Raw genomic sequence first — 72,089 nt, 5'->3', positions numbered from 1 at the left:
GAACTGTATAAAGCAGTGTGTTGGTCCTGAGGCTTGAATTAGAGAAATTCAAATCATCTGCTCTGTCATGGTGGGCACAAGAGGTGCATCTCCCATGACATGCGGTAGGTAGGAGCCCAGTCACCTCACTGATGTGCCTGGAAGGGTTAGGGTGCATCACAGCGTGGGGTGATGTGGAGGGATCACATTCAGCTTCCCACCAGGCCAAGAGCATGGCTACTGATGCTGCTTTGTTCTCTTTACTCTTCTGCAAGAATCCTTACAAGTCTGTTGGCTGCTACCAAGCTTCAAAATACAGGTCATCTTTTAAGAAGGCAGTTTTTTCTAATCACCACCTGGACACGAGAGGTGATGTTTTACCAGAAATAGGAAAGACAAGACTTACTTTGCTCTTCTTGACATTTCTTTTATCTGCATCCCGTTTCCACCACTGGCCATGGTTTTATGAGCAGATCTTTTCAGAGCTGAGTAGCCTTCCGTGCATCTGAAGCTGTTCAAAGATTAGCCACTGGGTAACACCATGGAAATGCAAAAGGATCCAAAACAGGTTTAGACACAGCATCTCCTGGCCTACAGAATAGGTACAAAGGGTCCCCAAAAGGACTGAAGGGCAAGTCCTGGGCACAGAACTCCTCACTACAGACTCATTTGAATTCGGCAGAGGTTATTAAATTGCCTGGGGGGAAAAGCTCCGAGGCTTGCAAAGGTGTTTCCAAGGTAAATGCATCCCTCTGTGGGTTTTATTAGGTTAAGGAATACTTCCGGGGTCTGGATTCTTTGCTTGGACGTTATGTCTCATGATTTCGGGATGGTCAGGTCTCCAAATCGTCCCTTTTGGGGAAAGATATCTCTGCCAACATTTAAACAGTGAGCATATGCACCTTAGGGTGAGGTTTTTGTTCCCAGAAATACGGAAAACGAAGGAGGACGCAGTGGGCCTGGTAAGAGCCCACTTTCCCTTTGAGCGGTTTAATCACACGGGAGGTCTCGCATTTCATCAGGGTGTGAAATGCCTTATATTTCTCCTGGTTTCTTTTTTCTTCTCGCACAATGAATGCAAGTCCAAGAGCGTGAATGCGCCCGTCCCCACCGCACACTCGCCCTCCTCCCGCCCCCGCCAGCCAGCCCGGCGCTGACCTCCCGGCCTCCCGGGACTCCGCGCCCCTCCTGCGCGAGGTCCGCTCCCGCCGCCCGGCCTCGGGGTGGGGGTGGGGAAGGGGGGGCCGCTGGGCTCCGGACGGCGACCCCACGGGACACCCTCCCCTGCACCGCGGTCACCTCCGCCTCGGCCGCCCCCGCCCCGGCCCCCCAGCCCCCCGGCTCCCCGGACCCCGGACCCCGGCTCCCGGCCCTCCCGGCCGGGGTGAGGTGCAGCGCGGAGCCCCGGATTTCTATGCACCCTGGAAAGGGTGATTAATTTAAAGTGAGTGGAGTCTGTTTCTTTAAGACAAGCTCATAAATCGTGAAAGATCACCACTTCTTTTCAAAAGCCTCTCCACGGTCTGAGTTTCCCTTCTGGGTCAGTAAAGTCATTGAGGCTTTAACGGCATGCCATGGCAGATTACACGATACAGCTGTCCCAGCACCGTGAAAATTAAGTTATGCCCCGTGTCAGCAAGGGGGTTTTCCCCTTTCTCTTCCCTCCCCTCCCCCACCGCTTTCTCTTTTCTCTCGATTCCTTCCCACCCCCTCCCCCTCCCCCTCCTGCGTCTCCCTCTCCTGGTCCCCCCCCCCCCCACGGGTCCTCCCGGGCCTTCTCCCTCTCCCCACCTCGCTCCCTCTCTCCCCCTCCTCCTCCTCCCTCCTCCCGCCTCTCCCACGATTTCCCCTTTGCTCCCACACTCCCCTCCTGGGAAGTGCGCATCCCAGGTTGGCCCCCACGGGGCTGTGCTTTGCGCCCCAGCTATTGAGACACAGTAAATGGAGGTGATGGGCCTTTCAGAGAAGAGCTATCAAAATAGTGCCTTTTGTCCCTCACCCCACCCCCACATCCTTGGCTTCCTCTTCCTCTTCCTCCTCCTCCTCCTTCTCTCCTTCCAGCCTAGGACCTGGGCTGAACCCTCAACTTGAGGCAGCCGCCCAGAACAGGAGCAGCATGCCCCCCTCCGAGTGTGCACTTGCCCCTTCTCTCCCACCTCCCACTCCTACCTCACCCCTTGCTCTGGACGCCCAGTGTGTGCCGGGCTGACCCAGGCCAGGAGAGTGGCCTGAGAGTCCTTCCAACGTGAAGCTCTGGTGTGTCTGTGGCTACTGCTCTTTTTCGAGGAACAGGGCCATAAGGGGAGTCTGAGCCAACGGAGAATATCCCTGCCCCATCCCAGGCAACATCATACAGGACCTCTCCATACCCTCCTGGCTCCTCAACACGTAGTGAGTATTCACATCCGGAGAGACAAAAACACAAAACTCAACCTTCACTTCATTCAAATACAGGCCTCTCTACTTAAAAAAATTTAAAAGGCTGTCTAAATAAAGAAACCCACATTCTTCTACTTGCATTTACTCTGCATCTCCCAGGAGATGAGAGAAATGTTTACAATGTGACAAACCCTTCTATCCTGTTTCTCCAAGGAGGTGACAGGGAGAGATGAAGTTGTTTCTCTGAGAGTCTGGATAGCATTTTGTACTGGTTAGGAGATCCCCTTCTTTAGAGGGACCCTTCTGCCCACACACCACTCTGCTCTCTCACCATTTACCACCTAGGTCATATCTTCACATCAGAGGCAACTCTTTCCTGTTAAAGATCCGTAAATTAAATAAAATTGCCTCCTGAAGTTGAGAGCAGTTGTCAAAGGGGAAGATGTGATCACTGTGCATGGAAAACATCATGGTTATTTACATACTCATCTGTAATGCTAACATTTAAAGCTGTTATATATTTAATTAAATATATATACTTGATTGGGTGTTTTTGAGGGAACACCTAAAGCTAGAGCAAAGTTTTGATGTCCTTAGTCTATGACTCAAAAGTAAAACAATTCTTATGTCAATAATGAATGAAGGGATATTACACAGTGACTCCTTATTTCTTTGGGGGCAGTGGATGTCCTGGGATGCATTGGGAAGTGCTCTGGAGCTTGGCCATGTGGTGGAGAAATGAGAAGTGTGCATAAGGGACCCTTCCCCTTTTCCAAGTCCCAGGAAGGCAGGGACTGTACACAGACTGCCCTGCATAGGCCCTATTCTTTCCTTAAAGAGCTAGCTAGCCTCTGAGGTCCTCATGCAGATCCTAAACTGGGTCTGAAGACTTTCCAAAGAGAAAATGAGAGGGTAGGGGAAGCTACCCAGGAGCACCAACAGACCACAGGCTTCTCAGCTTCCTGGGATGCCCATCACAGTATCCTTTCGTTTGAAGCAATCTATTCTCAAAGGATTTTATTGATGCTTGTTTATGGCATAACACTATCTCGCGTAGGATGTTACCTTAATAAAAAAAAAAAAAGATACCTTCTAACCCATGTGTTGTAGCATGGATTCCCCCCAAAAGCAGACCTTAGAGAAGGACAGGGGAGGGAGCATGCAGTTAATTTGCGGTGTGATCCCAGGAGGGGGCAGGAAGTGGCACAAGAAAGGAAGAAGGGCCTTACATAAAAGAGAGAATTGTCAAGGTAGCTGCTGTGGGTCATGCTGTTCAATTCCACCTACATGTCCTGAGAAGTATCCCCAGTGCATTTGAAGACATGGACATTGATCTATGGGCTCCATCCTTCCCACTGATCAAAGGCGGTCCTGCTCATGTGAATCCCTCTGCTCTTCTGAGCCTGGCATTTGTCATGAAAGCCCCACAGACCAGGCGGAGTTCAGAGCAAAAGTGAAGATGTGTGAGGTGAGCTCAAGAAGGAACATCATCTGTTGTATGCCTGCTTGGCACCGAGCCTCGGTGTCAATGTGTCCTTCCCATGGCTCCCAAGACGAGGCACTCTCTACACCTCAGAGATGAGGCTCAGTGACCAGCTTGCTTTGCCCCTGGCACCTACCCAGTAACAGATGAAAGTGAAGTTTGGCTCAGAAAAGTTTCCCTTCTCTATACCTGATAACTTCACAAATTACCTTATGCTGTCATCTGAATCTGGGAATGTGAAATGATCTCCTTGTTGTCTGGCCAGTGCCAGCAGAAGAAAAAGGAAATAACTTTGCGGAGGAAATGACAGGTACAAGAAAGGTAATCATTCTTCAAATTGCCATTTATAAGGAAATAAAATGAAAGGTAGATGTATTACAAAACAGATATGTCATAATTTCATTATGATGAAAACAAACACAAGATAACTTTAGACAATGATTTTTTTAATTGGAAATTTCAATATCTTTAGTTGGTGAAACTTGCCATTTCAATTCGCTCATTCTCCACATAAATGTTACAAATTTATTACAAAAATGCCTCCCTGGCACAATCTCAATCATTTCCTTCATTTTGCTACCCCTTACTGAAAAGGCTTAGCTTCAAGCTTGTTTTCCAGTAGTCCCTTTTTTCATTTCTATTTGCTGATCCTTGCAGAGAGAGGCAGAATTTTGTCACTAAAGTATACCAGTGATTACAGCAAGGCTGGTTTATAAAGAACGTTTTTCCCCTGATTTTGTTCAAATGCACGTACTGATACAATTTGATGAAAGTAGCAGTAAAATATGCTGGGTATGTGGGAGGTAAGAGTACGGAAGGGGTTTGAGAAATTCTAATCCTGTGGCTCTCAAGACTGTGAGAGTTGGACCCCATCTGGTGTAAATGGATTAAAAATCTTTTCTCATTTCAAAGGTTTGATCTCAACAAGGACTTGATTTGATGAAATCAAAGTGGCAGCTTGGATTTGAAAACTATTTAGAGTGGAACTTCCTAAAGTTTACATGTAAGGGAAGAATTGGCAGAGGTATAAATGTGGGGTAACCATGTATTTATATGTGTGTTTCACTGGAGGTCTGTTTGCAGAGAGGAGAAGGATGGGAGAAAAAAAAGTTGAGAATGAGGATAAGTATCAAGTTACTTGTGAAACAGAAAGAGGTTTTATTAAGTCTTCAATTGGAAAGTGGAAGAGGACAATCTCTTTCTGCAAACACCATTCTATATCGTGTCTTCCCTTCCTCCTCCTTATCCTACCCCAACATATGCTCCCAGACCACTTGCACTTCAAGCTACCTTCCCCTTACTTATGCGCTATCACTAGTAACAAATACCCCACATGGGCACAGGATAGAAAACAAAAACAAGAGTATGGGCCATTGCTAGATGGTAGATAAATTATGGAATGAAAGGAAGGCTATATATATGGCCCCTAAATTCTTAAATGTTTCAAACAGTGTTTTGTTAGAGGAACTCACCTTCTTTCAGCTGAGCTGCAGCCATCATTTATCTCACTGAGAATTTGCAGCTCTGTTGTCTCTGGGGTGATCTAGGAGTAATTTGGCATGTTTCCCACCACCAGACCACAGCCGCATACTGTGGTTGACAGAAACTCTGGCAATTTCTGTCTTTGCCAATAGATATGACCTACACAACATTTGCAATAGTAAAGCTGTCAGAAAAAAATCTGGTTGAATAATCCGCACAAATTCTGAGAGAATTTGCTAGAGCTAGAAGCATGGTAGTGATAGATATGACACTTGAGGAAACAGAAAGTAGTGACCTAAATTGGCCATGCTGCTCAGAGCTGGCAAACTCCGTGTAAAAATCACTGAGCATTGTTTTATATGCATAAGAAACCCCCAAGATGGAAGTTAAGCATCTCTGGACACATTATAAATTGTCTTAGGCTTTAAATTCACATTCAATTCTATATGTTGAACATAAGAAATTTATTAGAAGCATTAAGTTGGCTACCAAAAAAAAAAAATGCAATTTAAATTCCACAACACACTTTCATCCTGGCTGCACTTACTAGCCACTCTTTTGACACTGAAACAAACTACCATAAATTTAATGCTTAAAACAATACAAATTTATTATCTTACAATTCTGTAGGTCAGAGACTTGAAATTAATCTCTCCAGACCAAAAACAAGGTTGTTTCTTGGAGTTCTATGGGAGCTTCCATTTCCTTGTCTTCTTTAGCTGCTAGAGACTGCAGAAATTCCTTGACTCATGACCCCCTTCCATCTTCAAAGCCAGCAATTGCATCATTCTTACATCCTTCTAGAACTCTCTTTATCCTGCCTCCTCTTTCACTCATAAGGACCCTTGCCCTTACATTGGATCCACCTAGATAATTCAGGATAATCTCCCCATCTCAAAATCCTTACCCTAATGACATTTGCAAAGTCCCTTTTGCCATGTCAAGTAACAGAGTCACAGGTTCTGGAGATTAGGACGTGAATATTTGGAGGGGGCATAATTCTGCCTATGACAGGTACATAAAATAAAACACCCCCACCCAAAAAAAAAAAAAAAAAAACCACTGCTTTATCAGTCAGGTTTTAGTATGCTAAATTTTTCTTTACCCTCTTACCTAAATGTAATCAGTCCTACTACCTAACTTAGCTTTAACTGAAGAAAGCTAGACATGTATTAGCTTTCTAGATTGTTTAATAAGTACCTGAGTGGCTTCAAAATAATATAATACTATGCTTTCAAACTTTGAGCATAGATATTTTTTCATTTTAGTTCACAGCAATAAGTGAACTAAAGGTGATATCCCCTATGATTATTTCTGATTGTGGTATATGACAACAAAATGAACAATCTAACTCTACTAGGTAATTCTGTTTATGGAGATTATCAGGATAAGGAGAATGCTACTGCCAGGATGCCAGTTGGTTTTTATAGATATTTGGCCCTGGCTCATCTAATCCCATTTCAGATGTGAAAAATCAGCTATCAGAAGTTAAGTAAATGGTAGATTCACAGAATGGTGGAGTGGGGACTTCTATGAATCTGATCTACCATAAAGGCAATAAAAATATTGGCAAAACTTGTCAAGGTCAACATTTTCATGACTCTGAAAATTAACCATCAGCCTAAAACAATATGAAGACTGTTTATTAAAGAAAAACTGCTGAACTTTATTAAGAACAGCAGGGTTCATGGTATTTTAAATTTGACCTACTCCCATTCCCTTCTCCCCAGCTCCACAGTAACCTTGAAAAACAGCCTCACACTTATAGTAGCAGCTACTAGGGAGGGAAGCCCAGGTTAAATCCCACACCTAGAGCATTGTCACTCTTTGGCCTGTCTTGCCCCTCTATGGAAAAACACAATCTGCAGGAATATTTTCATTTGGCCGGACCTAGAGCTCACTCCACAGGAAAAATTCAATCCCGAGGGCATTTGTCAAAAACAATCAGAGGCAGCTGTTTACCATTGAAGCTGCCTGAGGGTACCATACCTGTTAAACAAGAGACTTGCCAAAACCTAAAAGGAAGATCTAGGAAGTGACATGACACTAAGGGGCTTTGAAAACCTCAGACATTTCTGAGGATCTACAAGGCTGTGTGCATGTGTAGTGTTGTGCTCTTGATCGGGAAAGACCTAAGAGGGTCCCAAACTATAACCTCTGTCTGACCTTGAGACACTGCACAAGGTGGAAGTGAAGACTAAGGTAGAGTTGTAAGATGTTGGAGCATCAAGGGTTTATCTCAACTCATACTCAAAACCCATCAACAAAGGATGGAAGACTTCCTAGTTTAATGTATGTAATAAAATCTCTAACCAGTCATTACCTGATCACTAAGGAAAGATTTCAGTGATTGTACACTAGAAGAGATAAAAAAATTTAAGGATTTCAGGAAAGTCACTAAATAAGTACTCAGCAGCAACAACAAAGCAACAATAAGACTGTGGGTTGGAGTGCAGATAATCTGATTTCCACAGTTGCCACAATATATCACCTAAAATGTTCAGTTTTCAATAAAACAATAAAATATGTTTCAATAAAACATATTTGACATACAAAAAAATAGGAAAGTATGTTGCATACAGGGCAAAGGAGGGGAAGAAACAGTCCATAAACTATGCCTCTGAGGAGTTCCAAATATTGAGTTTACTAGACAAAAACCTAAAAGAAACCATGTCTAAAGGATTAAAGGAATATATGATAGCAATGTCTCACAAAATAGAAAGTATCAATAGAGATAGAAATTACCACAGAAAAGAACCAAGTAGAAATTTTTGCTTTGAAATATAATAACAAAAATGAAAAATGTACTAGATAAACTGAAAAGCAAATATGACCTGGAAGAAGGAAGATTAGAGAATTTAGGACAAGTCACTTGAGATGATCTCATCTGATAAATAGCAAGCAAATAATTAAAATTAAAATTAATAGAGCCATAAGAAATCATTGAACATGGCAATACATGCACAAAGGGAGACCCAAAAAGAGAAAGAAGAGAAAGAAAAGAACAGAAAGAATATCTGAAGTTGATGGCCAAAAACATTTCAAATTTGATGAAAGAGATTAATTTTCAAGACACTCAAAAACTCCTAATAAGATAAACACAAAGAGATTCATTCACACCTAAACACATAATCAAACTGCCAAAAGTGAAAAACAGAGAAAGACACAAGTAACTCTTTCTGTTAGGCCAATATTAACCTGATGCTAAAAACGACAAAGACATCACAAGAAGAAAAAAACAAAAAACAAAAACAAAAAAACACAAACACAATATTCCTTATGAATATAAATGCTAAAATCCTCAACAAAAACTAGCAAACTGAATCTACCAACATATAAAAAAAAAAAAAATCTACCAACATATACATCATGGATAAGTAAGATTTATTTCAGGAATGCAAGGTTTGTTTAACATATGAAAAATCAATTACGTTAATAGAATAAAGGACAAATGCCATATAATCATCTAAAAGATGGAAGACAGTGCTTGACAAAATTCAGCAGATTTCCATGATAAAAACACTAAAAAAACTAGGACCAGGGACGCCTGGGTAGCTCAGTGGTTGAGCATCTGCCTTTGGCTCAGGGTGTGATCCTGGGGTCTTGAGATGGAGTCCCACATCAGACTCCCCGCAGGGAGCTTGCTTCTCCCTCTGCCTATGTCTCTGCCTCTCTCTCTGTGTCTCTCATGAATAAGTAAATAAAATCTTAAAAGAAAAACTAGGACCATAAGGGAACTTTTTTTCTTTTTAAGATTTTATTTATTCGACAGAGAGAGGGATAGAGAACACAAGCAGAAGGAGTGGCAGGCAGAGGGAAGAGGAGAATCAGGCTCGCCACTGAGCAAGGAGCCTGATTCAGGGCTTGATCCCAGGACCCTGGGGTCATGACCTGAGCAGAAGGCAGATGCTTAACCCACTGAGCCACCCCCAGAAGGCAACTTCAACCAATAAAGGCCATCTGTGAAAACTGCAGAGCTAATGTGCTTCCTGTTTATGATCTGAATGTTTTCCCCTATCTAAGATCAGGAACAAGACAAGATTGTCTGTTCTTGCCACATCTAGTTAACATCGTATTGAGGTTCCAGTCAGGGAAGTTAGGGAAAATATATAAAAGCCATTCAGATCAGAAAGGAAGAAGCGTTATGCTATGTTATTAAGGCATTATATTATATTATGCTGGAGACAGTGTTATTTCTATTGGCAGATGACATAATCTTTAATATAAAAATTGCTAAAGAATCCACAAAAAGAGTACTAGAAGTAACAAGTGAGATTGCAAGAGAAAAGATCGATGTAAAAAAGAAATCTATTTTGCTTCACTAACAATGAACATTCCAAAAATAATTAAATTAAGGAAACAATTCCAATTTTATATATTAAACATAAAACAGGAACAAATTTAACAAAGGAAATTTCATCCCCAAATCTATAGATTTTGTTGAAAGAAATTAAGAGACATAAATACATGAAAAAATTTCATGTTTATGGATATTAACATTATTATGGATATTAATATCCATGATATTGTCAAGATGGAAATTCTCCCCAAATTATCTACCCATGCAATGCAATCCCTATTGAAATACCAACTGACTTTTTTTCTGTTTATGGGTATTTACAGAATGATTTCAAAATCTTATGGAAATGCACGGGACCCAAAGAACTAAAACAATCCTGAAAAATTGCCAACTTGAGAAACTCTTCTTTCCCAGTTGCAGAACTTACTACAAACTATAAAAACAATAGACATATAGATTAACGGAATTAAATGAACTCTCACATTTATGATCAACTGATTGCCTATGAGGGTTCCAAGGCAATTCAGCAGAGGAAATAATCTCTCAACAGATAGTTTGGAGACAACTGAATATTTTAAGTGAAAGATTGGAGTTGGATCCCTGTCTCACACCATAACAAAAATTAAATCAAATGGACTGTATGCAAATACCTAAATGTAATAGCTAAAACTATAAAACTCTTAGAAGAACACATCAAAACAAACCTAATAAACTTAGGTTAGGAAATGGTTTCTTAGTTATGATGCCAAAAACACAAATGACAAAATAAAACATAGATAAATTGGGCTTAATTAAAAAAAAAAAAACTTTTGTACCATAAATGTTAGCATCAAGAATGTGTAAAGACAACTCACAGATTGGAGAAAGTATCTGCAAATCTGAGTACAAGGGATTTGTGCCCAGAATATATTAAAAAACTCAATAAACCCATTTTAAAATAGAGGATCTGAATAAATATTTCACCAAATAAAATATACTAATGGTTAGTATACAACAAGAAAAGTGCTTAATATCTTTAGTCATTAGAGAAAATAAATTTTTAATAACAGTGAGATACTACTTTATACCATGAGGATGGCTACAATAAAAGTCATTACAAGAACACTGAGGATGTGCAGTAAACAGAAGCTTCTAGGTTGCTGGTAGGAATGTTAAGCTGTGTAGCTTCTTTGGAAAACAATTTGACAGTTCCTAAAAGAAGTTAGGCTTGGTTATCCTTTGACTCAGCATTTCCACTCCTGGGATCACCTCAGAGAAATGAAAATATGTGTTCACATGAAACCTTATACGTGAACGTTTATAGCTGCATTGTTCAATAACAGTCAAAAAGTAGAAACAACCCAAATGTCCACCAACTGATGAACAAACAAAATGAGGTATGTGTCTGCAATGGAATTTTATCTGGCCATGAAACGTGGCAAAGTACTGACACATGCTGTAACATGGGTGAACCTTGAGAGTGTGATGCTAAGTGAAAGAAGCCAGACACAAAAGACCACATAGTATATGACTCCATGCATGCCACATGTCCAGTGTGGGCACGTCTGCAGAGACAGGAAGTGGATTCATGATTCCCTAGGACTGGAAAGGAAGGGCTGTTGAGTGAAGAAAGAATCAGTGTGCTGATTTTTAGGGAGATGAAAAATTCTGAAATGAACAGTGGTGGGGGTCAACCAGTCCTGTGTATAAACTAAAAGCCACTGACTTGTACACTTCCAATGGCCGTAATTCTGTTTGCCTGCATTTGACCAATTGTGGTTCAAGGTCAGCTTGTTGTCTGCCTGGTTGGTTGGTTGGTTGGTTGGTTGGTTGGTTGGTTGGTGTGTGCTTTGGGGGGAAGGGTGTACTCTGGCCTCCCAGGCGTGGGGGCAGATGATTGGGGAGAGAGCCTAGAAGGGCTATGTCCCAAGTAGGTTTTGAAAAGGTGAAAAGCAGGTATTGAGCCACAGGGCTCTGGTTGAAAGGAAATGTGGCAAAACAGGAAAGAAGTCTCTCACCAGCCCTCAAGAGCCTGCCTTGAGCATCCCTGGGTGTTATTATCAGTCCTAAGTATCAGTTGTAGGAACTTGGGGAGGGGCGCATTTGGTGAGGATGCCCTCTGAGTTTTCCATCTAGTGTCAAAATTTAGGGGATCCAGTTGGGAAGGGGCATCTGGAGGACCTGGACTTGCGGGTCAGATGCAGGGCAGGCCTGGAAGTGTCCATCCGGAGGTGACAGCTGAAATAGCTTGAGCGCATAAGGTACACATGTAGTCGAGTGACAAAGTGACTGAATCCTTAGGACACGTAAGCCACGCTGAGATACCCAGCATTCTGGGTCTGTGGCACTGCAGGTTCTATGTGACTGTGTGTGTGAGGATGTGTGTGTGCAGTGTGGGGTATATTCATATGTGTGTGCGTGTGCACGCATGGGTATGTGTGCGGGTGTGCGGCATGTGAGAGTCTCCAGTGACAGTCAGATGTTCTTTATTCCCTGTTCCAAAATGCATCACCATCTCACTTGTATTAAGATGGAATGCTATCCAGAAAAGATCACTTTATAATTTCAACGAATGCTTACTTTTTTGTCTGTTTTGAAAGGATTTTATTTTTTTGGAACAGTTTTAGATTTACAGAAAAATTGAGAAAACAGTAGATAGAATTCTTATATATCCCCTCACCCAGTTTCCCTACCAGGATCACCTTACATGTGTATGGTGTATTTGTTACAATCAATGAAACAATATGAATCAGTTATTATTAACCAAAACTCATAGTTTTTCAGATTTCCTTTCCTTTTTGCCCCCTTTTTGTTATGTTCCAGGATCTCATCCAGGATATGTTATATTTACTCGTTATGTGTCCTTAGGCTCCCCTGGGTTGTGATAATTTCTTGAAGTTTCCCTGTTTTCGATGACCCTGACACTTTTGAGGGGTACTGGCCAAGTATTTCAATGTTTTAATTTTATTATTATTAATAATTATTAATAATAATTAAAACTATGAGTTTTAATTAGCCTATAGTTGTACTATAACAACTAACACTTGCTGAGCATTTCATTTATGGTATCTCTTTTGATATGTACTGTACTTTTTGTCTTTGGAGGATTACTATTTTTATGATTTCACAGGTAGGGAAATCCAGGCTTTTCTTTTCTTTCCCACAACGCATAACTAGAGAATGCAAAAGTGGAGCTAGGGTAGGAGTTTGAGGACGGAAATTTATATTTTAAGCCTTATAAACAAGTTTACTGTCCTGCACTGAAGCAGGCTGTGACTTCCAGATACCTCCAACTGAACCTTTTCTATAAAGGGTTTACACCTTTGTAAGTTGTGAGATTGTGTGCTTGCTAATCTCATTCTTTGAGAAGCCTGCTTCTCCCTTCTCTAAGCAGGTCATTCAAAATGCAGGTTGTAACAGGATGTCGCAGAGACATAGAGACCCAGGAAAACTGTCCCAGGTCAGATGCTACAGCCACTGCAGAAAGCGTCCTGAGGCTTCACACCACTTCCCTTCTGTCCAGCCCCTTGGAGACCAGTCACAGTTAAGCCAAATGTCTGACCATTTTTTCATCAGCGAGCAGATAATAATTCAAAGGCCTGGGCCAAAGCCACCTCTCTGAAAAGACCTTATGAAATCATTTCTCTTTGCAAATCCATAAAAATCGCCTCGGACTCCTTATCAATAGGAAGGCTTAGAGAGAGAGCAGAAGTCGTTGGATTATGATGTGCTTGTTTTAATGAAATTCCTCTCCTGCTGAGAAGTTCCCCGCAGATTTTCCATATTTCAGCCTGGGAAAGGTTTGATGCTTTCCTGCCAGTGCCAAGAGTTAATTGAAAACATTTCAGGATAAATTCAGCTCTCAAGCCAATGCTTGGAGCCCATCATTATTCTTAGAAATAATAGAGTAGTAATACAATTATTAATAGGCATGTTGTATCCTCTTAAAGTGCCCGTGAGTTTATGAACCGTGTCTTTGATATTCTTTCTCAAACTCCACACAAAACCTTGAACTAAGAGACTGGGAACTTAGAAGAAAAATAAGCTTTGCTGCTAAATTATATAGTTTGGCTCTTCCTGTTTTGTAGTGGATGCATGGTAGTAGATGATTGCTGTTTTTCCCCAAAGTTCTATTTTCAAATCTAGCATTGGGTTTTAGGAAATACACACTTACAGATACTAAAAGAAAATGTCTGTAAACATCAGCAAAACAATTTATACAATTATCATAGTGTGATGTTTTAAGACAGTGCTCCCTGGGAGGAACTTGCATTTTGACACCATCCATCAGAATTGAATTAGCCTTCACTTGAAATATAGCGTGTTTTACCCTCTACTTGCTATTTGGCTATGTCCTAAACTGTACTGAATAATGTGAAAAACTTAATATTTAGTAGTTGTTATGAATAAGAACTCTTATCTCCTCTATTGTTAATGTGGCTTGGAATGTTAATTCTTTTATTACCACCTTCCCATCTTGTTTGAAAACCTATGATCACATCTTTTCTTGAAACTTAATCTCTCTGGGGTTCTTGTGCAAATGTTAGGATACCTGAACAGATTAGAAACACATCTCTGTCCTAAGAGAGCAATCAACACCATCCAACCTTCCAATCTTATCATCCTCTGCTAGGATTCATAGGCAAAATATGTATGAAGGGAATGGGCTGTCACAGAGTATTAGCAGTATTATTTTTAAGAGCAACACTCTAGCTTTAAATTTCTAATATGGCATTCAAGTCATCCAATCATTATATCAACTTTTTGTTTTCCCAGGGTGCCTGATTGGCTCAGTTGATTAAGTGTCTGCCTTTGGCTCATGATCTCGGGGTCCTGGGATTGAGGCCTGCATTGGGCTCTCTGCTCAGCAGGGAGCCTGCTTCTCCTTCTCCCTCTGCCATTCCCCTTGCTTGTGCTCTCTCTCTCTCAAATAAATAAACATAATCTTTAAAAAAAACAATAATGAAAAAATGTTTTTGTTTTCTAAGAATTCTTAAGAATTTTTACATACATACTATATTTAAGATGTATTTTTTAGTGTTACTATATACCCATTTTCTACATAGGGAAAATAGACCACAGTATAATGGATAAGTGGCAGTAGGGGCTAGAATTCTCATGTGCCCTTGTTTCTTGTTTGACTTGCTTTCTTCTAGAGTGTAAGCTCATTGAGGGTAGGGATGGTTCAATCACTGCTTGTCTCCTTTGCCTAGAATAGTACTGAACTTTCACTGAATAAATGACTGGATTTTCTGGCTCTCCTTGATTCTTGCTTTACTTGGGGAAACAAACATGATTAGAAGTAATTTTCTACTTCATTAAACTATGATGGTTTGGTTTTTGTGGTGAGTGGTTCTATAATAAGATCATTTTAATTTAAGATGTGTAATAAGTGCTTTGGGGATATTCTCTTAGATGTTAGCCTGAAAGGTTACTGCCTCCTTAGTGGGATTTAAGGACTCTCCATAAAACTACACCAAAAGATGCCTCTGCTCCTTCTAGTAGACTGCATGGAAGCTCCGTCTAGTAGACTCCAGCTTACATCAGTGTTCCTTCCAGTGTGATCAATAGAATCTGTGGAGATGTTGCTCGAAAACAGATTCTCATACCCCAGCCTGCAGGGATTCTGATTCAGTAGATATAAGCCCAGGAGTTTGCACTTTGAACAGGCTCTCCAAATCACTCATGTCCACGGCAGTATGGGAAACACAGTTAAAGATTCCCCCCGTTGACTGAATGTGGCCTGAGAAGTTGCTGCTGTCATACATAATGTGATACTATCCTATGCTTTGATATTTACTTTAGGGAGAAAAGAGCTTTCTCTAAAGTGAAGCCTAACTAAAGAATATTCCAGCAGTACCAGGAAATGAATCAAAACAGTGAAAGAAAAATTTGACTGCCACTCTGTCACCCCTCTATACTCACCTTCTTTTCAAAGCCCCTGTAGTAGTTTGCTGGGGCTCCCGTAACACAGTACCACACACTGAGCAGGTTAAACAACAGAAATTATCTCCTAGTTCTGAAGGCTGAAGTCTAAGATCAGGGTGTTGGCAGGGTCAGGTCCTTCTGGGGACTGTGGAGCATCTGTTGCATGCTTCTCCCCTGGCTTCTGGGGGTTTGCTGGCAGTCTTTAGTGTGCCATGGTTTGCAAATATCACCCCATCTCTTTCTTTCTCTTCACATGTGTTCTCCCTATGTGTGTGTGACTGTGTCCAAATTTCCCCTTCTTATAAGGCCACCAGTCATGTTGATCCACTCCACTGTGACTTCTTTTTAACTTTACTAATTGCATCTGCAATGACCCTATTTCCAAATAAGTTCACATCCTGAATTACTGTGTGTAATGTTGGTAATGTTGGACTTCAACATCCAAATTTGGAAGAGAGAGACACAATTTAAGAAAAACATCCCCTGTCTAAGACAAGTAGGCACCAGGGACACTTGAGCTTGGTGGGGCCCATGCCAGGCCCAGGGCAGGCTTGTCACTTCTGTGGGCTGAGTGCACAGAAGTGTCCCTGTGACAGCAGCCACAGCAAGACTGGAACAGACTGTCCAATAGAGTCTCAGCTTGAACTGGTGGGTGAGGGGCATCACTGGGGAGTGAAGCCACTGGAAGAGGAGCTGGGGAGACCAGAATAGCAAAGGCTGAAGCACAGGAAGTAAGGAGGAGGACAGAGAAATTACTGCCACTGATGACATCTCAAAGTCTCCATATGCCGAACTTTAGGGGCACCACGGATGAGGGAGATTGGGAAACATACTTTGAAATCATGCTGACTTAGCAAGAATCTCATCACTCCCACACAGCCCATGTCAATATTTGCTTGGTTGGCTAGCGGGGGTAGGGGGAGTTGATAAGACTGTGGGGGTAGCAATAGCACTCTTCCCTCCACACCATCTCCACTATTCCTTGCTAGCCAATGATGACGATAATGACAATGATAATTATGACATGTCTCCGTACCATGTAGCATAGTTCCTGGTACATATGAGATACTTAATAAATACTGGTTGAGCGGTTAACTCAAAAGGGCTAGGTCTCCCTTAAGACCAAGCATATTTGTTTTGTGAGAGAAACATTCTCACTGGTGACATCACAAACTAATTAAAGTCAGATGGTATGCCTGGAGTGTGCTTAGCTGACAAAAAAAATTTATTACAAAAGATTTGGCTTGGCTCTGAGATGTTTTATAGAACTCATAATGAGAAGGGAATGTTTATGATGAGAGTCAGCAAGAGAAGTGAGATGCTGGAGTCACAAATAAAGGATCCTTAAATTTTCTTTTTTTTTTAGATCCTTAAATTTTATCCTTGATCAAAGTGACCTTTGCCACTCTTTCCCAATGGGGAAATGTTTATATCAGAAGCTAGAGAAAACTTTTGAGGGCCTGATACATGTGAAATAACCCTGTCCCTGTGACTGGAGTAGCATGGTTTATGGGTTCAATAATTATAATAGCACTTCACATTTGACTTGGTGTCTATGTGGCACAGGATTAACTTCATAAGAAGAACTCATTTGGCCTGCATTTCCCCCCTCTTCCAGAGCTAGAAGGGTTGATATGATCATCTCCATATTCCAGGGACAGTAACAGATGCTGTTCATTGACCATCTCCCCATGTTCCTGCACATTAAGATATGGAACCTCCATTCCTGGTTCTCTAGGGAGTCCTGGGCTTTTTTTTTTTTTTTTTTTTTTTTTTTACAAGAATCCATTAAGTTCCCAAGGCATCATTTTTTCCCCTTTTCTCTTCTGTATCTAATTTTCTGCTTTTCCTGTGCTCTCATTCCCCACTCTGCATTTTGCAGATGTGTTTATCTACTCCAGCACTAATCCACAGTGAGGACTCCAGGAATCCATCCCCTATTCCTGTTTCTTCTTGTATCGGATCTTGCCATCCTCTGTCTCATGCTTGTCTCTTATTTCTGATTTTCCCATCACAAATTATGGTTTGTTTTTCATAAAAATTTGAATTAATCTTTTTGTGTTCTGCAGTCAACCTTTTCTTTCAGAAACTGCCCTCCATGCTCTCACTTCAACTTACCAAGGTCCTTCCTAAATAGGCAAATTTTTCCCTCAGAGAACTTTGGTTTCAGCTGAGAAAGTCAGCTTTCTTACTTCCCTTTGATCTCATAACAATGTTCTAAGGTAGATAATTGGTTACCTCTACATTGCCGTCTGCAAAAGAACCAGCCGTATGTATTGTTAATTCCAAGTAAGGATGGAATGCAAAGAAAAAATATTAGTAACGAAGAAGAAAAGACAATTTATATGACGTGTAACATGGAAGCATGGGGATAGAAGAAGGAGGAAAAGCTTAGGAAAAGTTATTACTTTCTTTAAGAGGACAAAACAGACACTGATTAACTTCAGACATTGAGAGAAAATAGTGGTTAAACATACAGGCTAAATTTAAGGATGAACCCTGGAAAAAAAAAATAGAAATGCAGTTTATAACTTCCAAACAATAGGGGGATGACAGAAAAAAAAAGAGAGAAAGACATGATCAATCCAAAGAAGGCAACCAAAGTGAGAGTAGCAAAAAAAAAAAAAAAAAAAGAAAAAGAAAAAAGCATGGCAAACTTAAAACACAAAGTAGGAAGATAAGAATGAATTGAAACAAACCAGTAACTAGTAAATGTAAATAGATTTAAATTGCCAGTGAAAAGATACAAGCTCCATTGGATTGAAAAAAAATAGTATAGATGAACCAACCAATCAAAAAAAACCTCACGGTTGGGATCCCTGGGTGGCTCAGGGTTTGAGCGCCTGCCTTCCGCCAAGGGCATGGTCCTGGAGTCCTGGGATGGAGTCCCACATCGGGCTCCCTGCATGGAGCCTGCTTCTCCCTCTGCCTGTGTCTCTGCCTCTCTGTCTCTCATGAATAAATAAATAAAATCTTTTTTTTTTTTTAAAAAAAAAAAACCTCACCATAACCAACCATGTGTTCTTTATAAGAACTAAAACAAAAGAACATAGGATTGAAAATGAAGAGATATAAGAAGCTATATCATACCCTGAATAGTGCTAAAGGGCATATGAGTAGAAGGAAACAAATTACAAAATAAGGTGTGTATTTTGATTTTATTTAAATATATAGAAAATATTGAAATGTTCTGTGTAAATGGCATAGATTATCTCTATTATTTTAGGGCTTTTTAATTTTTTTCTTCTTGATTAACTTCATCTTCTACATTTTTTTTCTTTTTTTTTAAAGATTATTTATTTATTTATTCATGAGAGACACACAGAAAGAGAGAGGCAGAGACAGAGGCAGAGAGAGAAGCAGGCTCCATGCAGGAAGCCTGATATGGGACTTGATTCTGGGACTCCAGGATCATGCCCTGAGCCAACGGCAGACAGATGCTCAACTGCTGAGACACCCAGGCATCCCCTTTTTCATTTTCAATGTGTATGCATTACACATTGTAATGTGTAAAAAAAGAAAAAGCAAAGTGAGGTTTATGTTACCAAAAAATAAATAGCATAAATTAACAGAATAAAAGCAGATGCAGCAGCATTAGTATAAGAAAAGAAAAGAGGGAACAACAGAAGTCATTAAAAGGGCAAAAGGTTATGTTTCATATTGTTAGCAGATATTTTGTGTCATGAAGATAAAATGGTCACGTAACTAAGTGCATTTAACACTGTACTTCAAAATATCTGTGCAAAATGTGATGGAAACAAAAGGAGAAATTAATGAATCAGTTTTGATGATTCCACAGAATCCACAGTAAAAGACTTTAACATCTTTTTAAGAAATCAACAGAAAAAAAGATACAGAGAATTAAAATAATTAAATCAATATACCATTACCAGAGGCAAAGTAGGTGGGGGGAGGAATGAAACAGGTAAAGAGGATTAAGAGTACATTTATATTTTTTATTAATTTTTTAAAATTAATCTGTACCCCCAAGTTGGGGTTCAAACTCATGACTCAAGACGAGGAGTCAGATGTTTCACCAATTGAGCCAGCCAGGCACCTCAAGAATATAATTATCTTGATGAGATGAGAACTGAGTAATAAATGGACTTGTTGAATCACTATGTTTTACACCTGAAATTCAAATAACACTGCATGTTAACTACACTGGCATTTAAAAATAATAATAAACAAACGAACATAAAATGAAATAAATGAACACTGAAAAATAAAAATAAATCAGCAATTGCAAAAAAGACCACTAACAAAATCGGAGACTGCACTGTCCTTTCTTTTTCTTTTTCTTTCTTTTCTTTTCTTTTTTCTTTTTTTTTTTTTTTTTAGGGGGAAGAGGAGCAGAGAGAGAGAGCAAATCTTAATCTCCATGCTGGGGGTGGGCCCTGTTGGGGGACTCCATCTCACAACCTTAAGATCATGACCTGAGTTGAAATCAAGAGTCAGCACTTAACTGACTGAGCCACCCAGGCACCCCTGCACCTTCTTTTCTTACAGACTTAAAATACACACAAAATTTGATCATATTAATAGCCATAAGTGAAATAGCATTAAGTTGCTAAAAAGCAGAAATTACTAGCCTATGTTTGTTGATCATTTTGATTAAAATTATAAAATGAGAAAACACTAAAACTTAAAAACATCATCGTGAAAATTATGAGGTTAAAAAGCCAATCAAAATGAGAAGCACGTACTCTTTGGAATGAATTATAATAGGAGAATACACATCAAAGCCTGTAAGATGTGACCTAAAAGTTGCACAGAGAAAGAGTAGTTTCCAGAAATCAACTTATTAGAAAACAGGAAAATGAAAATAAATGAGCTAGGCATTTAGTGCAGAAACCCAGGAAAAGAACAAAACTAAAATATAAAGTAGAAGAATGAAATAATGGCATAGCAGAAATTAACAACAGAAAAAAAATTAATCTTAGCATGAAATTCAAAATTTGTTTCTTGAAAATACCAGTAATATAAAAATTTCAAAAGAAAGAAGGTAAGTAAAAAGTTAAGAAAAATGAAGATAAAGAGAATTTAGAGATTAAAAATATGAAAGAATACTTTATACAATGTAATATTAATATTTTTAAAATCTAAATGAAATCATTTTCATTTTATAAGTGTATAAATCACTAATGATAGCTCACAAAGTAGAATTCCTCAATATACTAATAAACTATATGAAGATGAAATTTCCTTAACTTGATAAAAGATGTCCTAGAAACCTATATCAAACAGTATAGTAGAAACATTAGAAATATCATCTCCTGGAGTCAGCATATGAGAAGACTGGCCACCTATTCACATTCTCCTATTTAAGTGATTGTACTGGCAATCCTAGTCAGAGCAATATGACGTGAAAAGCAATTATGACATATAAATATTATAAAGGGAACAATGTATCAGTATTTTTAAAAATATTGTATACAGATTCCTGGAGGATCCTCAAGACTCTTTTGTGGGTACCATGAGGTCAGAACTATTTTCATGATAATCCCAAGGCATTATTTTCCTTTTGCACTGTGTTGACATCTGTTTGCACTGTTGGAGCAGAAGCAATGGTGAATAAAACTGATGATGATTTAGCACAAATTGAACCAGTTGTCAGATTCATGACTGCCAACCACCTTACACTATAAAAACTTGACAGTTTCACTTAAGAATGACCTTAATGAAACAATAAAATTTTTATTTAATTTCCACCCATGAATACACATCTTTTCAATGGTCTATGTGATGTAATGGGAAGTACCTATAAGACATTTCTGCTGCCTAAAATTAGATGTGTGATTATTTGAGATGTAAGCTGAACTAGCCATTTTCCGTGGAACACCATGAAAGAACAACTAAAAAGCAAGCTATGTTTATTCAGCCTTGGATATTTGGCAAACATTTTGTCAGAAATAAACACAATTCAAGGAAAATAACAGGATTTGTTGCCAGTAATAACATTTGCTCTTCCACACAAAAATAAGAATTTTGGAAATCTTATATCTTGCACTGTGAATGTAATATATTTCCAATTTAGAGAATTTTATAGTGGTATCATTAGTGATATTAACAAACATTGTTTATTTAATATCAGAAAATAAAATGTGTCAATCTTTTAGTGTCATATCTTAGTGACAAATATTTTTTTAAAAGATCAGTTGATGGTATTACAAAATCATGTACCAAGATAGACAAATAGATTTTTATGTCACATAGTATTAAATGTTTATTGATATGGTTTCATATTCTGCCTTACAATTAATCTTTAAAAAATATACCACTTATCTAATGAATGCTATATGTCAAAGAAGAATGTCCACTATTATCTGAAAAGACTATTAATTTTTTCCTGCCTTTTCCAACTACATATCTAAGGCCAGATACATAATTTTGTTATTTTTGTCATTGTTTTTGGAAAATAGACTTCTTTTTCACAAAAATATATGTTAACATGTAATTAGTTTATTATTTTTTATTGTTTTAATTTTTAAAAAGATTTTAGTTATTTATTCATGAGAGAGAGAGAGAGGCAGAGACACAGGCAGAGAGAGAAGCAGGCTCCATGCAGGGAGCCGGATGTGGGACTCGATCCCGGGACTCCAGGACTACACTCTGGGCCGAAGGCAGGAGCTCAACCGCTGAGCCACCCAGGTGTCCCAGTTTATTATTATTTTTAAATGAACTGTTAAGTATTTTAACAACTTATCTGTTTCAATTCTAATGTAAATATGGATATACATAACCCACTGTATACCAAAGAATTTAATTTTGCCCAAAAAGATGTCTGGCCTTTACCCTCAGCTTCTAGGAGTTAATTTTTGTTTGCCTGGAGGCCTTGGATTAACCAGATTGTAATGATATGATTTAAATTGAGGGCTAGCCACACCTTAGGGGCTGACCTAGTCAGAAAGGCCAACAATGTGATTAATGGGTCTCTTGCTATCAGTTGACTTGCAGGCTAAGATCAACTACAAGAGCAATCAACCAATCATGCCTATATAATGGAGCCCCAATAAAAACTCCAAACAGTAGGTTTGGGCAAGCTTCCCTGGTTGGCAATAATCTGTGTATTTTCACACCAGGAGAATACATTTGATACTTCGCTGGATTCCGTTCTACAAAGGTTTCCCCTGTGATTTTAATCTGTATCCTTTCTCTGTGACAAACTGTAACTGTGAGTATAATACCTTTCAGTGAACCTGAGGGTTTTGTGAACCCCCTCATATTTGCAATTAGTGTCAGAAATTCAACCAGTCTTAGAAACTGTGTCCCCTAACTCTTCCCACTCACAAAAACAAAAGTTTGGTAATTCTTGAGAATTATAAAGTTTCCCAAAAACAAAAATTTAAAATTTTTTCAAATCTTTTCTTCTTTCTCTTTCTTTCTTTCTTTCTTTCTTTCTTTCTTTCTTTCTTCTTTCTTTCTTCTTTCTTTTTTTTTTTTTTAAAGTTTTTATTTATTTATGATAGTCACAGAGAGAGAGAGAGAGAGGCAAAGACACAGGCAGAGGGAGAAGCAGGCTCCATGCACCGGGAGCCCGATGTGGGATTCGATCCCGGGTCTCCAGGATCGCGCCCTGGGCCAAAGGCAGGCGCCAAACCGCTGCGCCACCCAGGGATCCCTTTCTTTCTTCTTTCTTTCTTTCTTTCTTTCTTTCTTTCTTTCTTTCTTTCTTTCTTTCTTTCTTTCTTCTTTTTCTTTCTCTTTCTTTCTTGCTTTCTTTCTTTCTCTTTCTTTCTTTCTTTCTTTCTTTCTCTCTTTCTTCTTTCTTCTTTCTTTTGAAAGAGAGAGAGAGAAAGAGAGAGAGAGAGCGTGAGTGGAGGGGGAAGTAGAGGGAGAGGGAGAGAGAGAATCTAAAGCAGGCTCCACACGGGGCTTGATCTCATGACCCTGAGATCATGACCTGAGTAGAGATCAAGAGTCAGATGCTTAACTGACCACCCAGGTGCCCCTAATATGTTTTCTGTACATCTGGAAAACCAAAGAGATTTCTTATTTTCTAGCCAAATATATGACTCTGCCCATAATTAGAACTCTTAAGAGTTCAACAAAGTATTTAGAGACAAGATCAATGTACAAAAATCAAGTTTCCTATACACCAGCAATAAAGAATTAGGCAATATGATGATGATGATGATGATGATAATAATAATAATAATAATAATAATAATAATAATCCAACATAAACTGCAAAGTACCCAGGAATAAGTCTGAAAAGAAACCTGTCTGAAAGAAAAAAATAGAAATAAAACTTTCACTAAGACCTGTTGATGTATCAATGTAGCATTTTTTTCTAACTAGAGAAAGTTTCAGTGCTATAAAGGTATCAATTGTCACCATATTCATATATGAATTATGTCCAATATAAATAAAAGCTCAATGAAAGCTTTTTTTAAGAAATGCCACAACTGATTCTAAATAACAAATCACATTGCCAGTCTTTGGTAAATAAAATAGTAGAATAGTATTTCAGATCTTCTGTGGCTTTTTGGTTCTAACATTCTATAAATTCTGAAAATAAAGCTATAATTACTCTCTCACTTCTCTTTCCCTATCAGGACAGCAGTAGGTATGAGAACAGAACCCAAGAAAAGGATACATCATTATGGAAGAGTATTTAGAAATTGACTTCCATTATTCTTTCCATCTTCAAATACAGGTGGACTTTGACTCTCTTCCCATTGAGAGGTAGTCTATTTCTCCATGCCTTGAAGTTGGGCTTGATCATGTGACTTGCTTTGTCTTGCTGGAACATTGGCAGATGTGATGCAGGCAGCATCTGGAAAAGTGCTTGCATATAGGGGCTTCTTCTCTTGCCTCTTTAGGGGTCCTGCTGTGAAAAGAATCCTGAGCTAGTCTGCTAGACATTAGAAACCCATGTCCCAGTGATCCCTACCGCACCAGGCATTTGCTGGTCAGGTGAATGAGGCTACCTAAAACCAAACTTCTCCTACCTGACCCATCAGCCAATTATAGCCGAGTGAGTCGAAAAAAGGTGAGCAGAAGTCCCCAGCTTGAGCCCAGCTCAAATTGCCCATCACAACATTTAGCAAATAAATGATAAAAACTCCAAGTCACCAAGTTTTGGGTTACCTACCATGAGCAGAAGCCAAATAATAAAATAACTAATTTTCTGCCAGTATCCTAAGTATTGGCAGTCTTTTTTTTTTCATAGTTTTGGTTTCAATAGATTGAATTTTGCAAAAAGAGTGAAAAATCAGGTGACAATGAGCAAGGAGTACATTAAGCAATTTAAATGAAATAGGAGTGTGTTATTTATTTCTAGAGCTTACTGATGGTTATTTTAAAAATAATATGCAATATGCAATTGTGTGATTCATTTATTCATTATAGATAATTTGGTTCTTCCAGAATATAATTGAACATTTCATTTTGGCACATGTCAAAAATCAGTATTTATTTTCTGGCTCTTGTAAGTACTATAACGATTTTCGACTTAGTTCTTCATTCTGAACTTCACTAGAAGATAACTATCCAATAAACTGCAAAATTAAAGGATTTAATTGCTCCACTTGTAAAACATATAAAAAACTGGAATGATCCATCATATATAGGGAACATATATATTTTCCTGATACATATCTGTGAGGCAGGAGCATGTTTTGAGAAAGGTAAGACACACAAAACACTTTGTAAATGGATATAGGGCAAGAAGGTGTGCTCATTCTTTAATAGAGGAAAGATGGTCATGTTATAATGTACAAGGTAGTGAAATTCATAAAGCGGTTCTGCTTTCTGCAGGCAGAAAGCTTAATTTTTGGAGTCCCTGCTGTAGTTATAGTGCCGCACATGTCCCCTGGCTCATAGTAAGTGATTAACAAACATGAAACGTTGAATGCATGGATGAATGGAAGATCTCTTGAGACTCTTCTTGCTAATATTTTTGTGTATTTTTATCATTTATTTTCATCTACCAAGTGATTTTACAAAGAGAATGATTTTGTACTTTGAATTATTTTAGGCTTCCAAAAACATCACTTTTTCTTCAGAAGAATTTGAGGTATACTGAGCAAATGAGGAAAAAGATATAAAGCAGTGATCACAAATGCTGAACGTATACTTTCTTATTTCTTTTTTATGGTTCTTAGTATTACTACTTTAAAAACATTTTAATATGAAAGGAGGAGAATACCTATTCATTGATAAAATTTGGGAAACATAAATATACAAGGAAGAAGATCCTAATTATCTGCAATATCACCACTGCTAACATTTTGGCACATTCGATAGATGGTTAAGTAAAATCATCTGAATTTGGTCCAGTGTTTTAAAAGTCCGTGGACTACTCAGGATTTTTATATTTTGAAAATCATTATGGCCTAAAAGCTCTGATCTCAATCTCTTGACACAAATATGTAGATTCAAACGTGCATCAACCTATTCATTGAATAGCCAGGGTTAGGTGACTAAAACATCAGTTCCTTCCTCTGTAATATGGAAATAATCTAAGTAACACAGGGATGTTGTAATGATGAAATGATTTAGTGCATATTATGTGCACAATGTTGTGCATGGTACATAATAATCAATACTGTTATTACTATCATTTTAATGTGATGGCAGAATTTTGGCAATTTTTATTTTCCTAGAGATGTTTTTGATTATGATTTTGATTGCTACTATTGACATATGAAGAATATTTATATTTTTATATTAGAAATCCTGTGAATTCATCCTGCTTTTTAAGATTTACTCATAGAATTGGTCTCTTAAGCACTTTAATATTCAGGGGTCCATGACCAGGACTGTTAGTATTCCTTACTCCTGCTCATGCTCAGGCATCTCTGACCTTCTCTGGGATTCCTTTTCTGGGCACCACCTTCTCCCCTCACTGCACTTCTTTGTCTGCGCATTGTCCTTGGGTGTATCACTCTTGGAGCTTTAACCATGATCATTCCACAAGACTGACTTCAGACCTGCAGTTCACTTCCTATAGCGCACTGTAGACTAGATATTCCACATATCCTCAAATATGACTTACCCTCCAAACTTTCTTCCTCTAGGACAGAAGATGACATTATACACCAATTTTCTAAACCCTGAGCCAGAAACCCAGCCATCAATTTGGCTCCAACCCTCCAATACTCCGCATTTGACCAATGACAGTGTCTGGAATCTGTCATCTCCCTCCCCTCACTGTCTCTGTTCCCTGGACCCGACATTGACTCCCACACTGTTCTCCCAGTTTCTGGTCCTCGCTTCTTAAAACCATTGTGTACCCTGCCCAGGAAGGTGAACTTCCGGAGATGTCAGCTGGGAATTCTCATCATGACCACAGTGCATGGTAAAGTCAATGCCTAACGTGACAATCAAGGCTTCTGTGACCTAGTATTAGCTCTTCTTTCAAGCCTCATTCTTGCTACTTCCTACTTTATGCTTTGGTAGTCACAAATAGTCAGCACGTGGGCGCACACGCAGAATGTTCTTTCATCCCACCATGCAGTTCCCTCTGGTGAAAACATTTTCCCACCTTTTTCCTTGTTAACTCCCAATCCTGTCTCCAGACCTAGCTTCAGTGTCCCCTTCCCCAAGAAGATTTACCTAAATCGAATGTTGGGCTAAGTCTTTCTGTAATTGTCCTCTGTGCTCACCACAGCTGAAAGCATGTGTGTGTTTGTCTCCCCATCCTGCCTGCCCCTGGGCCAGGGACAAGACTGTGCCATATTTACACTAGACCCTCAACACATGCCCGTGGAGCCACAGTGAACTCTTTTTGTTCCTCGCTCCCTCCTCTCAGCTGTTCAGGATGACAGATGTTAGTTTTAGTCATCATAAAAGCTTCTTGCAATGTTTGCTACAGAAGGGTGCCCCTAACAGGTGCCATTACCTGACAGGTAAGCGGTCTCACGGGTTAAAACTGAAGGTTGGATGACTGGCATTTCATAAAAGAGACATCTATGAGAAAGTCCTCAAATCTTACCAGAAGATTTTATCTTGGTGCTGAATGACATTTGATCAGTGATAAAATATATAGTATGATTTGGTTGTGAGATATTATTCCATTCTGGTATCCAAGAACCCATTGGCATCTTATAGAACTTATAAAAACCTAAATATGAACTTGTAAGATATATATAGATACCCAGAGAACATAGGGGTGTCTATAAAGTCTGGAAACAGCATTATTCTAATTTTTGGTTTCAAATTGAAGATGTCCTTGATGGCATTGTGTATATTCACCTGTTTGCAGACTTGACCACAAAACTGTGTAAGGAGGACTCAACCCAAACCACCGATCACGTACATCAATGCCACGGAGAGTCTTTGATCCTTTTTGTAAAAGTGGATCTCGTAGCCCTACAAAATCACCAATGGATAGTTTTGACAAATGCCATGTCAAAAAGGATAGACATTTGATTTTTCAATGGAACCCAAGCCCCCGAAATAAGGGAAGGAGGCCGTTTGAGGATCTCAGCTGCCCCTCCGGCTTCCGTTGCATGCATATTCCACAGGGTTTGGAGGTAGCCCTCCGAAATATTAGCTGAAAGCTTCCTCAGAAAGCAAATCTTTCCCACATCCTTCCCTGCAGTTCCTCTTTAAGAGGTGTCAGCATGGCTGAAAGAATGAAGTGGCTGCACATTGTCTGGCAGTGCTATTATGTGCTTAACATTTCCATAACAAAAGTGCCACTCGACTTCTCCCCGATTAATGCAGCTCGAGGGCTCTTGTCGGCCTTTAATAAAACATTGTTGAAATCATTTATTTAGAGCCCCTGGTTACTAGTGGGAGAATGTCCATCTTTGTGCCAAAATATAGTGTATACAGTCCACTATTTTGTAGTAGATCATTCTGTTATTTAAGAAATTGATTAAATGGATGCCTTAGAAGGTATTTATGCTAATAGCACATTACTTATGTCATTCAGATAGTCAAGGGTGAACCTTTTCAACTGTCCAGCAGAGACAATCCCTCAAATAGAATACAGTAACATCCAACTTTACTTAACCCACAAGGCTGCCCGGCCCACTGGAAACCCAGCCCTCCCAGAACTACTCTTGGGGCTTCAAGGGGTTTGGAACAGGCTGCCTCCCAACAAGTTTAGTTTGAGGAGCTGGGAGGAATGGGGTCAACTGACACAGTTTCTCACGTTCCTTCGTGTGAGAGGTCAGAAAACAGATAACGGACACTTTTCTTTTGACGGGTTCGAAAGAAGATGCATGAGGTTCTATCCCAGTTGGACCCGGTGAGCTGTTAATTCAAAGCCAAAACTGACTGTAGGAAGATTTTTAGCACATAGCTTGATGTCTCCGAGAGTTCTCATGGTATTTCTCTCTTTTTTTTTTTCTCTATGACGTGGTCCTGCTGGGATGATGGCGTGGGGGTTTGCGTGCAGAAGTGCTGAGGAGGGGCACCCCACTCCAGGCAGTTTCTCTTGACTCTTCGAGAGAGGTGCTACTGGTTCTGGGCTGTGTCTTCACTCACGTGGGCCCGGTTGGGAGAGCTGCGAGGCACCCCAGGTGTGTCAGAGCATGGTGGCCTCTTAGGTTTGTGCCAGTTGACCCCAGGAGCTGCGCCCTTATGTAGAAACATTTGTCAGGGCCCTGCCTGGGCACAGGGATGTCCTGCGACTTTGGAGGAGAATTTCCATTCCCTCCGGCCATCCTCCTCCCCTCGCATATGTGTATTGCTGGCGTACATTGCTATATATTGTTAAAAATAAACAGAGACCTTATGTTATGTCCATTGTGGTCATAAACAAAAGCGTTTCTGTGTGCTTGGGTGAGCAATGAAGCCTGAACCTTCTTCTATTTACTGTATGGTCACTGTCAGTTCAATGAACTGCCTCCTTGTTCTCCACCATTGTCCCACACTCCCTTAAACATTTGTCACTGAAGTGCCTCCAAAGACAAATAAACTGTCACTGAGAATGCAAACCTGCTAACAGGGGAAATGGGACCAGCTTCGAGGACACATGATGTTGCGTGAAATCCAGCGGGAGCTCCTTGCACTCTGGAAGGCTTCTGAGAAGCATGGCACTTTTCAAGAATCTCCAGGAAAAGCCAGAGATACTCTTTCTTTCGGTAATGGTACTTCCAGGCATTCTCCAAGAGACGTCTGGCCGTCTCAAATGTCCCAAATTCCAAAAGGTTCCCCAGAGAGCGTGAGATATTACAGATGTCAACATCTGTAAAAATTCTTTCTGCCTAGGAGCAGATGGCAACGTACAGTCCCACCACCGAAGGTTCTAGCATCTCAGCAACCTGTTCTGGAATCCACTAGGCCTGTGGAGGGACCAGGGGGCTCCTGGGCTCTAGCATAGAACTGTTTAAATTAAAATGAGCCACCGATCAATGTTCACTTTCTTCAAGGAAGAAAGCATAAAGCCTCGCGTCCCCTCTCCCCAACAGCGAGCTGTGTTGATTTATTCCAGGCAGATGCTTTTGACAGGACCCTGTAAAATCAAGTCGTGAGTTTATTGTACCAGTTAATTATCAGGCCTTTTCTAGTGCTAATGCCTTTTACTTCTTACTGGGGAAAACTGGGTCTTTTACTGGGACAAAGACTTAACTTTTAGTCAAGAATGTGTTAAAATAACAGGAGATGGAGATGATTTAAATATATTTCAGGACGAACACAGGAGCACTGCGAACTGGAGGTTTGTAAAGAAGGCTGATTTCATTTACAAGTCTCTCGGAATACTCTTTGTTCACTTCCCAAAGAAACAACGCTTTCAGCTTTGTTTTAACAATATGTTTACTCAACCATTCAGGTGACTGGGGCTTGCAGCCACACACCAACCACTCTCCTCGGCTCCCCTGACACAGCTCTCTCAGCCTTTCTGATCCTACCCGTGGACCAGTCTTGGTTTTAGATCCGACAAGAAGTGCCTCGAAGCCCTCCATAAAAGCTGAGAAAAGAGCGAGTGAAGAGGCAAAAAGCAACCTGGAAAGGAGGGTTGGGATTTGGGGGGGTGGGGTTGGCAGGGGGCATAGCTTTGTTAATTACTTCAGGCAGCAGAGAAATCTGGTTATGTTTTCTCAGTACATGTTAATATCATATAAAGAGACACGAGATCTTGCTAATCTGTCGACCCCTCAGACAAAGTTTATTTGTGGTGACTTTTAAACTCCTGACTCGCCTTCCAATCACCGCGTTTAAAATGAAAAGCTTTAAATAAACACCAGGAATAGAAGATAAATAAACTTTTTTTCCCTCTTGCAAGTGCCTAGCTTGGCGAGGTTCAGACTCAAATCCCCAGAGGACAGAGCGCTCTCTTTTGTGTTAATGTTTAAAAGATTTTCCAATGCCGGAGTTTATTCCTACTGCAAACATTTCTATTTACAAGGTCAAGTGTATCAGCACTCGACACAGCTTAAGAGTGTAATTATTTATCTAAGGGCGTTTGAGTGTAGATCAGTAGCTCTGGCAGGAACCCAGCCTTCAGCCCACTGCTAAACAACTCTTCACAACAATATTACAAGTTCTGGTGATTGTTCCTCTCCCCAGTGTGTTTACTTTTGCCCGCCTGAATGTTTTGTAACAAAATTTTGTACTTTTTCACCCGAAGTGTGAAAATGACTTTGAAGCGGTGTGCCAGGTTTCCTAAGACCTATTGGTAACAGATGTTATTGGCCTGTTTGATTGTAGGAGAATGTCTAGAGCCAGATAGGACACTCTTGGAGGAGGGGCTTGGGGGCTCCCCCTGGAAAGGGGGGAGGGGAGACAGACCTCTGGGCTATCCCCAAAATCTGTAGGGAAGACACAATTTTGTGAGTTCTCTCCGCAAACGCAAAAACCAATGCCGACCGGCGGGTTGTATCTTTAGCTGCTTCATTTACACATGTCTAATTGTTCATTAAATTAGAGGCAGAAATAATAGCCCTCATTTCTTGTCTTGTGCTGTATTTTAATTTCAGTTGATGGTTGATAGATTCCCAGTGGCCCCTCCAGCCCCCTCCTTACCCATTATTGGGTAAACCACAATGTAGCTCTGGAAAGCAACTACACCATTTTCATTATTTAAAAACTCTTTACTGATGTACACATTTTAATAAAACAAATAAAAAATACACAAAGCCATAGTTACTTAAAACATAGGACTTTTTTTTTTTAAGGATGTCTATAAAAATACAATGTTTAAGGCAGTTTGGAAATGCACTTATATATTTCTACAATGTCCATAAATTCTCTTGAAAATAACAATGTTAACTTCAAATCTATAAAATACACTGTACATTTAAGGACTGTTCTAGAGAGAGAACACTTCACAATGGATTGTGGGTTTGGATCCCTGGTGACAAACGGAATCTATACATTTCAGAGAGGAAAGGCAAAACGTGGTTGCAGATTTAAAATTTTAATTTCTTTTTAAAAATAAATTATTTCTGAAGCATACAATTTATAAAAATTCTATATACAACGTACAGCAACTGGTAACAAATCCCAGTTTTAATACACTTTATATAGAAGTACCAGGGTTTAGCACCCTGATAAAAGCAGAGGCAATATATTTTCTCCGCATATTTGTACATACAATTTCTTGATGTAAAGAACAAAAATGACAAGACAAACATCCTAAAGAGGCTTTCATAGATGGCAGTGCAGAGCTCTTTTACGTAAAAAGTTGCATTGTTCAACACCACCAGCAACCCTTTAGATCAGCATCTTTTGACCTTTAATCCTAAGAAATGTGCTAAGAGATCAGAGCGGTGGCAATGAAATTAAGGTCAAGGGCGCAGTTATCCAAAACTAATTCATGCATATTAACCCCTTCGCAGTCCTCCTGCCCCGCCCAAGCAGACAATTCTGAGCGCTGACCAAGAGTAAACAAGTGAATCGGTTACGTTTACTCACGATTGCAAGGTCCTCACTGGCCACAATAAAAGTCGACACCGACAGTCCCCCCACCCCCCTCCCCTTGCGCAGCCAAAACGCTCACTCACTCACTCACACACACACACACACACACACACACACACACACACACGGCCCCTTTTGCAAATGTAAATCCTCCTTCAAACCCCTGCCCTAGCCCGCTCCCGTGACACTGTTAGGGCCCCACAGGTCGGCTTCCTTTCTTCGGAGCCCGGGACGACCGCCGGCTGCACCCCCGCGCCCGCCCCCGCTGCACCCCGGCGCCCCGAGCTCCCGCCGGCCGCCCTCCGCGGGGCGGTCGCGCCGGGAGTTCCCGGGGCCCGGAGTGGGGGCGGGGGAGGCTGTCCGAGGAGTCCCGAGCGCGGGAGGACGCGCGGGAGGCGCCGGGGGCCGCGAGGGGGGACCCGCCCGGCAGAGTCTACTCGGGGCGCCGCGGGGAGCGATCGCAGCCGCCGCCCGGATGCCCGGCCTCGGGGCCCCCGGCGCCCGCCCTCCCGCAGCCCGCCGCGGCGGCTAGAAGAGCAGCGGGAGCAGCAGCAGCAAGATGGAGGCGAGCGCCGTGCGGGCGCCGCCGCTGCTCCTGCGCCCCGGCCCGTAGGGCAGGTCCCCGCGGCCGCCCGCCGCTGCAGCGCCGCCGCCCGGGCGCGCCGGGTGCGGGGCGCCGTCGTCGTCGTCCAGCAGCTGCTCGCCGCCCGCGCCCCCCGCGCGCGGCTCGTCTTCGTAGTCCTCGTCGTAGTAGTCGTCCAGGCCGCCGTCCGAGCCGCTGCTGCCCGGGCCGTTGCCCAGCTCGGCGCCGAAGCACAGGCGGGCCATGTTCTCCTTGACCGACTCGCAGATGGGCCGCTCCAGCCCGTCGCACACGCAGTCGTTGAGCAGCGCCGCCTTGGGCACGGCCAGCATGTCCTCGATGACCGTGCGGCACTCGTCGGTGCAGCGCAGCCCGTTGAAGAGCTTGCCGCAGTAGGTCAGGTAGCGGCCGAGGGCCAGGTTGCAGCGGCTGTCGCGGTCGCAGCGCCGCCGGGCCTCGGTGCAGCCCATGACCCCGCCCGCGCCCGCGCCGCCCGCGCCGCCGCCGCTCGTCCGGGGCAGGCACGGCTCAATGGCGCGCTTGGTGGACTTGCAGTTCTCGTCCTGCGCGCAGTCACAGTCCTCCAGGGCAGGCCCGCGGCGCGTGTGGTTGAGCTGAATGAGCGCCGAGATGCAGTGGCTCGGGCAGCGCCAGCGCGACGAGAACGAGGCGGCCGAAGCCGGGAAGGCGGCGGCGGCGGCGGCGGCGGCGGCCCCGGCCCCCGGCGCGTCGCCCCCGCCGCGCTGCGCCAGCACCGGCGCGCACGCCTCGGCGTACTGGTTGTAGGCGTAGCTGCACTCCGGCTCCCCCTGGCACTGCAGCAGCGCCTGCCAGCAGATGAGGCGGCGGCCGTGCGCCAGCCCCGAGCCCCGCGGCGCCGAGCCCAGCAGCTGCAGCAGCGCCATCAGGCACAGCCAGGCGCCCGGCACGGTCCCCGCGCGGGCCCCGCCGCCGCCGCCCAGCAGCCCTGCCACCATCGCGGGCCGCGGCGGCCGCCGGGCGACGAGGGGAAAGGAGACGAGGCGCGGGCAGCGGCGGACGCGGAGCCGGCGGAAAAGTTTGCCCCAGTCCTGCCAACTTCTTGCATGAGTGTTTTCATAAATCCATGCGCGCCGCTCGCTGGTGCCGCGCCGCTCGCAGAAGGTCTGGCCGCCCGCCCGTCCGCCCGCTCGGGCTGCGGTGGCTCTCCCAGAAACGCACGGCCGCGGAGAGCCCCTCCGGTCGTCCCCCGGCGGTGGCGGGAGGCGCTCAGTGCCGCGCCGGCGGGCTGCGGGCCGCGGGGCCGCGGCGGGGCTGCGGGACCGCGCGGCGCCGCGGGTGCATTTTGCTCCGCGCCTGCAGATCCGTTGTGCGGCCGCGGCGGCTCCTTCCTCCCGGGCTCAGCGCTGCGCCGCCGCCGCCACCGCCGCCGCCGCCGCCGCCGCCGCCGCCGCGGGCTCTAGCATCGCGCCGCTTCCTGGCTCGCGTCGGGGCGCTGCCCGCCTTCCCGCGGCCCGGACGCCCGCGTCCCCTCCCCCTCCGCCCGCGGCGACCCCGGCCTCGCCAAGCTCCCGGGAGCCCTTTCCGGGCGGCGCTGGGAGAACAAGAAACTCGGCGCGGCCGGGGAGCGGCTCCCGGGCTTCCCTCGGCGGCGGCTTCTCGGGTGACACGGGGCCCGGGGAGCGGATCCGCTGAGCCCGGCGGCGGACTCTCTGGCTGCGAGGCTTTAAATACAAAAGTGGGCCGGGAGCCCCCGCGTGGTGCCGCGGTGCCCCCTCATTATGCATGCATGGAAAAGCAAACAAACAAAAACATTAGCAACGCTCCTCCAGCTCGCCGGGCCCCGGCCCCGCGCGCTCCGAGCCTGCCCGCTTTCTCCTTTCTCCACTCTCTTTCGCCCTTTGCTCGGCCCCCTTTCCCGGCTTTTCGAGATGCTATTGGTCCTGGCTGTTGTTGTTGAAACTTTTTTTTTTTTTTTTTTTTTTTTTTTTTTTTTACGAGCCGCTGGAGTGGAGTGGGGTTGCGGAGTGGGGGAGGGCGGGGAGGGTGGTGGGCAGCTCACATTCAGGCATTCAGAGCTTGAAAGGAGAGGCTTAAGGAGCCTGACAGAGGCCTGGGAGCTCCTCCTACTCTTAAGGAGGCTCGGATCTGGAGCCCCGGCTCGCGCTCGGAATCAGCGGGCAGGGCTCAGGGGCAGCTGTTTGCATCCGGCTCGGCCACAGGCCTTTTTGTTGGGGTCTTTTTTTCCCTTTTCCTTTTTTTTTTTTTTTTTTTTTTGGATAGTTTTATTAATTCTCCCTGGCTCCCGTCTGTACCTTCGACTGCGTTCAGAATTCAGTTTGTTTTTCTAGTTCCCTATCTTTGGGACCAGTTGGGGCGGGGGGGGGGGGGGCGGTGCGGCTAGGGAGTTTGGCGGGGGGGGGATCAGAGAATTTAATGTTGGACTTTGAAACTTGAGAAACGTAAAAAACAAAACCCAAACGCACACAAGAAATAGGCACACGCTTCCGTTAGGGGGATGCCGATGAAATCTTTCCAACGCCCCCGCCCCAGCACACGGTCCCACCGCGCCGCTCCGGCAGGTACGGCTCCTGAGCCAGGCATCATTGTCAATTGCAAGCCATAAACCCAAATCGACCAGATTAATTTTTTAGGAATATAAGTTTCTAACTCGGACGGCGATGAAAAAATAATTACAGCATTAAAAATCATGAGGAATGTTGAGCAGCACCATATGGCCGCAGTCAGAACATAAAGGAAGGGGGTAAATTGGCACGCACCGAGGTTTTTATGAAAGTGTGTGTTTCAGTCCCTCCCTCGGTTAAGGGAAGCCGCCCGGTGGAGCAGCCCGGGCCATCCAGGCGCGGGAGTTTGCAAACTACCTTAATTGTGGCGCAACGCAGCCTTCGACCGCCAGAGGCACCGGGCTTCTGCGGCCTGTCAAAAACTGGCGCTTTTTTCCTCCCCTTTCCGTGGAGAGACTATCAACTCCATCTGTCACAAAAATCAAGGCTAAGCAGAGGCGGCCGGGGCTCCAGTGAGCGCGGCGTTCGGCTGTCCATCTCTCCCCGGAGGCCCAGCGAATTCGAAATGGCAAAAGTCAGAGCAGAGCCTCAGCGTAGGAAGATTTATCAGGATGAAAAGAAAAAAAAAAAAAAGGCCTCCCTTTTCTGGGGAGATTGCTGCATTGCTCGGGGCTGTCTGCCTTAGGAGGCTGCACCTCTGCAAGCCCCCAAGATAAAAAATAAATACGACTTTAAGAGAAACAGGCTGAGGTAAGATAGACCACATTGCCTTGACTTGAGTTGAAACACAAGATCAAGCCCAAGAGCTATCTGTCTCTGTGGGGTTTTTTGGTTTTGTTTTTGTTTTTTTGCTTTTGTTTTTGTTTGTTTTGTTTTATGTGTGCGTGTATGTTTGTTTCGTTTTGTCTTTTTAAATAGAAAAGCTGCAACTGTGTGGCCCATGGCAACAAGTTATTTCCCAGGCTCTGGGTGTGTTATTATTTGGAGTTTTCTCAGTCCTGCCAGGAGGGCTTGGACGAGTCACACTCTTCCTCCAAGACTCGGATCTTTCACATGTAGGGTGCAAAGCCAGATTAGACTCTTGAAATCAAGCCTTTTCATCTTTAGTGCTCTGTGATTTTAGGCTTCTAAGGACAAACTCAACATTCAGCTGCATTTTTAAACTAATGTGTGTTGAATTCCTTTAGAAGGGTGAGTCCCAAATCTTAGTGAGCGGTGAGACTTGTGGGTTAGCCTTGTTAAAACCCAGACAACTGAGCCTGCTTCTGGAATTCCTGCTTCATTCAGTAGGGCTCCTGGGGCCTGAGAATCTGCATTGCTAACAAGTTCTTAGGGGCTGTTTCTGCTGCTGCTGCTGCCACTTGTCTGGGGACCAAACTCTGAGAACCACTACTCTAGAGGTCCATATGAACTTGCCCAACCTGATCTTAATTCAGCTCTCAGTGAGATTTAAGGGAGTCCCAAGAATATTGCATGCTCTGGGGACACCTCCACCCCAGTCTCATGGCACTCCAGAGCGGTGGAGCAACCAGCTGCTTCATAGACCAAGCCTGAGAAGGAGGTTCAGATGAGCTAGGAGAACGAACCCCCTCTTCCAGAAGTTCCTTGCCCCCACCATGGATACCACTGTGTCTCACATCCAGGTTTTCATTAATAACCACCAGACTTCCAAGGCATCCCTCATCACCCAGCCACTAATCCCCATATTACTCTGCACATCTCTTAAACTGACTTAATTGTCATCATGAGCAACCCTTCACCTGAAAATACACCAGTTCCACTGGAGCTCTCAGTCTTTTCTCACCAAATCTCTCATATCCTCAACCTACTTTCTGGGCTGGGTTTTTTGTTGTTGTTGTTGGGGGGTTGGGCTGGATCTTCACCTTCTTGCTCTAAGACCTGGCTGAAGGTTATGGAATAGGAGAAAATATTTGCAAACTACATGTATATGCAAAAATACACATACAAATGACAGATGATGAGAATAGTCATTTTCCAAAGAAGACATACAAGTGGTCAACAAATATGTGAAAAGGTGCTCAACATCACTGATCAGGGAAAAGTAAATTAAAACCAAGATGAACTCACGCCTCACACCTGTTAGGATGGCTATCATTAAAAAAAAAAAAAAGTAACAAATGCTGGTGAGGGTGTGGACAAAAGGGAAACATCATGCACAGATGGTGGAAATATAAATTGGCTTAGCCACTGTGGAAAACAGAAAGGAGGTTCCTCAAAAAATTAAAAGTAGAACTACCTTATGATGCAGCAATCTTATTTCTGGGCATATAACCAAAAGAAATAAAATCAGTATCTCAAAGAGAGACCTGCACCCCATGTTCATTGCAGGATTATTTACAATGGCCAAGGTATGGAAAGAGCCTAAGTATCCATTGATGGACAAAGAATGAATAAAGAGAATAAATATAAATATATATGAATATTACTCAGCTGCAAAAAAAGAAGGAAATCTTGCTGTTTGCATCAACACGAATGCAAATAATGCCTTGAAGGGATTATGCCAAGTGAAGTAAATCAGACAGAGAAAGACAAATCCTGTATGTCACTTATATGTGGAGTCTTAAAAAAGCAGATTCATAGCAACAGTATGGATGGTGGTTTCCAGGACCTGAGGGGTGGGTAAAGGGGAGTCGTTGGTCAGAGGCGGCAAACTTTCAGTTACAGGATGAGTAAGTTCTGGGGATCTAAGGGGCAGCATGGTGACTGTAGTTAATAATACTGTGTTAAATACTTGAAAGTTGCTATAAAAGTAAAGCTTTTATCTTCTAGCCCTAATAATAGCAACCAAATGGTAATTATATGAGGTGAGGGTTGTGTTAACTACCCTTATTGTACACATTGCGCAATAGATGTTTATCGAATTGGTCACTTTGTACACTTTAAATGTATACAACGTTATTTGTCAATTACATGTCATAAAGCTGGGGTGTGTATGGCAGGGGAAGGGGGAGCTGGGTGGCTTAACCTCCTGGCACCGCTTCCACTCTACAGATTCAAGGCCTGAATGAGTTTTCTTCCACAGCCCACGGCCCACCAGACGCTGAAGTGAAGTACATAGACCTATGGCTCTTCCCTTGTTCCCACCTCCAAACATCTCTTCCCTCCTCCCTGGGAACATCTCTAACTTCCTTGACTAGCAGCATTCTGTTAGCTCTTCCAAGAGCCACCTACTGACTCTTTATCACCCTTCTCAACCAAGATTGCTCACGGGAACCAGCGAAGACAGAAAATGAGTTGAGTGGCAGTTTTCTCAATCCTCTCAAGGATGGTAAACAACCAGTACCCCTCCGGGTGCAGAGGAGAGAAGTACGTCTGTCGCTTACAGTGGATGCTGTCTTGGCCAGAGCTTGACCAGAAGAGTCTCTGAGTGAGACACATGAAGGATTTCTTATGGAACGGTAGCCAACCACAACTGCAGGAGCTGGGAGGGCAAGGTGGTGCAGTCTGTTCCTTTTCCATCTGCTGTGGAGCTGAGAAGGAACGCTGGGGCAAACTGGAGCTCATGAGGAAAACTGGAGCCAGTGGGGATGAACTGGAACTGGTGTCTCCCTCATTACTTCCAACCTTGATGACACATGGGGTGACCCACAGCGGAAGTGGGTGCCCTTCACTGTGGAGCTGACATGCACTTTGTCTGGGGTGTGGAGGAGCGAAGCAGGAGGGTTGGAGAGACATGAGGAAGTTCAAATCAAGGTGAGGGCAAACGCCCACCAAAGGGAGCTTCAAATCAGCAATGACGGTGAGAGCTGCCACAGTGCTTGGTGCACAGGATAAAAATAACGTGGCTATTGCCTCACTTCCTCCTTCCAAATCTGGTGCAAAATTTGCCTTGTGACCAACACTAACATGGAACTATGTTTTGGGGGAATTCTGGGAAATGTAGTTCTACCTCAGCTCTGTCTTCGACGTAGTCCGGGCCACCACATGCCTTTGGGCATTCAGGCTTACTTCTCTCAGACGGCTCCTTCCTCACAGTTTCAGTGTCTGGCTCACATGCTTCTCTCCAGACTACTCTATCATTCATGGCAGTCTTAGCCTCCTATTTAGTCCTTGGCTTCCTCATCTCCAGCTACCTACTCGTCATCTTACCCTAGACCTAGGCATTAACACAACGGTGTCACCCGAAAAATCTCTAACTCAGAATTTCTAATTCCACCATTATTTCACTGACCAATACCTCCTGTCTTCCCTATTGACTTGTTTCAGTCCCGTCACCTCTCACCTACTCAAGACTTTGCTTTGCAATTGCTTCTCCCCCTGCAGCCTTAGCTCCCTTCCTACCATAAAGTTCATTCCCAGCCACCTAAAATTGGTTATACTTTCTCTGATCTTAAAACAGCAAAACAAAACATAACTCTTCCTAGAATGCAAGTGCCCACTCACTCGCGATTCTATTTCTATGAAAATTCCTTGAAAAACTTACTTTCACTTGGCTTTTCCACTCTTTCTTCAATTCACTATCATTAAGTTTTATCCCACCATTTTTCTCATCAAGGTCACTAGTAACCAAAATCTTGCTCTACCCAATGGTAACGTCTCCTGTTCTCATCTTAGCTGACCTCATAGCCTCATGTGGCACTGCTGATCACCTCTTCTTTACAGAGTGCATCTTCATTGGCTTCGTACTCCTGTTTTCCCCATTGTAACTCCTTGGTGGCTTCTTCTCTCTCTAAACTCACTCCTTAGGTGATCTCATCCAGTGCCTAGATTCTAAACTGTATCTCCTGATTTGAAATATTCAATCCCACTCTTTTTCTGATTTCTGGACCTAAAATTCATTTGGTTGTTCAATGAGCATTGTAAAGTTAACTTGCTGTAGGAGCACTTCTGACTTTCCACATCCAGACCTGTTTTTTCCCTTTCTGTGGTAGACATTCTTCAAAATTGATCTCCATATCAATTTTCTTCCTCCCTTTATTTCCATGTTCCTCAGATCAAGAGGCAATCTCATGTCCTTCCCTGTAAATCTTGGGTAGACCTTAGTGACTTTGACCAACAGAATACAATGAATACAAGGATAGTGACTTACATTCTGGGGCTTGCAGGTTAGGTCACAAGAAGCAGTGCAACTTCCACCTGGGCCTCTTGGAATGTTCACTTTGGAGAAGCAAAACACCATTTAAGAAATCTGAACTACGTTATAAGAAATCTGAGACTGCCAGGGTGTGTGGAAAGCCAAGCTGGCCATGTGAAGAGGATATGTGAGGAGAGAAAGAGATGCTGGTCAGCTTCCAGCTTATTCAGCCATGTAAATAAAGAAGGCACCAGAAACACGAATGGAGAAGCCATCTTGGATGTCTATCCAGCCCAGTGGAACCTTGATGACTCCAGCTCAACCTCCATCTGACAAAAGCACATGAAGAAAACCCCAACCTAAGATCAGGGTCACGTGGGGTGAAGTGAATGAGGCATCGAGGCATAACATTTAAGGAACACTCACTCTGGATGTTGTGGGGCTGCAGGGACCTCAAGAATGAGTACCTTCTAAATTCCATATCCTAGACACTTTCCTCACCTGACCGGTGCTGCTCTTGCTCCATATGATAATAGTACAGCTAAGCCCAGTCAGCTCAAAGAACCATGAGAAATAACCAAGAAAGTTGTTTTAGACCACTAAGTTTTGAGATGATTTATTATGTTACAATAGATAATCACACCATTTCCATCATATCCAACTGTTTGGGCTGGAGATCCACCTGGACTCTTCCTTTCTCTTTATATCCCCACCCAAGTGACACATATCTCCTATCACAGTCCATAAAATATCTGATGGGTCGAATGAATGAAAAATCAGAACTTTTTGTTTTCTAAATTGGTTATGTCAGAACTAGTCCACATCAGTTATACTGTAGAAAAGGGAATGGGGAAAATAAAGAAAAAAAAAAAAGAAAAAGAAAAGAAAAGGGAACAAAGGCCCTGAAAGGGTAAAGAATATGATATAGTTCTGAATTTTTTAAGTGTAAAATGATATTCCCACATTGATTGAATTATTAAGGCTAATTAATCATCACCTTTGTCATATATTAACCTCACAAAGGTTATGGCTTGATCACTAGGAAAGGTAAAGTCTCTTCAATAAATGATACTGGCAAATCTGGTCACCTGTTTAGAAAGAAATGTAAAAATAAATTACAGATAAAAATTTACCTATAAAGCAAATAAATAAGAAAATTATAGCTATGGCATATATACTATGAAATTTAGGAAGACTTTTATAATCAAGACTGGAAAATCAGAAGATGTGGAAGAAAGACGTACATATTAGACTACATAAAAAAGTAAGACCAAAGGAGAAGATACTAGAGACACAGTTAAGAGACACACAGATAGGGCAAGAATATCTCTATGGTAAAAGACAAAAGACTAATTTTGTAATAAGCAAAGAGCTCTTAAAAACTATGAAAAAGATCATCTAAGGGAATATGAGGGAAGATGTAAATAGATAATTCACAGGGCTGTAAATCCAAATGGCAACAGGCAAGTGAAAAGATGTTTAAATTAACTAGCAGTCAGATGGAGGAAAATGAGAAAACAATGAGATACCACTTGAGCACCCACTAGTGTAGCTAAAAATGTGAATGTTATGTATTTTCTAGTGGTTGCAGTAGAAATAATTACTTTTTTTTCCCCAAGAAGGTCTAGGCAAAGCCCTGGAACCCCACTGAGTCTGGGTCAGGAGCAGGGGGAAGGAGGTAGGGAGGGAAGGGAGACCCAGACTGTCATGCATCCTATGTACCAGGGCTCCACCAGCCTGTTCTGCAGGTGAGTGCTGGTCCTAGGACTGTTCCTCAGTACCCCCTGGGAAAGTGGAGTGAGCATTCGGATACTTTTATAGCATCTTAGAAGGTCCATTTGATGTCTGTTGAATCTAATAAAAATTGGGGGCTTCTGTTTTGCAGGTATCCTTTCTTTTTCTAGTAACTTACTTTTATTCTGCTTTGCAAAAATATCTATCTGCAAGGCAAACAATAAGCTGGTCTTTCACCACAGATAATTGATAAGGTTCTGCACTATACATCCATACTAGTCATTTTTTCTGGCTTTAAAGTTAAATAAGTTGTTAGGTCAGGAATTTAAGGGTTCACCACTGTCGGAAAAGGAATATAAATGCACCCATTCTTCCAAGAACGTGGTTAGTGATCCAGGATAGAAACTGAGAGCACAGCCCAGCCCCTCCTGACAAGCTCAGAGGAGACAGAGCAGCTGTTCTCCAAGAGGCCAAACAACGTGCACCGCACCATGGCTTTGGGACTCCAGAGATCAAGCTCCTGGCTGCATTTCAACATCTAATAACAAGAGGAAATCCCACAAAATCAGTGGGAGCTCCGATTCTCAGGAAACTTGACTTTCACACTCTCTGAAAAAGAGATATTAATGAAACAGAGATCAAAAGCTCAAATAGCAAGTTCTATACAGACCACTTGAGGCACACTCTCCACCTCCATGGCTTGTAGCTGGAAGTACAACTTTCTACAAAAAAGCTGCATTTTTGCAGATAGCATTTTGTATGCATTTGCACATTACACCTTAAGTTCAAAAATAATTGGGGCCAGTTCTACAAGGGGTGTTACAAAATGTTTCAAAGCCAGGCCTTGTTTCAAAATCTGTTTTTTTTCACTATTGAAATCAGGAAGAAGCTTTTTTCATAATTATTTTATAAATCTATATATGAACTGTTCTCTAAAAAAATTAATAATTTGTAAGAGAATTTATGAGTTATCTTAATCAGCTTTTTAAAAACCTTGTAAGGATCTATATAAAGATCATAAGCTTCAAAAAAAAAAACCTGTCACAATGAGAAAAATATCTCTATCAATGAACTAGTATGATTTGTGAGTCTGTGGTTAATGTTTCTCAAGCAATTTGGGGGGACACGCATTAGAATTGTTTACATCTTTATTGTTGAAAATATATAATTTGTCATAAAGTGTCTTGAAATCTATGATCAAGCTTACAGCCATCTAATTCTTTTTAATGAAACAAGTATCCCAGGACTTTACCAAACACATCACTAATGAGTTCACACTCTTCTTGCATTTTAAATCTGCTTTCACATTCACCTGCTCATTTCTCACTGAATTTCATTCAGTTGAAGCCAATAGATATTTACTAGTGCCTGCTGTATGTGCCAGAAAGCTGAAGCCTTTTAAAAAGTCTTCCAACTTTGTTCTTTTCTTCCTTCCTTCCTTCCTTTTTTCCTTTTCTTCCTTTCTCTCTTGCTTTATTTTTCATTATTTTATTTATTTTTCTCTTGCTTGCTTGCTTTCTCTTTCTCCTTTCTTTTCTGTTACTAATATAGTTTATTTTTAAGAAAACTTTTAGATTTACAGAAAAATTGATTGGAAAGTACAGAATCTCCCCATATCCCTTCTCCCCTTCCTTAGGCTCAGTTTGAGGTGTTATTTACATCTTTTATTACCGTAGTACATTTGTTATGATCGATGAACCAATGTTACTATATATACTACTAACTAAAGCCCTTAGTTTACTTTGGGATTCCCTCTTTGTGTTGTACATTCCGGGGGATTGATAAATGCATGCATGTATTTATTATTTATTTATTTATTTATTTATTTATTTATTTATTTATTTATTTTTGCCAGGTAATCTATTTACCATGTATTACCATGGTGGTGTCACACAGAGTTTCACTCTCCTGAAACCCTCCTGGAAGCACTCTGTTTTAACCTAGGAGGCATCTCAAGGCAAATCCTTTCATTTATAGCTTCATCACTTAAAGTGTCCACATTAAGAATTTCTTTTCTATCCATGGAAAAAATAAAGTGAGGCCATCCGTGTGATTTGAATCCAAAAGTTGTAAACATCTCCCCAAATGATTAATGATTTATACTGACATAAACATTCATTTAGTCCAGTTATCCATCCCAGAAATTTTATTGAGTTCTTGTCTGGATCAGCACTTTGTGCCAATGTTCTTCTGATTAGAGATCTTTGTGATAGGTGGCATTATACTCCATACCTTTGCTTCATACATGGGCATGCATTTAATTACCAATGCCCCTTTCACTTTTTTTGTTTGTTTGTTTGCTTTCTAATTAATTTTACTTGAAAGAATTTTTTAAAAAGATTTTATTTATTTATTTGACAGAGAGAGCAAGAGAGCACAAGCAGGAGGAACAGCAGAAGGAGAGGGAGAAGCAGGCTCTCCGCTGAGCAGGGAGTCTGAGGTGAGGCTCGATCCGAGGACCCTGAGATCATGACCTGAGCTGAAGGCAGATGCTTAACTGACTGAGCCACCCAGGTGCCCCTATTAAAATTTTTTAAATGTATTTTTCTGCGTAGACAATATATGCATATAGTATAAAACATACAAGGTTTTATTATGGTTTATTTTATTAATTTTTATTTTATTTTATTTTATTTTATTTTATTTTATTTATTTTATTTTATTTTTGAAAGAGAGAGAGTGAAAGCACAAGCAGGGGGAATGGCAAGCAGAAAGAGAGGGAGAGGGAGAAGGAGAAGCAGACTCCCCACTGGGCAGGAAGCCCGCTGCTGGCAAGATGTGGGGCTCAATCCTAGGGCCCCGGGATCACAGCTTGAACCAAACACAGACACTCAACTGACTGAGCCACCCAGGTGCCTCCAAAACATACAAGGTTTTAAAAAGCACATGGCATATGGAAAGCCCTCACTCATCTTTGCATCTGAGCACCTGCTTCCCTCAACCACCCTGATCAATTTTGTGTATGCATTCTCAGAAATATTGCATATATGTGTAAATATATGTTTTAAACAATGATCTTTTGCCTTGTTTTTTCACTTAAAAGTATGTTTTAGACACTGTTCCATATCACTTCATAAAGTGCTGACATATTGCTTATCTTTTTGGTGAGTGTAGAGTATTCCGTTTTGAGATGCTCCATACATTATTTAACCAGTTCCTTATTTAAGAACATTTAAATTCCAGTCTGTTATTTTAATGTGGCAGTGAACCACCTTACACATTTGTCATTTTATTAGTATTTTAATACAAGTAGAGGATACATTTTTAGAAGTGGAATTACTGAGTCCAAGAGGAGGTTCATTCTGAATTGTGATGGATCAATTATTCTTCCTCAACACTGTGCCAGCATACAGGAGTGTTTGTCTTCTCACATTTTCACTGACACATGTTATTGAACTTCTGGATCTTTGCCAATCTGATAGATGAAAATTATATCTCATTGCAGCTTTCATTTTAATTTCTCTTATTGTGTGTAAGACATACATTATTAAGTTTTCAGAAAATTAACGAGGTAAAGATTGAAGACATTTAAGTTCAAAAAGGCTAAGTGATCCAACATCACCCGCCTAATAAGTGAGAACACCCAGAAAGCCATCTGCCAAGGTGGTCACCCTTGGCTATCAGCTCATCTTGATTCCATAACGCCCAGCCCAGTACCAACATGATGGCTTAAAGGTTTGCCTTTTGTGAAAGCTTTCCTCCACTTGATCAATAGCTGTCAAAAAAAAAAAAGTTCTAAAGAGTATCTTTTGTAAAGGGAAAGACTTCTTCCTAAAATGGCAAAAGCAACAAATTCTGAAGCATCCTCCCCAAATCCTTTTAAAATCTCTGAAACTTCTCTTTCCCTCTCCCCTCATCCCACCTCAAGACAGAGCAGGGAAAAAAACCAAAACTCAAAATTTTGTATCTGAGTGCCCACTGAGTAATTGATATAAGATGTATGTTTTGGACTTCTGTTAGAAATGAATTGTCATGATATTGCTAAGATATTTTTGAGAAAATCAACTTTGCTCTTACCTCACCACCTCCTCACTCCAAGACACCAGTTTCCTCTCTGTATCTGAGTTCAAACTGAAAGCATTGGGCTCCTCCTCGTACAGAGCCCTGAGAACCTTGTGGGTTTTTGAGGAGCTGTTAAAGGTTGCCTTTATCCATTATTTATATACATACATAATTGGTATTTGTTGGGCATGTCAGGTGGAGGCCTGTCCCTGGACTTGTGCTCTGACCCAGCTAGCTATCTCAGTCAGTTTGTTGCTGAAAGAAGATTAATTGCCCTGATCATTGTTTGCCTGGAGTCGGAGGTAGGTTTGAAGACATGGAAGAACAGAGCCATCTGGAGAAGAGAGGGTCTTCTGTGGTCTCAGGTCAGAGCAGTTTTTGGTAGTTGGACAATTATTAAATACACCAACAAAATGACTAATGAAGCAACCTTTTGGAATAGAAGTCATGCAATCCTAAATTATTAATATTCATTGTTACTATCGTGGATCAGATGGGGAGCACCTACTACGTGTCAAGAACCTTTCTAGATTTTAAAGGTCTACCAATGAAAAGTATATGGGCAAATGCCTGGACACAGGGTTGTTTTATCCAGTGCTCACCATAATGATCTTTCCCTGTTCTTTTGGTGGATCCGAGAACCTCTAGAACCTCTTTTGGTGGATCCGAGAACCTCTAGAACCTCTATGTTCGTTGGAAGAAGGGGGGCGCCTTTCTGGAAAACCACAGATGCCCTTAGGCTCAGTCTTATCTCTAGTCCACAAACAAAAGAAGTGAACTGAATTCCTTCCTAACACAGAGTGCTTTGCCTAGATTCCAGAAAGAAAAGTCCTTAGGATCCTCCAGTCTTTGAACAGCATTTAGGGGAAGCGAAAATGACAAAGGGAAAAAGCATCCCTTTAAAAGCAGGTCAGCTACTTTTCTGCCAAGGGCTTGTCAAAATTGCTCAAGAGAAAGAAAAAAAAGAGAAACAAGTGCACATATACATTTTTCAAGTAGCTAGCAACCAAGACAACACCAATTATTTAACCACAGTAAAGAAACCAGCAGCCAAACCACAGTGATTATTTAACCGCGTATCCAAGTGCTGAGCACAGCCATAGCCAGCCGCGTTAATTTAATGTAAATATCCCCAGTCACTGGCTCCTCTGGAGGCAAGAGTGGCAGCGAAGGACAGCTCGCCCTCACCTTTCCTTGTCTTGGCTCCAGATGTCTGGAGCTGGAAACTGGCTGCAATCCAACTAATTTCCCCCCCGCCCCCACTTTGCATTTTTGTTTCTCTAAAAACCTGATTCATTCTTTCCCTACTGGTTTACTGGTCTCCATGTGCATACCTATGAGACAGTTGGTGGTGAACTCTGTTCTTTTTCTCCTGAGCCCCACGTTTTCTTTTCTCTTTTCATTTCAATCCTGCCTTCCCTCCACCTCCTCCCTTACCTCACTGTTTTCATTCCAGTGTATTTGATTCCTATTTCTTTAATTTCCACTAATCATCATGTGTAAGGTTACTCTCAGGGAGTGTTTATCAGAAAAACATGAACTTTCTTCTTTGCTATTTGCAATTACACAATCTGCAATGGGTTATAATTTACTAGAAAATAGTCCCTTTTGCTGGGAAATGCCCCAGCAGTTCACAGATCCTGCCAGCCCAGGTGGTCCCACTCTCACTGCTAGAAGATGGATGCATTGGACTCAAGGTCAGCCCACCCATGGGTGTCTAGCAACCAATCAGCTTTTTCTCTTTGGGGGCTGATTAAAGGTTGACTGACATAGTGGGCCATGTGTAAACAGGACAAGCTTAGCTAGAAAGGGGAGCGGAGAGAAACAGCTGAAGGAGACCCTGTGGTCCTCAGAGGATAAGCATACACCTCCCTGAAAGATGTGTAGAGGGAACTCACTGCCCATTGTTTGGTCCAGTTCTGTTTCCAGTGGGGCCAGTCTCTATTTCAGTTGCTAAGACCATGAGATGGACACTATATTCTTTTATTACATCTAAGTCTGGATTATAGGGTAAAATCATGGTCTGGGGTCACTTAGCTGGTCCCCTTTTATCCCTCTGTGTCTTTCATGACCCCCTCCATCTCCCTTTTCTATGGACATGGAATCAATTTCAAGAAGATGCTTTTGAATAAAATATCCATTTTACATTGTGTGTAAGGAAGTGTCCTGGAAAGACAGTAACAAGCTCAATGAGGACTGGTACTTTGTGGAAGTGAGTCATGGAGCTGTTCTACATAAACAACACTCATGGTTCCATTTATGCCTTATGGCTTTACCAGGTCTCACCAATGCTAAAGCACAGTGTTGAGGAGGCCAACATTTCTTCCTCCTCCCATCTCTTTTGGAGTGCTCCGTACTCTATGCTGATTTTTCTGACTGAACCTGACGAGGTTTGGGGGATAGGAAGTGTCAGAAGTGCTCCTGGGACGAGTGAAATCTGTGATGCTCATTGAACAATCAAGTGAATATACACACATAGAAAAGACTGGCACTGAACATGTCAAATCAGGAGATGGAATTTGAAACAGGCACTAGATGAGCTCCCCTAAAGGAATGAGTTTAGAGAGAGAAGGAACAAAGAAGAAGTATGATGGGGAACAAGAAAGTGTGAAGCCAAACGGAAAAAAAAAAAGAAGGAACAATTAATCATGTCTCATGGTGCTGTAAGATTAGATGAGATGAGGGCTGAGAAGTGACCATTAGGTAGAGCAAGATTTTGGTCATTTAGTGACCTTAATGAGAAGAATTGCAGATGAAACTTGATCAGAGTGAATTGAAGGAGAATTTGAGAAGAGAATGGAAAGAAACAAGGACTGTGGATTACATTGCTGGGTACCCAGGAGGATCTAACAGGCTACAGGTGCTGCCAGCCATAGACTAGGGGGAAGCAATGGTCCTATGCCTAGGTCATATAAAGTGATCCAATTTCTGCCTTGCTCAGCAGAACATTTGCTCTTAGAATCCAGAGCTGCCTTGGAAGAAGTTCAAGAACTTTGCCATGTTGTGAGGATCCCCAAGCTACGTGGAGACATCACACAAGTATAGGTGCCCCAATCCACAGTTGTGCCTGGATCCAACCTTCAAATCATCCCACCAGGTGGCAGACCTGCGTGATATGGGAAGAAGCATCCAGGTGATTCCAGCCCTTAGCTAGTTACTCAGGACACCTCCAGCTGTTTAATCTTCCCAGATGAGTGAGGTCTCAGGCACTGTGGAGTAGAAACAAGTCATCCGTGTCTGATTTCCTGATCCACAGAATCTGTAAGCACAGAGAAATAGTCGTTCTTTCATGCCACTGAGTTTAAGTTGGTTAGCTACATAGCAATAGATAACTGGAACCTGATCTCAAAGGCTATTCTGGGAACTAAAAAAAGTTATCACATGTAAAATGCTTAGAGTTTGGTCAGTGCCAGACACATAGTAACTATTCAATAAGCATTCACTTTTATCAGTGATAAAAGTCTCACTGATAAATATAAGGAAATAAGGAAATTTGAGGAATCGCTTAACAGAACTATACTTCTTTTACCCATCTTTAAAACTTAATAAGATCATTTGGAACAGGGGCACCTGGGTGGCTCAGTCAGTTAGATGCCTGCCTTCAACTCAAGTCATGATCTCAGGGTCCTGGGCTCAAGGGACCATATAGGGACTCCCTGCTCAGCGGGGAGCCTGCTTCTCACTCTCCCTCTGGCCCTCCCCCAGCTTGTACACTCTCACTCTCTCTCTCTCTCCCTCTCTCTCTCCAATAAATAAATAAAATATATTTTTTTTAAAAAAGGATCCATTTGGAACAGAATTAATCAGTTCATAAGTTGTACTATGCTCTCCAAGGTAAATTTCTTTATATCCTTGGATAGAGACCATGCAGTGATTTTCTTATTGATCATTTGAAGTTGAATGTGATAAAGTCTTGGGAAGAACAAAGCCCTCAGTAGGACAAAATGATTTTTCTGAGTAAGGACTGAGAGTCTTGCTCACTTTTCTCTTCCTCTGAGTACCTAGAAACAGTGAAATGCACAAAGTAGACACTCCACAAATGTCTGCTTCACTCAGTTGATCAATGCATTATGCTCATTGTCTTACATAAACTTTTTGGGAAGCATTTCTTTATTTAGTATTTTCTTGATTTTTGCCTTTCAATTTGTCATATTTGTTGATATGTTGATTGGTAATCTCATAAAATTTAGATTGATGTTTATGGATGAAATGGCTAGTATTGCTAAGAATGTACAACGCAGCATAAACATGGCTCTTGCACAATGCTTTCCTGGACTTGTGCTTTTTTGAACTGGGTTCAAATTTAAGCTGAGCAAGGCCACACAGGGCGTTAGAGCAAAAAAAAAAAAAAAAAAAAATGTAAAGTTGGAATCCACTGAACCTCCTTGATTGTGGGAAATAGTCATTGGAAGAGAGAATTTTAAGGACATGCTTTTTATTTCTGGTCACCTAACCAGCCAGTCTAAGAAAACATGCTGCACAAATGTGATTTTCAAACCACACACATTGTCTAGATAGAAAACAACTTCAAACATCACATAGTGTTTTGGAAATTATTTGCTGAATATGTCAACATGCCCCCGAAAGAAAAGTAGTTGCCTAGATTTTTGGACTCTCCTTGTGTGCAGATTTCTCAAATTTTGCAATAACAAAATCCTTTAATTACTTGGATGTGTATCACATTTTGGGGTATGGCCTGTTGCGTGCCATGCTACAAATAATCCAACATGTCTCATTTCATGGTGAGCAATCGATGTGTGTGTAAGAGTACCCAGGTGGTGGAAGGAATACCAGGCAGAAGAGCCGAGAGGCTCTGGACAAAGATGGGGAGGGAAATATTTAGGTTTTGAAGCTAGAGAATGTAGCATTAGCAAATAATCTCACAATCTCCACATTTGTACTACCACCAATATGAGCACATTCATGTCATTTTCAGCCACTACAGTACGATCTACATCTCCAAAGTAAAAAATAAATAAATAAATAAATAAATAAATAAATAAATAAATAAAAATAAAAAATTTAATAGGATCGTTTTTTCTCAGTAATAATGAAATCAGGGGTAATGGGATTCTTAATGATTTCCTATTTAGTGACCCAATTTTGAATGTTCCTTTGCAGGGACAGCTGACCTCATTGACCAGGACCACCTGCAAGTGCAGGAAACCTAGTCTTAAATGTCAGTTGCCCGAAAAGCAGCCTAGGGAACATTTTTGTCTCCAAGAAGGAAAGCATACATCAGTTGAGTATATATAGACAAATGATTTGGACATTTACTCTGTCATTTTATTTTAGTGATTGAGCCAAAATTTCATCCTGTAAAATTATCTCCTTCCTGGATTATCATTATTATCAATGATTCTTTTTTATTTAGCATTCATATTCACAGTGGATGTCATTGGTTGAACGTACACTCTGTTACACGGAGTCCTGGGCTTTTATGTGCATCAAGTCTTTAATCTTAACCTCCTTTCTCCTTTTTTCAGAGGAGAGATTTGAAATGCCTGGTGCCATGTGACTAGTAAGCAAAAGAACTGGGATTTGGAGCTAGATCTGTCTGACTCCAAAATCTTGCCTCACTGTACACGCCGTAGTCCAAGGTGGCTTATTTAGAGCAGCTGGTCCTGTGAAACTAGTCGACTAGTACCTAAAATAATCCTTTGGTCTTTAGTCCCTAGCTTAATGTTGGCCAATTATTTTAGCCAACAGACTGAGCAGGTTGGAGGTATGGGCTGGCTTTGACATCAGCCTGTTGAGACTGGCAACCCAACTGTGATATCATCACAGTGAAGTCAGCCTGGCACAGCCCCCACTTGCCAATTGCTGTCAGAATTGTGGTCTAGCCACAAGCCAGACACCATAAGCTTGCAGAACTGGTAAAAAGGCTGGGCAAAATGGCTTGGTGGGAAACATGCATTCTGTAGGCTGTTGGTTTCCCAGACCTGCCAACCTTTGCTCTTCTAAAGAGAATGTAGATTAAGTAGGTCACTCCCTTTGATTCAGGGTAATGATTCCAACAACATCATATGTGTGTAGAGTAATCTTTTTTGATTGTTTAGGCAACACTAGAGAGAAATAACTCTAAAGTTATTTGATGCCATTTCAAATACTCCTCTTCTTGATTTTGCATATGAGCTTGTCAGTGACTTCTGTGAGTCATCCTGATATGTGATATAAATATAGGGGTGATATATAAAAGTGTATTGAGCACTCATGGTATAATATGTCAGGAACAACAGTGCTTTTTTCCATATTTATTTCATACCCAGGGGTAATATTAACAAAGCTAGCACTTGATGCTGCGCTAGACCTGGGCCTTTTGCTCTCAGGTCCATTTTCTGTTCTCTACCACTCTGTCTTATGCCCTGTGTTTCCCAGCCTTCTCCATCAATTGCCTCCCAGCTGTGTTTGGCTAATGGGAGGCACTGGTGTAAGCTAGTGGATGAGGAAAGGTGGAAACCAGGGCATTCCTCCCTTTCCTCTTTGCCTTTGGCAATATCCCCTACAAGAATTGTGTCTCTCCCATGCCTCCAGAACCCTCTGGGTTGCTGTGGTTTGCACTGCCTCCTGTTACTTTGGCCTTGGACTCAGACAACATCTTTCTCTCTATTCCTCCAGTCTCGGAGAGGTAGCAACTTCCTGTTCCTGCCAGTCTCTGGGTTGCAACACCATGTTGGGTTCTGCTTCTCAGCTTCTATCATCTACATAAGGTATTAAATTACTTCTATTCTGCATACCCAGAGTGCTTTCTATTTCCCTGGTTGGATGTTGACAGATAGAAGTATGGTATTTTTTGCATCACTTAGGAATTATTTGATACGTGTATGAACTGCCTTTGACATAAGATTTTGGTGAGATCTGGGGTGGAGGGTCTTTCAATTCTACATGTATTCAGTGGGCACCTATTATGCACAAAGCAGGTTTAGAGGTAAAAATTTGCTGATTCTTACACAGCCAGGACCTAAAAACGTTGAAGCTGTGAAATAGATCTTTTTTTTCAGGTCAGTGGTCTGCAAGGTCCTCACATGGAATAACAAATTCACTAATAAGGATGAGGAAATATGGAAGGAAGGAGGAATAAAAGCGACATTTTGTAACTTTTCATGACATTTGCATGAGTGAATAAGCCACTGGTTAGGATAATCAAATGAATCATGCTGACCAAATAATTGTATATATTTTGATTTACTGAGGGACATGCATGCAAATTCTTTTTTCTAATATAAATCGTGACTTTTTTTTTTGAAGGCTGCCATAAAATAGTGCATTATCAAAGACTAAAGTCATCTAATTCTTCATGGAGACTGAAGTCAGAGGCTAGAATAAGAAGCATGGGACACTCCTCTTCCTTGATTCCCTGCCCAGACCTTGCTTTCTGCTCACACCTCCCTCGTGTGCTAGTCCCTGAGCAGAAGACGTTGTTGAATTGCAGAACCGGGTTCAGTGGAGGATGTTGTAGACCCAGTGCTGTATCAGAAGAAAGCATGAAACAAAGAAACGAAGAGAAAGAGAAAAGGAGGGGAAGAGAGAGAGGGTACCAAACAATCAGGGAGAAGTAAAGGACAAGGCCATAGCCTTTCCAGACTCAGCTACTTCCTGTTTCCCTCTACTTCCTTTTTTTCTGACTGCCCTAGGGATGGGGATCTCAGCCTTTCTTACTGTTGGCCCCGTGGGGGTGGGTTGCAGGACTTTCAGTGTGTTTTCATCTCTTTGCTCAGATAGGAGGTAGGCTTCATTTCCTTATCCTTTTGTGCTTAAAGTATAGTTTTATTCTTAAAGTCCCAAGTACAAAACCTATCTCAAATTTTTCTTCTTGAAACCCAGACAAGGGCAGCCCTGGTGGCTCAACGGTTTAGCGCTGCCTTCAGCCCAGGGCATGATCCTGGAGTCCTGGGATCGAGTCCCATGTCGGGCTCCTTGCATGAAGCCTGCTTCTCCCTCTGCCTCTCTCTCTCTCTCTCTCTCTCTGTGTCTCTCATGAATAAATAAATAAATAAAATCATTGGAAAAAAAAAAAAAAGAAAAGAAACAAAAAAAGAAACCCAGACAATCTTGTAGGCTAATATACCACCAGTTCTCCATTACTCCTGCTGGATATGAGACTCGACCACTCCCAGCTTGCTTATGATTAAACATACAATTCACTCCTTGACTTTCTTTAGCAACTGAAGGAGATTATATAGTTTACTTGGTTTGTTAAAAAGTAATACTTTCAGATATCAAATTAATTTGGTTCAAATCAAGGGCAAAATTGGATATGAGGCAACCTGGCAAATTATTTTTAAAGCTATTTCCCCTCTTCAGTGGAAACAAAATACCAAAACTTCATGATAGATTTTAAATGATAATTACAGAGGAAGGCACTTCACTCCCTCCCCTACTTTGCTCTTTAAAGAAGTCCCTGAATTCACTGAATTTAGAGTAGAAAATAATAGTAAACAGTGTTTTTGAAAACAATGTGGTCTCGTTGGTGTTGAAAACTTTAAAGTTTTAAATGTTCTCTTTGTGAGGGAATTTGCTAATTATCCAGCAGATGTTCTTTCTTTTTATCCCTTATGCGTCATAGTTTCCTTAAAATTCTCTCCCTCCCTTTCTCTCTCCCTCTCAATCTCTCTCTGGCTCTAGTGCTTCCTCTTGTTCTCATTTTTTTTTTTCTCGTTCTCATTTTTAAAGCAGCGAAGATAAGTTCAAAGAATGTGTGTAGCTTATTTTCTTTCCTTGGAAATAAGCCTATGCCTCAGAGCCAAAGTCTTGAGGCCTTGTCTTGATGAGAAGCTCTTTTACTTTATTTTTTTTTAAGATTTTATTTATTAATTAATGAGAGACACAGAGAAAGGCAGAGACACAGGCAGAGGGAGAAGCAGGCTCCCCACTAAACAGGGAACTTGATGTGGGACTCAATCCCAGGACCCCGGGATCACTACCTGAGCCGAAGGCAGACGCTCAACCACTGAGCCACCCAGGCCTCCCAAAGCCCTCTTAACTTTAATTATAACCTCTTCTAGAAGATTCTCTCCCAACCTAGTAACTTGTAGATCCTGGAATTAATTTTATTAAGTGAGGTGCAACATTAAATTATTTGTCTTAATTTCAAAACTCCACTTAAACCTCTAATTTCCCATTAAGATAATCAAATATTGGAGGATGAGTGTCTGTATTTTTTCAGGGAATTTAAAATTAAGAATTCCCTAACGGTTCTCGGAATGATCAGAGAACTATCAAAACAACTCAAAGTCATGACTGGGAATTAATGTTTTCATTTTCGAAAGTAAAATTTACCCATTAATAGAACTCATTGTAAAGATTTGCAAACCAACATAATTTTAAAACCACCTAGTCATTTTGCATTCATTTTCAGCAGAATTTAAACCCTTAAGTTAATATCAGCTTCTGAAATAAAGTCAAATGTCTTCATTTTAATTATTTAATTCTTTTTTTTACACTATAATTGAAAATTAACTCTGATCTATGAATTTATTATTGATTTCTTCTCAAATATAGGTAATTCTATGTTTCTTAAGTGGTGCACTTACATAAGTCTTACAAACAAACAAATGCCTTTTCAAAGTAGACTCAATTCTCAGTAAACTGGTATAAACATGGCAGATTGGGATGCCTGGCTGGCTCAGCAGTTGAGCATCTGCCTCAGGCTCAGGGTGCAATCCCAGGGTCCTGAGATCAAGTCCTGCACTGGGCTCCCCACAGGGAGCCTGCTTCTCTCTCTGCCTGTGTCTCTGCCTCTCTCTATGTCTCTCATGAATAAATAAATAAAATCTTAAAAAATAAAAAATAAAATAATCATGGTGGATCACATAGTGTGTGGGAAATTGCCTACATGTGATTGAAATGGGGCTTCAAGCTGCTCATTCCAAGCTCCACTCTACTCCACTGTGCCTTAAGTGTTTTCATCAGACACCGTTTCTCGGTCCCTTTGTGATCCTCTTTCCACAGTTATTCTTACCCAGTTGAAACAATAAAGTTTCAGTAAGAAAATGTAGAGTTAATGGAAGGGAACTTCCGATTCCCTATTTTTGTGGGATGTATTGAACAAGTGATTTGTTGTACCGTCTGATCCATAAGACACAAACAGTAAACACAATAGGGACGCCTGGGTGGCTCAGGGGTTGAGCGTCTGGCTTCAGCTCAGGTCATGATCCCAGGGTCCTGGGATCCAAGTCTCACATCGGGCTCCCCTCAGGGAGCCTGCTTCTTCCTCTGCCTGTGTCTCTGCCTCTCACTCTGTGTGTCTCATGAATAAATTAAAATCTTAAAAAAAAAAACCCAAATAGTAAACACAACTAACAAGTTAGTTTGTTTAAGGTAGGTCCTGAATGTACAGAAATTGTTTTTCAATTCCACACAAAACTTGTCCTTTCTGAGCTATTTTGCCATGGAAAGCATTTGGTAGCTCTACTTTGTGTGGGCTACCCCCATGTCTATTGTTAGTATTATTATTCTTTCTGTTACTACTACTACTTACATACATGCCTCCTCCAAGAAAGATTGAGAAACACAGAGCTGAATATAGCATGTGCCTGAGTTTCAGAATATTCTGCAATAATGAGGTGAATCGCTTTCAAGGAACATGGAGGTTGCACTGAAGAATTGCTGCAAATGTGTTTTTAATTTTCAGTGTCTCTTGCATTCAGTTTTTAGAGTAGACCTTCAGTGTTATTTGAGTAATAGTAAATTTTCAAATTTGTTACATATCTCATTTCCAACACACACACACACACACACACACACACACACCAGTGGATTAAGATTATTTTGAGCATAAATTATTTTGGATTATCCATATGACCACCCATCTCACATCTAATTAGATGATTACCAATGGACTATATTCATCAACAAAATAATTTCAAATGTCACTATGGTTTTTTTTACCCCAGAAAGATACTGACCTTAATGACCCTTGGGTAAGAATTTGAGTTATTTAGAAACTTGAAAATATCCACTGAGAATTTGTGTAGTAAAAGCAGTGTTTTAAGCAATCTTATGTGGTTATTCTTAGTAGATGGTAGACAGAGAGGTGAAGGGGAGAAATTTGTTGAGGACCAAGAAATGACATTACTGGTGCTCTGTATAACAAAGGGAAATATAACTCCATTGTGAGAGGCAGTTTTTCAAATAATGGGGTAGCCTGATAATTATTCTTCTTCTTCATAAGTTTAGGTGATACTCTCTGTGAGATTTAAAATATGTTCTGTGAGACATGTATGTGTGTTCAAATCAGTGGTGGCTTCACCATGCAAAAGGGGTAGTTGGCTTGTTCTCAAGATTTAAAATGCCAAAGACCAGCAATCACAATGCCCTTCTAGTGCCCCTTCCTTTCAGAGTGTAACTCTTTGAAACTGGGGGAAATAGAGTATTGGAAGGAGAAGACAATAGATTCCAGGGGAAGCCCAGGAGGAAGACTGGGTTTTCCCAAAAGGTAGTGGAGTTTCCCACTATGGAGATTAGAAGAAGAAATGGTTGAGAGAAGTGTGGGCTGGGTGGTCAAGGGTAATAACTTCAATGAGTCTCAAACCCTTTGTGAAGGTTTGAGAAAAGTTCTAACTATGGGTGCTTTTCCCTAGAACTATGGGAGAAGATAGACTTAGAGCACAATCTCAAACTTCCTGCTTCTAGGATGTAGTCACTCTGTGGCGCCTTAGTTGTGAGTGACGGCCAAGTAGAGGAGAGGGCACAGGACATTAAGGGGAAATGTGGCCGGGAATCAAATCAATGTCCCATCCCACCACATATGTCCCATAGTTCCATCAGAGAAGGGACAACACCCTCCCAAGTGGATTATGTCTAGTGACCAAGGTCCACCAAGCAGGAAGGAGCCATCTGGGGAGCATCCAGGAAGAGCTGAGGAAGGACTTCCAGGCAGACACTGGCAAACACTGTGGGGAAAAGAGACCCTTAGACTAAGGACCCAGGAAAAAACTAAACTAAACTAAAAGTGAAGCTAAAAGAAGGATTTGTCAAGAAGTACTTCAGAGTTAGCTATCCTAACTCTCCCTCACCTGAATGCACATCTCATGGCTTCACCCTTGTGCTTCAGTTTGGAAATAAGACTTCTCAGCTTCATATGATACCCTGGATATCTTACAGGATTTTGGGCTTGGATTTCAATTATCTTTAAATCCAGCCAGTGCCTTTTCCCTGCTGACAGCTCCACACTGCCTAGTCATATAAAAAGAATCACCAGGAGAATAAATTATTTCTTCCCTTGTCAGTGGTAATTTGTGTTCACTAAATTACCTCCAGATCTACTTTCTTGAGTCAAAAATAACTTTATGGTTTTTTTTTTTCTTCCATGTCCACTCTGGAAAGACATATAGATTCTGAAGTTAACCTCTCTCCATTAGATACTCGGGAATAATTAAGCCGGTTTTCTTCTTAAATCAGCCAGATGTTTCATTTTAAGATGGAACAATACATGGTTTATTTCACTCCAGTTCTCATGGAAAGGCCACTGCTTTCATTTTGATAGTCCTATTTTGTGAGAGGTAAGAATGAAAAACATCTTTAAGAAAATTCCCTCCCCCCACCTTTCTTTTTTCTGGGAACAAGGCTTGGTCCTAATAGGAAACCACATCATATTAAGAACGTGTAAGTTATTACCGATGATGCCCTGGAGTCTGATCAAACACTAAGCTCTGGCTATCATTTTGGGATGTTACCATACTGTTCTTCAGAACCTTTAGAAGAGATTTAAATGTCTCGCTATGTCCAGATCTATTTCTGTCAAGGCATCTATTTACACTGTCACTTCAGTGTTTTCTTCTAATCAAGCTAGATGACTGTTCTTAGGGCACCTTTCATTTTTGTCTTAAAGAATGCCAATAAATGGTTAAGGGTATTTTTTTACAACATGGTGAGTGTTATTTCACAATGTTTCATTAGCCACAAATCCTCAAGTCACTTTTAAGAATTCCAGATGCCCTACTGTAGGTATTTTTGCAGCTGTTTTGTGGGAAATCATGAAAGTGTAACTCTCTTCAACAAAAAAGCATATATCTCATTCCTACAGGGATAAGTCTCCTTTACTGTACCCGTATAGTAACAAAAGGGGCAGTGTAAAGACAGCTGTGTGCTGTATATATTCCCCTCCACCCGCCTGAAGTCCAGATAGTTAAAATATCTTCTACTTTGTTGAACACTTTGATTTTATATTGAAGGAAGTCTTTCTTTTGAATTGGTTATGATATACTCTGAAGTTACATTTTTCTTCCTGTTATTTGCAGGACAAAATTGGGCCTAAAGAAATTCTATCTGCATCTCTCTGTTTTTGCAATGCACTTTATTGTTCCTTGTGATTAATTTATAGGTTGAATTAATGCATTTTTTTTTTTACCTGAAAGACAAGAGTGAGTTTAACTGTCGATAACCACAGACTCTTCTTAAGACCAACTATGTTTCCTTTGTTAAAATAAAATTTAAACTTTGAAAGTTATATTCAGGATATTATAGATAATTACTCACAGATAGCATCTTATATCTCAAGAGTTTTTTGATACATAAATAGCCACAGTTTGTAAATGAAAGGAAGGAAGGAAGGAAGGAAGGAAGGAAGGAAGGAAGGAAGGAAGGCAGGAAGGAAGGAAGGAAGGAAAAATGTTTTTCCTTTAATTATTTCCAGTACCACAGAATTTGTGGTCTTCATTGTCTGAATTTTAATGTTGCTGGTGATCATTATTCAAACAAAATCAATAAGGCACTGTTGGAATTGGAGATTTAGGCCTCGAAGGCCTTACCGGAATTCACATTGCTAAGACTTTGCCTACAAAGTCAAGGCCAGGCTAGGAAGAATCCATTGGACCTGTGATCTAAAGCAAACTAGACTGAATCCAGCGGTTGAGGATAAACGCCTGGCTCTAGCTCTTTCTAGCTGTTGTTGACATCACTTAGAATTCATTATTCCAACTCTCTCATTTTATAGATGAGAAAACTGAGGCCCCAAAGCACAGAGTTCCATCAGCCCTCAAGAATTCTGTAGTCTAGTTAGAAATCAAATCAGTAAGGGAACATTTTTGCCAGTTTGTCTCTTACTTTTTATTGCATAAATATAGTTTATGGAGGTGCACCTGGGTGGCTCAGTCAGTTAAGTGTCTGCCTTCAGCTCAGATTCCAGGGTTCTGGGATGAAGCCCCCAATCAGGCTCCCTGCTCAGTGGGGAGCCTGCTTCTCCCTCTGCCTGCCCTTCCCCCTGCTTGTGCTCTCTCTCTCTCTCTGTCAAATAAATAAAATATTTAAATATATATATTTATATATATATAAACTATATATATATATATATATATGGTTTATGGACCTCAGAGAGGGCTGAAATCAGAGTCATTCATTCCAAAAATATGCAAATGACTTCCTGAAGTCAAGGGGATGCCACACTGAAAAGGCAGAGTGTGCACCTTCAGAAGGTTTGACATTTGGTAGGAAGTCACCATGCAGACCAGGGATTCCCATACACTGAGGCAGACACGGAGTTGGGTGGAAGGACAGAAACCAGGGAAGATATGTTCAAGGAAGCAGGGAAGGCCTCCTGGAAAACAGTGTTTTATGATGTTTGATGTAGAAGCAGAAGTGGCTTCCCCAGGCAGAGAGAATGATGTCCGGAACTTGTTGGGGCAGCATCTCTGTTACTAAACTCAGATGTGGTAGGGGGGGAAGAGACTGGATATGACTGACTTTCTGAGTTCTGAAAATGATTTTAGCAATACTTTCTGCCCATTGCTACTACAAACCCAGCTGGACTTACTGTAAAACAATGACTCACCATCCCCCCCCTCCATTGAGGGGCTGATAACTTCTCCTGGGGAGCTCTCAAAAAAGAAAGGGGAAACAACCCCCTGACTTAATCTCCATCTGAGCCTCTCTTAAATAGTTGGCTTACAAGGGCTTTTGGCGCTATCGTCCTTTTCCTCAAAACTATTTACTATGATTGCTTAGAGTACTGCTTGTAGGACAATTCTTAAATTCAACAACATATTCAGTTGCACTGTAGTGGTTGGCTCATGAAATTGTTTCTGCCTTTCTCTTAAAGATGTTGTGGATGTTTTGTTGGATTTGAGGGACCAATTCCTTTACATATACTCATATGCTCTTTGGGATCAGATGGTTGTCAGCCAAAATTTCTGCTCTTCTAAGTAGAAAAGGAAGCTCTTGGGACAATGGTACTTTTGTTATAGGCGTCTTGAGAGGATGAAATAAAGTAGTGCATTCAAAATGCTTAGCATGGAATGTCTTGTACGAAGTACAACAAAAAAAGTGAGTGCCTTCCTCTGTTTTGACGAGCAAGTAAGGGCTACTTTCTAAGAAACTGACTGAACTGCATGGTCCAGAAAGATTTTGCTAGTCCATTTTACTATTGCCCATTGATCTCTACAGCTATTCTTTGAAACACATCTTGCCTATCAGGTTGGACTGAGGATGCAAGTGAATTGGCAACACTTGCCAAGCAAAATGAGGCCCTTAGAAGTCAAAACGGGGTTCGTGGTGAAAGAAGGGAGGGAGCAAGCCAAACAGCCTTTTACTATAATTAAAGATTGAGTCAAATATCATTAAATGGAGTGAAAGACTGGTTGAAAATGTGAAGGAAAAAAAATCCATTTATTTAAAATATGTAATTTTACTTATGTCAAGTAGATAAAATAACTTAAACTATGTTAATAAAGGGCTTCCTAGCAGAGAAAATTGAAATGTCTGGCTCAATAAAGCCAAATAATAAATTTATTCTTAGGATTTAGAATGTTAATAATTCATCTACAGTGATTGGAATTAGCTTGTTTTCTTTACTGGTTTTTAACCAGTTAACAAAACCTCTGAAATCTTATTTGTATTGTTAATTTCCTCCACTCACTTTTCCTGCGTGAATTGTGGAGCTGCTATTCAAATGATTGCCAATTCCCAAGTGAAGTCCATGCTAATGATGCTGGACAGAATGTAGGGGTAAAATATTTTGGACACATCATTTGCAAACTATTCACAGACATGGAAGATAAAATAGACTCTTAATCAGTTGAGACTCTTAGAAAATTTGTTCAAAGAATCTCTCTCTTTCCCCCGTGAAATCTGGAGCATCCCAAAACACACATTCTTAAATAACTTGGATACATGGGCTTTAAATTAAAAGAAAAAGATTAGAGAAAGGAAAAATCCTCTAATTAAAAAGAGTCTACACAAATATAAAGAGAATAATATTTCAGTATCTGAGGGCTTACCATGGTGGGCTGTGAGACACAGGATGCAACATTTGAGTCATTAATGGAAAGTCTTAATAATAAGTTCAATAATTACTCCACTTTCCAGAAAAGCAGAGGGAAGGCCCACATTCCATGTCCCAATCTGGCTCCATCTTGTGCATTCAGACTCTCACTGAGGCCTCTGACTGTGGCCCAGTGACACGACTCACACAATGGTAACAGTCACCAAGGCAAAGCTGGCGCCAGTAAGCTTTACTTTGTTAGGAAGAAAATACTATTTTCCATGTATGTTTAAATAGTACAGACACATAATATTAAAAAAATAGAAGCTCTGAGTGTGTAATCTGATGCTCAGCTTTTGCAAAATAGGCAAAGATCCAAATATTTCTCTCTGCTAAAAGAGTTTAAAATATGTTTCCAGGGGTGACTTGGCTGGAGAGGTCAACACTTGGGATTGGTGAGCTGAAAAGTTCGATTTGAAGATAATTTGTATTTCTGATAGAGAACCACCAGGGCTCTCAGGGTTAGCTGAGATCCAAATGGAAGGTAAGCTCTGCAAGTGGACATCCCAGGTTAAAGCCAAGTGCATGTGTGTTGGGAGGGGACAGGATACATATTTTTTTTGAATCTTTGGACTTCAATTATGGAATGAAGTGAGGTAATGTAAGTCCACCCAAGCTTGGTTAGTGTAAATTTGGACTCTAGAGTTTTTGGGGGGTGTAACTCTAGAGTGTTACAGTTAATACTTTGGCTGGAGGCTGTATTTCAATGGCAGCCTGGTCATAGGAACACGGGTGCCTCTTGCCAACAATGGAAATGGCATTCTCTGGACACATATCAGCCACGCTGTCCTGGGTCCTTTAAATCAGGCCAGTCAGTAGGCTCAGAAGGCAAATCTCTCACTCCAGCAGATGTTTTAGGTAATCTTACAGGCCCTCCCACACTGCTCCTGACCAGCTTATACCTGCCTTCATTTCCTGGCTCCAGATATCTAGCGTAGCTGCTCTACCTGTTCTGGTTCTCCTTTGAGTTTGGCAATGTCCCTCCTGGTGGATTGGATTAATACTCACACTGGATTGTCAGATTTCCCACTGTAGACCCCAGTCTGAAAACCAGCTCTGTGACTGGGCTTATTTCCACCTTTTTCCCAAATGGGTTTCAGAAATCTCCTTGGCCAACACGTATGGCTTCTCTGAAGTCTTATGCAACAAGAGATAAAAATAACTAATATCTGGTCCCTACTTTCAAAGAATTTACAATCAGCTTCTTCAGATAAGATACCAACAAGAAAGTAGGGCTATCATCACTAGGTCTTAAGCTAGGGGTGCCAGATGAGGGAACAGATGATAGCTGCTCTGTGGCTAAGATGAGGGAGGGGACATTTCTCTTTGGAGAGACCAGGTGTGGAGTGGTCAAGGGAAGGATTTTCAGGGATCTACAAATGCTGTTGGTATTAGTTTCTTATTGCTGCTGTAACAAATTACAAATAAACTTAGAGGCTTAAAACAATACAAATTTATTACCTCTGCATTCTGTAGGTCAGAAGTCTGACATTGGTCTCACTGGAATAAAATCAAGCTGTCAACAGGCTGTGTTCTAACTGGAGGCTTTGGGGAAGCGGGGGGAGCAGAGATTCCACTTCCAAGCTCATTTGTGTCATTGACAGAACTCAGTTTCTTGTGGTTTTAGGACTGAGGTCCCCATTTCCTTCCTGGCTGTTGGCTGGGGCCCCCTTTAGCTCTTGGAGGTCACCCCTGCATCCGTTGAACATGGTTCCTACATCTCTGGATCAGAAACAGCATCAATCTCCTTATGCTGTCCATCTCTTCTTCTGATTCTTCGGCTGCTCCTAGCTCCCTTCCTCTGCAACTCTCAAAGCCCCTGTGATTACAATGGGCTTACGTGGATAACTCAGAACAGTCTTTCTATCTTAAGATTAGCTGATTATCAACCTTGATTGTGTAATATAATCACAGAAGTATCCTGAGGAGGTGAAGGTCATGGGAGCCAAAATTCTGTTACCTCCGCATTCTTGTGACATCATGTATTTGGCAAGGAGAATGGAATTCAGAGCACTACAAAGCAGAATTCAAATCATGTTTGCATTAAGCACCTGTGAGGTGCTAAGTGGGACTCAAGTTTGAGTTTGGACTCAAGTTTGGAATCAGAAGGTAAATTAGAATATGTCTCTTCCTCAAAGTTTCACCTAGAGAGGGAGACTGGCTTCTTTTCAAATAATTGCAATACAGTGAGCAACATGCAACAGGGGCAACCAATGTTAACAACATTGCGGTTTTATTTTCATAGGGTATTTTTGTCTCTTCGGCTTCATAGGTTGGCATATATTTATGACCATCAGATTTTGTTTTTCAGCAAGGCATTAGCTAAATTTTGTGCAATATGGGATAAAGTCTAAGGGCTCCCCATCCTCCATCATCCCCTTGTCCTCACCTCTGGCACTGTGACCTCCAAGCCTGATTTTAACTTTGGCCATCTAGTTCAAAATATTCACCATTTCAATCACAGCACTGAAATGGGATTTAAAGGCAGAAAAACAGATTTTTAAAGCAACGTCTGAAGCTCCTTAGTGCCCTTTGTAGCCTCCATGGTGCATTCTCCATTCACCACACCCAGTCATTCTTTCTCCTTTGTCACTCTTCCTCAGTTGTGCACCTGGTAAAGGAATAAGGAACAGTGCACATTTTATTCACTCTGGAAACTTTCTTCATCCACAATTCTACAGTGAAGCCATTCAATAAAAGTTTAGTAAAGAGAAAGAGAGAAATCGAGAAAGCTGCGTCCTTGGTTGCAGGGATTTTAAGTGGGTAGACAGGAAATGGCATTTGCTAACCACGTTTTTGTTTTCTGTTTTGTTTTGTTTTCATGCAGAGGAACAAAGTGAGTGGCTAACTGGTGAGAACAAGTGTGAGCCTCAGAAGATTAGGGAAGAGAAATGCAGTCGAAGAAAACTTTTTGCAATTTTCATACTGAAATGCCCCCACGAGATACAGAACTTGTGAAAGGTGATTAAGGCCATTGCACACATTCAGGAAAACCTGGCATTTGAAGCAGACATGGAGAGCACACAGTGCTATGTCTCTCCTTTGGTGGCATCCTTGCACCATTCACTGCTGCTTGCTCTCCGGTTTGAGTCCTCTAGAAGCAACGAGTGGTCCCGAAGCTCAAGAGAAGGAATGATGACCAGAAGCACTGGCTCTAATAACCCTCAGACTAGGTAAGTAAGCAGATCCATAGTCACCAGGGATTTGCTATCATTCATGGGTGTCAGTGGTGAGGGAAACCCGAAGCATCAGTGGAAAGTGGATTCCTTTACACTAACAGCCTGTGGATCCCCCACCCTATTCTGGAGCTTCGACCTCAGCTTCTCCCATCTGGACATCTATGGAATGTCCTCTGTGTGGTAGTCAGGATCCAAAGGTAGGTAGGCTTCCCGAAGATGTCCCTGTCCTAATCCTGGAAGCGATGACATGCGAGAGGCTATATGGTGAGTTGGCATTTAGGTTGCTAATCAGCTGATCTACCAACAGGGAACTTATCCCAGTGGGCCTACAGTGCTCAGAAGGACCCACAAAAGCAGGAGGGAAGGCAGAGACAGTCAGAGGAGATGTGAGGAGAGAAGCATGCTCAGAGTGGTGCCCGTGAGAAGGACTTCCCCCACCATCGCTGACTTTGAAGATGGAGGAAAGGGCAGGAGTCAAGCAAAAGCTGGGAAAGGCAGGGAAACCCTCTCTTTGGAATCTCCAGAAAAGAACACAGTGCTGTCCACATTTTGATTTTAGCTCAGCGAGAGTGGTGCCAGGCTTCTAACCTACAGAATTGTGAGGTAACACATTTGTGTTGTTTTCAGCTGCTACATTTGAGGTAATTTGTCACAGCATCCATGCATAATAGAAGAGCTATGAGATTGAGTCAATCCCCAAGGTGTGCTGGCTGCGTGGGTAAGCGGCCCTCTGCTTGGATCTTTCTAAACGCAGTAGGATCGAGTGACAGACTCTCCGGGATGTCACAGAGAAAAGGTCACTGTAACTTCCTGCCCCTAGAGCCCCAAATTGTTCCATTAGAGACAAATTTCCAAGTCCTGGTCTATTGCAGAGGTTAAAAACGGAGATCCTAAGGGCTGAATTCAGCAGTCAGACTCTTATGTACATAGAAGTCTTTTGGAAAATTTGAATTAATTGCAAGTATTTAAAGATTCCACTTAGGCGTCAGGATTTCCGATATTTTTTGGAAAAAATATCTGAAAATGTTGCCAGATTTGCATCCCTGGGGAGAGGGGGGTGGAGTAGTAGCTGACCTTTTATTTATTTTTTATTTTTTTAAGATTTTATTAATTAATGAGACACAGAGAAAGAGACAGAGACACAGGCAGAGGGAGCAGCAGGCTCCCTGGAGTGAGCCCAATGCAGGACTCGATCCGAGGACCCCAAGATCACGACCTGAGCAGAAGGCAGACCCTCAAACACTGAGCCACCCAGGTGTTCCAGTGGCTGACCTTTTAGACCGAGCATGCTCACTCTGGTTGTCTCCACTGCCACCACTCTACTGTCTCACACTCTTTCCGTGTGGCCCTATTATGTGGTCCTTCTGGCATTGAGTATGTGACCCCCTGTACCCTGCTTGTATATGACCCACATTTCTGAACCAGCTTAATTAGGCAAAGGCATTAAGGGGAATCTAACCAGCTTAATACTTTCCTCATGTGTGATAGCATAGACAGCTTTCTTCATTTCAGAAGAAAAATTGAAAATCTCAGAGATGAAATCATTTTGGCTCATCCCTCCATTTTTTCCAAATTCTTAGTGCGAACAGTACAAAAACTACTGGCATCGGTGCTTGTGGGGAATTTCCAAGCCTACACAGAGCTCTGATTTTGATCAGCTAAACCTTTGTCCCGTTAAGGTCTTATCTAAACTGGACTTCAGCAGAGGAGAGAATTTTCAAAGGGATATAAATCAAGCTAGAGCACTTTCAAGATGGTAGTTTCAAGCAAAACGTCAAACAGTCCACTAGCATTTTCATGTATGCAGGGCCAAAGTTTGGAGAAATCCCCGTGCACTTCTATTAGATTAACAACATGTAGGCTCTGACATCAGCTGCAACCTGATCTGGTATTGCAAAATGCATTTCGGAATCCTAATGCGTTAATTGTTATGTTTGGCTTTATTACCAACATATCTTTTTACTCATATCTGAATGCTGATGGTTATGGGCCAAAATTTTTGGAAAAGTGATACCTTACAAGCTCACACTTGAAATGGCTCTGAACAGTGATGGAAGGTCACAGATTGGGAACAAGAGAAAAGAGTCGGCTCACAAAAGGGTTAGTGTCCTGAGCGGCTTGACAGGAATGCACCTTTTCCGTCACAGGCTCTGGTCTTCGGCACACAATGTAGTGAATAATCAGCTATAGATGGGCAGGGAGAGGCCCGGCTGGGCTCCTGACACGGCCTCTGTGGGTGTGATGGATGTGGAGAAATCCAACCCTTCCCAGGGGGGTCAGGTGGCACCATCAAGACAAAGAGTGCAAACAATTTGGTTCTGGAAAAGAACTTCCTTTTTTTTTAACTATTTGTGCCAAAACGTTATCCAGCCATTCTCTATTAAATTGGAAATCTATGCAAAGAAGGAAAAATGAAACCAAAGTGAAACCCCAAACAGAAATATTCCCTGGACAAAATATATTTAAATTGTGCAAAATTTTAAAGAGAAAGAAAGAAGAGAGAAAAATATAAATAGATAGATATTTTAGAAAGGGCATTTTCTTCCAAGGCTGAGTCAAAAACATCTGCTATCTGGATTAGAGAGAGAAACTACCTACATTTCCGGAAAAAAAAAAAAAAAAATCCCTCAAATCTCTCCTTTGGAACCTGTAGATAAAAACAAAGGAGGGGAGGATGAGCCTCCCTCTGACCCCAAGGGCTAGGCTGAGCAGACAGAGGCGGGAAGGAAAAAAAAAAACAAAAAACAAAACACCCAGAGAGCATCAGGCCTGCTGTCCCAACTGGAAACATCTCCCAGAACATTTCTCCAGCCTTTGTCTCCTGGCCTTTTCAGAACTCTGAGCAGTGATTCTAATTGGATCTGGGTTTATATGAGCTTTTGATAAAATACACACTACTCCCCTGTCCTCCCCTCTCTCCCAACCTAGGCCCCAAGAAGTTTTGAGAAATATCTATAAATTTTCTTAATTGCCAGACGGTTTTTCCACTTCTAGGCAACTGGCTTTCCTTAGCGGTAATGTCAGAATCTGACCTATGACACTGGGGGCTCGTCTCTGATGACTACCAAATGTTAAAGGGGCCTTCCATTTTCCTTGCTTTTCTGCACCATGAGGCTGGGCATCAGATGCCTGGCCTCGGAGCAGGTTGGCTTTTTACCCCTGGACTAAGGGTGGGGAGGATGTGCCAGTTCAGAAGGGAGCCCAGGGAAGGGACCACAGTGTGCACCTGCTGGGTGCCAGGTGAGGTGCTGAGCTTGCCTCGCTTTGTGCCCACAGATGCTTGAGAAGTCCGTTTTGTCAACCTTGTTTAGACAAATAAGAAACTCAGGGAAATGAACAGCTTGATAATGTTGACCCAGCAAGTGGCAACGCTGGCACCAAGGCTACCTGCCCCTGAACCTTAAGACAGCTACAAAGCCTTGGGACGTGGAAGACTTCCCTTCAGTCTTAACCCCAATAAAACTCTTCCAAAGACACTTTGCCGTGTGTTCTCTTGAACCTCTTATCACTTGCATTATCCCTAGTTTCAGAGCATTCCCACTCAGAGAATTGCTATGACAGTGAGAGCTCTGCAGAAATAATGATCAACGTGCCTCAGCTCAAAATTCATCTCCACTTTCTAACCCAGACAACATCTCGGAGGCAGGTTCTCATGCTAGAAGGCAAGGGTTACCATATGATTTAGGTGACTTGGGTCACCCTCCCGGCCCCAGTCCGCCCACAGCCACCAAGTGGTTCACATAGCTGAAAACATGTAGCTCTTTTTAAATAGGTAAAATTTGGATGGTGCTAGGTTAATGGAAAACTATGAGAGTCAGGGTTGTTTCTGGGGCACCAGTTCAGTGGGCATGAGGACAGTCAGTGCAGTCCGAAGACGTGAGACCAAGCAACGAGAGGGAGGAAGGAATTCTCAGGCAACCACCTATTCTTTCCCTGCTTCTCCCAGCAAACTTTTGCCTGATTTCAGACCTTCTAGATCGTACTGTGCATTTTTATTCCAGATATCCTATTTTGTGTGTTTACACAGAAAGACAGGGCACAACCTGGAAAGGTCATGGGCTAAGGGATTAGGAGGCCTGTTTCAAATTACTGTACGACATGGAAGTACTGTGTGACCTTGAGCTAATTACCTAACCTCTCTGAGATCTTCTTTGTAAAACCAGTGGCTCTAAGCCCTTGATGAGACGATGTAAGTGATACGGTGCCTGGTGTATAGCAGGCATCTAAAAAAGTACTTTTCCTCCTCACTCTTCTCCTCCTTTGCTTTCTCAGGAATGCCCTGATCCTAAGGGTTGTCTCTCCTTTTTTGCAAGCTTCAGATATTTGAAGGATTCCTTAATTCTACAGTGGTGTTGAAGACTGAAATCCTGCATGCCACTCATGACTTGTGTAATCCTGAAGATGTTGATTAACTTCTCTGGGTATTCATTCATTCATTCATTCATTCATTCATTCATTCATTCATTCTTACCAGCTACAACTTGTTAGTAATTAACTGAGATGTGGTTGCTTTCTAACCAAATAGCCATTTAGTACTTCCTTCTCTATAAATAGGAGCTACAGTTTGACTTCCGGTAACTAGCAGAGATCTCTCCATCTCAAGGAAGACCCATGTCCAATGGACATGACTGACTTAAGATGACAGTAAGATCCCGTTCTCATTCACCAGTGAGTGCTCTAGGGTAAGCATAAAAAACACTTCTGGACAAAGAGACAGAAAAGAAGTCTGAGAGCCTCAGGAGGAGAGAGGTGCTTGTCTGTTGCTTCCTACTTGGGCTGCTGGCGGTGGACACGATGTCTGCAGAATTGGCAGCCATCTCAAACCCATGAGGTGACAGTCACAAGTATGAAGCCAGTGTGCCGAAGATGGTGGGAGGGATGGCTCGAAGGAGCTTGAAGGTAGTGTTAGGAACAGTCTGGAATTGCTGAATGAGTGCTTGGTCCTCACCTCTCTATTTTAATACTGAAAAAAGGAGGAAGGAAGAAAGTAGTTAATTCTGCTGGGGGTGCTGGGTAGCAGTGCTGAGTGGGGAGGAAGGAAGGGTATGGAAAGGCTTCAAAGAGGAGGTGGCCCTCCATGGACACTCACCTTAGTGGGAAAGACTTCTTGGAAGAAAGTGTGTGGTGCACAGTTCTTTAGCAAGTTTTCCAAGATGAAAGAAGTAAAAAAAAAAAAAAAAGGATGGTGGTTGGATGGTATCTACATTGGCCCCATGCTGCCCTGGGAAAACTGCAAGGTCCCATGCACTTTAGGGACCTAGGGAAATGATTAGAGTTGTTTGTTCTGCCCAAGTACTTGAAATCTCACGAATGAAAGGTTTTCTATGGGGATCCCTGGGTGGCGCAGAGGTTTGGCGCCTGCATTTGGCCCAGGGAGCGATCCCGGAGACCCGGGATCGAATCCCACATTGGGCTCCCGGTGCATGGAGCCCGCTTCTCCCTCCGCCTGTGTCTCTGCCTCTCTCTCTCTCTCTGTGACTATCATAAATAAATAAAAACTTAAAAAAAATATTTAAAAAAAAAAAAGGTTTTCTATGAATACAAAATACGGCAATTGTCTACATTAGACCAGAGGAACATTACATTCAAAGGGAAGGGGAAAAATCTAAACATATTTATTTAGCATACAAAGTGGGTGTTCGTGCCAAAAACAATTCAGTAGGGTAAAAACCTACTTGGGCAGTGTCTGTACTAACAGAGCAGATGTGACACAGAGATTTGGTGGCCATGATTCATGCCAACCACATCAGCCCCCCTGACTTGTTCAATGGCTTGAGGCCCAGTGGTATAGTTTTTAGCATTCCACTTGTTCTATAGGATTTTGCCATATAATTTCAGCAATTTAGTACTTAGACTCGGCTAAATTCTGGCCAACACCATGAAATATTAAGAGGTAAAATAAATAAAGCTTTTGCTGGCTTTTAGATTCAATATAAAATTTTAACATGATCCATTTTTAATTACTTGAAGAATTTAATTACCTAGTGAAGATTCTGTTTCTGGTAGATGAGGACTTGAAGTTAAGACTTTTTCATCCTTCTAAAAAGCATATACAATTTATATGCTTATCTTACTTGAGGCCCTGATAAAATAGACCCCAAATGATTTAGAACTAATTCCTCAGAAAATAATTTAAAGCCATTGACCTCACAGCCACATGTTTTTATGTTATCAAGTAATTTCAGCCAGTTGTAAAACTGATAATATTTCACAACTATTTTTTCATACATGCACCTCAATTAGTTTTTAGGGTTTTAATGATGCCAAATACATTTTTTTTTTCTCAGTGGCTATAAAACAAAAACAAAAACACAAACTCTTGACTAGCCATGCTGACCTCCTTTCTGTTCCAGGAATAAGCCAAGTTCTTTTATTCCTGAGGTCTATGCACATATTGTTTCTCTCCCTTCCTTCCGTCCTTCAGTTTTTCCTTCCTTTCTTCC

At 41.8% G+C, this 72,089-nt stretch overlaps 1 protein-coding gene and 2 long non-coding RNA genes across 4 annotated transcripts; 1 reads left to right on the top strand and 2 right to left on the bottom strand.

Annotated features, from left to right (window-relative positions):
* Positions 1 to 32,879: 32,879 nt before the first annotated feature.
* Positions 32,880 to 34,182, bottom strand: GAS1 (growth arrest specific 1). The gene has a single exon (XM_038526904.1). It carries the CDS (start codon positions 33,909 to 33,911, stop codon positions 32,880 to 32,882), a length of 1,032 nt encoding a protein of 343 aa, XP_038382832.1. The 5' UTR covers positions 33,912 to 34,182.
* Positions 34,183 to 41,106: 6,924 nt separating this feature from the next.
* LOC111096384 lies at positions 41,107 to 64,436 on the bottom strand. Of its 2 annotated transcripts, none has more exons than XR_005354029.1 (3): positions 63,929 to 64,436; positions 49,316 to 49,468; positions 41,107 to 41,561 (listed from the first exon to the last, which is right to left on the bottom strand). It is a non-coding gene; the product is annotated as an uncharacterized LOC111096384 (long non-coding RNA). The 2 variants fall into 2 exon arrangements; XR_005354028.1 differs by lacking the exon at positions 41,107 to 41,561 and adding an exon at positions 45,350 to 45,622.
* LOC106559362 lies at positions 64,413 to 69,245 on the top strand. Its single transcript, XR_005354027.1, has 3 exons — positions 64,413 to 64,576; positions 65,295 to 65,640; positions 68,923 to 69,245. It is a non-coding gene; the product is annotated as an uncharacterized LOC106559362 (long non-coding RNA).
* The last annotated feature ends 2,844 nt before the right edge of the window (positions 69,246 to 72,089 follow it).

The sequence above is a fragment of the Canis lupus genome, chromosome 1, assembly GCF_011100685.1.
Source record: "Canis lupus familiaris isolate Mischka breed German Shepherd chromosome 1, alternate assembly UU_Cfam_GSD_1.0, whole genome shotgun sequence".
Classification (NCBI taxonomy): Eukaryota; Metazoa; Chordata; class Mammalia; order Carnivora; family Canidae; genus Canis; species Canis lupus.
This window is presented reverse-complemented; position numbering and strand designations above follow the sequence as displayed.

Bases quoted from the DNA above. Each gene is read 5' to 3' on its own strand.
- GAS1 (XM_038526904.1), bottom strand. From the start codon at position 33,911: ATGGTGGCAGGGCTGCTGGGCGGCGGCGGCGGGGCCCGCGCGGGGACC.